The following is a 72,089-nucleotide window of genomic DNA, read 5'->3' as shown; positions in this document are numbered from 1 at the left end:
TCGACATGAAACCCAAAGACTACAGATGGTCATATTACAGAAATGTCGATTTCTCTACGACTGTTTTTTTGGTTTACAAAATAGTAGGGTTAATTGTGGACAGCAAACTTTATTCTCCTACAATTTTCTAACCTGAAACATACTAGTTTAGTTTAAACATATTTTATTGTCTAAATAAATTATACAATAGGATTGGATACAAGTTATAACAACTTAAGATAATCCTCTCCATATGAGTACAATATACAAAATTTCAAGATGACAGCAATTATATATTTCAGTACAATATGAAAAATATATACAATAGATATAGTATGTTTGAACAGTATAACAGTTGGATACGAGTACATTTTAAGATATAGCAAATTGCCAATATTAATCAAAGAATCTTTTTGTATGGCGTATATAACTATGTACATTTCTGAAAAGGATTGTGTTTTGTTCAACAGTAATTTCGTCTGTTTCAAATAAAATATGTTCTATGGAGATATCAGCTAAGTGTTGAATGTTTGTAAAGAGCTGATTTCTAAAGTTTATGTAGAGTGAACATTCTAAGAAAAAAATGAATCGAATCTTCTAATTGATACCCACATTCACAAACTAGTTGACTGATACAACACGTTTGAGTCAAAATACATAATATGCAAATTGATAAAAGAAAGACTTGCCAGGACAAACATTACATACACATTTGTCCAAAGTTGTAAATGTGAAAAAGACGATCACACCTTGAATAACTTAAAACACAATACTTCACACATTGTAAAACCTTTTCGCAGATTTCCACTTTATATTATATACTGTTTACATTTATCTATACGCCAATTTTCTAACTATAGAATAGTCACAAGAATTTCACTTTCATTTTGAAGGCAATACAAGACCCATTGGTGGCCTTCGGCTGTTGTCTGCTCTATAATCGGATTGTTGTCACTTTGACTCATTCCCCATTTCCATTCTCAATTTTAGTTCCTGTCTACATCTTGTTCACTTAATTTGTTTTATGTTCTGAACTGTAATCTTCAGGAATTACCAAAGGGAAATGACAGAGAATGTTTATGTGGGGCAGTAAACTATTCGGTGTTCTTTAACAACTCCTAGAATATTCTTTTTATTCAGTTCATTATAAAATGACCATGGTTGATCGATATTAATTTCCTAATACATTATGTCATCTATGATATATTTGTTTTAAATTCAAGTTCTTTAAACTAAATATATTAAAAATAGATGCATGAGGGTCAGATAAACAAAGTTGACCATAACAAATTAAATTATCAAAATCAAAATACTTGCTCATTGTGTTAATGTTAAAGGTTCCTTTAAAACATAAAAAAAAACTGTTCGACAGTTAGGCATCTCGTCAAATGTATTTTCAAAACACGGAAGGGAATGTTGGTGTTCCGTGCAAAGAAAAATAATATTCATATATTCCAAATGACAATTGTGATAAAAAAAAAAACCTGTGAAATTAAATATAGGCAACATCAGTATACGGCGGTTCAATAGTCATTAATCGATTCGGCGAAGACAAATCCGGTTTCAAGGAATAACCGAGGGATACACAATGATTATAAAGGGGAACAGAAACACTAAACTGCAACAAAAACAAACGCCAAATCACATAGAAATGGACTTTTTGATAACAACTGCCATACATGCATTTCTGACATGGCACAGGACATTTTTTAAAAACATTTTGATTGGTTGAACTTAGTTAAACGACTACAGCCACAAGAACAACATGGCGTCACAACGTACAATGTTGTTTAGTGCTATGATGTCTGTGAATGCCGCTTTACCAAAATTAATCCATGTTACTTGTATCAACATAATCGACTATATACATGCTGCAAACCATCGCACGTTATCCGAGGAAAAATTACCCCTTTGACACAGATAAATCAAACTGAATCAGCTCAATATAACCATAAAAGGGGCAGACCACCTCAATATGTACACAGGTTTGCTCAAATCCAATATATCCAGCCGGAATTTCGATCTATATACTATGAATTACAGTTCACTGCTACAAGCATTGATTCAACCATCATTGATTGTTTGCAAGTTTCTACCGACCAGATACTGATGTCAAAAACAATTAAAAAAACAACCCTTTTTTGAAATCCTTCTACAGCATCTTGCATGCTATACGTACGTGCATTATAAGCTCAATATTCAGAAACATTGTTGAAAGTCGATTTCAAGTACACAGAATAAAGTTTAAATAGAAGAAACTATTGATTTTTCTTTTTCAGTAATTAAAATGAAAAAGTATCCAAATCACAATGATTCATAAATAGACCATTCAAAGCACTATCGTATCGAATATGGTTTAGAACAGCTTTGATTTCCTTTTTGTACACGCTTGTTTGTTTTATATAGTATATGAAGCAAGTATCGGTATACTAATTGCAGTCTAAGTAAAACAGATCGTTATTCAATATAATAGTTTGATAAACAAAAAAGCCAGAACATACATCAACAGTTCAAGAAAAGGTTATCAGTAATAGCAAGTTGTCATTACCAGATGCAAATGAGCTTAGCTAAGAAATATTGTGGATAAATTTAACAGAGATTACAAAGGATCTGTCAGAAACAGCATATAAACTGAACACATTTGCTACTCTCGGGAAATTGTCATGCATACCAATAAATGATTGCCTCATATTTCTGTTAAAGTATTATTGTGATTACATCTGCATACTAAAACGTCTACTTGACGGATATACGACTATATATTTTACATGTCGTTTTTTTTTTATTTCCTTATCTAAACATTGCTAAAGAAAATTCAAAACGGAAAGTCCCCAAACATTTGATATAACAAAAACACTTCAAACGAATACAGAACAACTGCATATTAACCTCAAACCTCTTACGCGGTTGGTTTATCAATATATTTATTTTATATCTAACTTGATATATCATGTATTTAGAAATCGATTTCTTGTTTTTGATAGATATATATAGGTTCTTGATATATATTAAATTGTTTCTTCGGTTCTTGATATATATTAAATTGTTTCTGCATCAATGCTTTTTAGATATTATTTTTCAAACTATTAACATGATTAAATATTTTCAACGTATTTCCAAAAAGATAATAATGATCTGTCTCTTATTTTAAGGTTAAACCGTGTTCTTGACAAATATCAACAAAAGCTTTTTGACTTTAACCTGATATTTGTAATTTTCGTATTTCATATTTAAGGTAATGTTATTACATGTGAAAAGATGGCGTGCTTTAGTGCATACCTTTGATGAATACCTAAGAGAGATGTGGTTGTTATTGGTATTGATTAGAAGATATCATTTATGTTTCTTTTCAGAATCCATGTGCATCGACACATTCATAAGTACACAAATCCAAATTCCTTTACGGTCATATCTGTCACCTTAAGGATTATAAGATTCCTGAGAAAACCACTATTTTGAGTACAAATAGAGTAGAAAATAACAGGGGAGCAATTAGTATACATTAATCTGATACAAGACAGACATTAGTAATTTCTTTTATCTTAAATAAATGTAGAGAATTAAGATTTCTGTCATTGTATAAGTTTATTCACGTTATAACATATCAATAGCTCTGCTTGAAAACCGTTCCGTTATCACTGAGACAGATTTTCATTGCTATAAAAGAAACCACAAATGTAAATTTAGTGCAAACAATTAGCGTGGTCTAGGTCATGACTACATAAGAGGTATTAAACAAATAAGAATCACAAGTTTGATCACCTTTATGAAATTACTGTTTTATCAGAAACGTCAATAGGGATAAAATGAGAGGAATTGATAGATAAGAAAACTGTCTTTGTATTTTTACTCATTTATTAGAACGAATTAAAATAATCAAATAATACAATGATATCATTATGAATACAAGTCGTGGTAGGCAATGCATATTAAAATATGATTCATCATAATAATTCATAAAATCCCCATTTCGATAAACCAACGCCACCCAATTGAGCAAACGTCTATGTTGGAACTATAATATCTTTTAAACGATTTGGATAAAAAGGAAAAACAATTAAAAAAAGGAAAAAAAAAAGTATTTGAAAGTTGTCTGTACTTATATTCTAATACAAACAGCATTATAAAAAAATCCTGTTAAAACAATATTGTAGACAATTTAGAACAAAAAACCGAATAATACTGTGACAGTATTATTCTTCCTTTAAATTCAGAATTGTAGTGATTATGTAACAGTGCAACAAGTTAATGTATGTTCAAAATGTGATTCATTTACCTATTGCGATTAAATGTCCTGTATTATCGAATTTCATACAGTTAATTTGAACCTAATCGTATTATCGTTTTTGAAGCAGTTACACTAAGACCTATGTTTACTGCAGCTTTTATTTGACATGATATCCCCTCCTCATGTGTTAAAACATCTTACACAATAAAAATCATTTGATATTGACCATGATGTATGTTTATCAGATAATCAATCTCCAAATTGTCTTATTATTTTAACTGTGATTAAAAGTCATAGTAAGTTATGAGCAAAGGGAAGTGATATATACTCTAGTTGAGAAAAAAACATGGTTTATATGATTGAATTGACCTAGAGTTAGCTTTCACTTTTGCTGTCACAATGCAAAATATAAGTAAATTGCATCAACATGGTATAAGTTATCATAGCGGTATAACAATACAAATTTAACTCATCCACATTCTCCATGTGTCTGCCCAAAGCCAGGAGTATTCTATTGCGTGTGGTAGTGATTGATATCTTCATAGTATTTGTATGCCCATAATAACGATTTAAGCTGTTTTTTTTTAGAATGTTTCACATTTGGTCCAGCCTGTTCCGTTTTAAACTGCTATAACATATTGATTTTGCTCATGATCGAATGCTTCGTGTTAACCTAAAGATTTAACTTTCTCGTTTGTTTTATACTTGACAATTAAACCTTCTTTTTTATATGAATCTGCTTCAAAGCAAAATTAACATGAAAATTAAAACTATTGTTTCATGTTCTACGTTATATTTCGTATTGCTCAAAAAGCGTAAGTGCATTAGTCCCAAGAATGAAGAACAGAAATAATTTAAGCAAGTGCAAAAATCATTTTAACAATTTTGCAAATGGATAATCTGAAGGTTTTGATATATCTGTTCATTTCGTGAAATCTAAAAGATATATGTGATCTTGAATTCGTATCAATAAGGGTGCCTGCATACAAGGAAATTGCTGTAAATAATTGACGGTTGAATCAGCTTTACAAACATTTACAAACGTACAATTTTTTTTAGGTGAATGCTAACATTTTTGTTCTTTGTAAAGAGTATAACCATAAAAGATTTCATTTGAAATACCTGAACGTTTTTGTTTTTTCCCTGTATTTCCGATTTGCACCAAATGTGATCCAAGGGAGTTTTGATCTGGCATTACTGAAGACAAAATCTATTATCTTTCCTGAACACTAGAGTTCAACCCTGTTTTTGTTGTACAGAGTTCTTGTTTCCTATAGCGTAATGTTTACTGTTTTAATATGTTTATGTGATTGTATTCTTGTTCCCTTCTTTTGTTTGACCACAAGTCTTAGTTCTTTTTAATTTGTGCCTGTTATGATTTTGATGAATGATTTCTCGAATGATTTATGATAATCATAATGGAATAATGTTAAAATATTACTGCAGACACTTCAAGGGTCACTGGGTTCAGCAATAGTTCTTGGTTTTGGGTTCCTTTTGGCATAAACATAAAAAAAAAAACAAATAATACTACAAAAACATAGAAAAGTAAAAACTAAGAAACACGAACCCCACCATAAACTTGGGGTGATCTCAGATGCTCCGGAAGGGTAAGCAGACCCTGCTCCACATGTGGCACATATCGTGTTGCTCATGTAATTACAAACCCGGTCACTACTTTAATTCGGTAGTTCGTAAGTTTCTCGGACACGTTTATGAAGTGTCAATTGTATAAAAATGCCTATAACAAGTCAGGCATATGACAGTTCGTTTAATGTGTTTGTGCTTTTGATTTTACCAAGGAACGTTCCTATTTGTTTTTTCCTTCGGAGTTGACTTTTTTTTTAATTTTATTTTAGTATTTTCGTAGTTTTGTTCTTTTTACTGTGGCGTTAAATGTGTTTCGTATCACTCTTACAATTTACTTAAGTTAGTAAATAGTGAAAATACATTGCTTCATATTATCTATAGTCGTACAATACTACAATCCATTAACTACAAGTTATCCAACAGAAGATCATCAAACACAAATTGTCTGAAACCTTATTTTCTTTATAATTGAGAATGCAAATAGAGAATATGTAACAAAACAACAACCCGATCAAATGACAGAAAACAGTCGAAGGCCACTTATGAGTGTTAATCACAGGAAGAAAATTCTGCACCAGGAAGCGGGTTTCAGCTGCCTCCTTAACATATTTTGTGAAATTTCAACCCTCTCCTTATTCAACTGAGAATAAACAAATACACACAGTACGTACAGTAAAACTCAGTTCAATATATGTTCGAGTCTTATGTCAGAAACGATATCAAAAGAATTTGCAAATTGACAATGATACATACATTAATATTGTAAAACTAGCAGTTGCTGACCCTTGATGTGAAACAATATAAAACCAAAATATGCCATCTTTAATAACCGGACAACAGTATCATAACTTCATCCCTTCTGAATAAGACTTTTTTAAGATTTCAATTTGAAAAAGTCAATAAAAGGGAAAATTGTGGTTATGTTGTAAAAAAAATAAAGATTTTTTTTATATATTAAACTGAATTATTTTCATATTGACTTGAAAACTTATCATAAGGTGACACACATATTTTGTCGATCTCATCATTTTGTGTTGACGGTCATTGTGTACCAACTGACATATTTCTAGAAATGGTACAAAATTTTGATAAAACCTCGTTTTCGTATTTTAAATTAATACAAAAAAAAAAAAAAAGAAAAGAAGAAATTTACGTATCTTTTGAAATTCGGTGTTTGTCATTGTAAATGATTTAAGATCTAGAAAAGCATTTGTACTTTTCTAAAAAAGTATTTTCAATTTTATAATTAATATTGTTTGTTGGCTTTGGCTTATTGAAAGTGCCCACTTAAGAATATCTACGAATAGCTAATTAGGTCTTTCCACTTTTCTGTGGAAAGACCTATTGTTTTTCTTCTGATTATTTTTTTTTCTTCCGCCTAATTTTGTTCTTGCGATAAACATTTGTTTCGCAATATGTCGCTTAGATATTTGGTATATGATATCGAACAGTTTATGCGCTTTTGAAATTTACCCTGCGTAAACGAATACTTTTCTTTGTAGGAGTTATCTCCCCAAACACTGTTTTCCTTGTTAGCGCATCTCCTTCGCAACCGTAAAAGATTATGACAGATTTGTTTTACAAAATTGCTCGTTATATCCTTCGCATGATTTGTCCTATTTTGACCGAAGCGATATGACCGCTCCATATGAGAGTTATTTCCCCTTATGCATCTGATATAAGTGATATAAATTTCTATCTTATAAAGCATAAGTGATAGAGACCTAGGATCTTTTGATTTGAGGTCCTTGGTCCCAAAAAATGAAAATTAGGTCAAGGTCAAAGGTCAAGGTCATATTCTAATATTTGAATTTGGCTTATTTTCGCTTATATCCAAAGACTGTATAAGATATCAACAAATTATTTTTACTAAATTGTTAGTTGCGACATGTCGTAAGATGTAAATTTTGATTGCAAGCGTACGTTGAATGTAAAAGGGAGTTTTCTCCCCTCTTGTATTTAAAAATACGCGTTTGGTGATATAACTCATTAACTAAATATAATAAAGACCTATGGTCTTTTGATTTGAGGTCCTTGGTTTATGACCTTGAAATTGATCTCAAGGTCATAGCTTAATTTGACGTTCTAGATTTTGACCTTTGCTTTTATTCTATATGTATACATGATAAAGATATACAACTTTTAGAAAAAGGTATCAAACCATTTAACCTTGTAAAAAACAACCGGAAGTGACCTTTTGTAAACCGGAAATAGCTTTTTTTTTGTACTTTATTAATATAAAAGTATATAGAACCAGATATTTTTGGAATCAGTGTCAAGTAAATATTCAAATATAATCGGAATTAACATTTTTCAAACCGGAAGTAACAAATTATCTCCCTTATTTAAAAAAATGTATGGAAACAATATATTTTTGGAATCAGCTTACTAGGAGCTATCATTTGACGATTGAAATGACATTTTAAACTTAGTTTCACAACTTTTCATATCAAAATACATTGTTTTGATGGAAAGACCTTCAATTGTTCTCTGAACAATTGGTTTTTAATTTATTTTAATTTTTGTTTTCTTCAAAATAATATACCATATGTCTGTATCTGTTTGTCCGAAGTGCAGACTAATAACTAACACGTTGAGATTGGACAAATAATGAGTGTAGCCTTTGATTAAAAGTTATTTACTGTGATTAATCTAATTATAATTTCCAACTTTAATTGAAAATTGTCTTTATGAAATCAAAACTGATCATAGGAATTGTTTAATGGTTTGTTTGTCGTTATGTAATACAAATGTTTCATTTTCCAGTTTCAATTGTTTTATAGTCTGCACTGAAATTTGTAAAATATTTTTTTTTATCTTCATAGTACTAAAAAACTAATTAAATTACTGTAAACATGAAAGTATTAAAGTACATAAGATATTATTCTATTCGCCATGAAACTGTAATGTAAATCTGAATATGACTTCTGCCGTCAGTAGTAACAAATGGTTGTATCATAGACACATTATTTGTATAGTAAAACAACAACTAAAAATATTTCATAAACACGATAAATGAGTAAGAAAAAAAACCCCAACAAGTTTAGAAATTCAACGAAAATCAGGCTCAGACTAAAATTGTTACATTTCTAAACCCCCCACTTTCATTTCGATCATAGGATTAAACATAAAAATATATTGAACACTATAAAGACACAGGTACAAATAAAACAAAACTACATTGAAATACTATATCAAAGAGTTATCATGAAACTAAGTGAAAAATATAGTAACAAAAATACAGAAACCAAACGTTGTTTTAAAAGGAAAAGTCACTAAACCTGATATAACCAAACGAGTGATTATATCAGAAACGGAAGTCATGAAAACGAGGCTTATACTCATGACACAAAGCTGAACGAATGCTACGACTTTTCTTATATGAGAGTTCTTTCCGGATTTACCAACTTCTTATCTATAACTTCTTTCGAAATGCTGCAAAAAGTTTGATACTATTTTTTAAATTAAAAAGCTGCATAAATCTTTTTTCAAGAGCATAACAAATATCAGTCTTGAAACTGGGTGAAATATGGTAACTGTAGTCCAAGAAGTACAAAAGCAAGTCCACATTCTCACATTCTGACACTTATTTAGACGAAACGCGCGTCTAGCATACTAAATTATAATCCTGGTACCTTTGATAATTATTTACACCACTGGTCGATGCCACTGCTGGTGGACGTTTCGTCCCCGAGGGTATCACCAGCCCAGTAGTTAACACTTCTGTGTTGACATGAATATCAATAATGTGGTCATTTTTATACATTTCTTGTCAAACTAAGGATTTTTTTTATCCCAGGCATAGATTACTTTAGCCGTATTTGGCACAACTTTTTGGAATTTTGGATCCTCAATGCTCTTCAACTTTGTACTTGTTTGGCTTTATAAATAATTTGATTTGAGCGTCACTGATTAGGCTTATGTAGATGAAACGCGCGTCTAGCTTACTAAATTATAATCCTGGTACCTATATTATTAAATAATTGACGTGTCTTATAATTAATTATTTTTTATTTTCTTCGGCAACTTGAACCCATATCATCCTAAGGTATCTGTACGTTGTGGTTTGAATAGAATACTGATTGTTGTATCGTGAAAAAAATAATATTCACATTTCTGATTTCAAAAGTTAGTTCTAATCATTATTTTACTTCAAATTTTTCTAATTTTAACAGTTGCCTTTATCATTCTGTTATACGTTTGTGTTCCTAATGTTAGGGAATGAAATACAAGTGTTACTGGTTATGTGTGATTTCGGTCACTGTGTTGATCAATAAATATCAAGTAAAATACTCAGTGGTTATAGTTTGAAGAAGAAACACTTTATTTTATACCAGTTTCCTGATGTCCAAACTTCATAAGTACATCAATAGATTAAAATTCAAGGTTAACACGAAACATGGAGGAATCGTACGCTTAGTAAAAAAAAAGAAGAAACAGTTCAGAACAAAACTACTCTGTCGTTGATAAGCTTGGTCAATCGAACGGACAGTTTTTAATATACAATTTATATAACCCTTTCTTCTTGATTACAAAATCGCAGAAGAATTAGAAAATATAGAACCCTATGCAGTAAAATTTATAAAAACTGATATTTTAATCATGATTTCAATTACTCTTTTCGTGAAATCGTGTGACAGGCATTATGTTTCTAACTGAACGTTCTTAATCAATATCCCATATTAGGCGCAGTTTTTTCATCATATGTTGAATTTATGAATTATCATGATAAACCATAATTTTATGGTTAATGTCTATCGTCACCATTTACATGCATCGTTATTTTTTGTTGTATTTATAAATAAGTAAACAGTTTCTCTCACTAAAATTTCTAATGAAGCCCGTTCAGATAGGACATCGACCTTTTGATTTCAGAATAATTTGTATACCTCTTGTGTAGGAGTAATCTTGATCAATCAAATCGTCTGTGCTTTATTGCCTTTGGTTGTTTCCGTTTTAGCAATGAAGATCTTCTATCACTGATATAGTTGATGTCATACGTTAGTATAACCGTGAACACGATTTACTTTTGATCAAAGCTATTGATATGTTACAAAAGGATTGAATTGATACAATGACCCATGTCTTTGTGTTTCTGTACATTTGTTTCAGATAATAGTTAATCAAAATGTCTTTCTTACATTAACTTACGGTATTTTTTTTGCTCCCTTGTTATTGTCGTCATAGGGTCCGACACTTAGGACTTTTAAGGATTTCGGGATATAACAAAAACAACATGTGTGTATGTATATGGATGCACATAACAGATAACATATTAAAATGACATCTCGCGTCTATATCTTCATAAAAGACGGACGAAATATACCAGAGGGACTTTCAAACTCATAAACCGAAAAATAACATAACAATGTCATGACTAAAAAAAGAAAAGACGAAAAAAAAACAAGTAATAGTATAGCAAACGCAATATAGAAAAAAAAAAAGACTTAGCAACATGAACCCCATAAAAAATTGGGGTTGATCTCAAGTACAAATAAATAATATTAATTAATATGATATTTGATAAAAGTAGTTCTCATTTCAGTTTCATATAATCATCATGATTAAATTATGTAGAAACTTTAAGCATATAAGACAAGTAGAAAAATTGATTGACAAGCTAGTCTGATGTGCTTATGATGAAATATATGATGAGGCGAAATAATCGAATGGACACTCAGACTCCTATTTTTGATAATACATCTAAGTTTATTTTTAGATTTACATCATAATTTTGTTAACATTCTCTTGTCCTAATTTTTTATAAATAACTAGTACAAATATATTTTGCAATCGGTTTTAGAAGATGATAGAAACTATCTTAATTATACATGTTTAATATTCAGGGATATAAAGACAGATGAATTTTTTCTACTTTATGCACGTTGTATCTTATCCAGTGAGGTAGTTTTTAATCTTAGAGAGCATCTATTTTAGATAATCATCTCCACAGAAGCAGTAAGTTTCGAAATTTAAAAACAAATCTATCATTGCATCTGACATGATATTCATTCTAGCAATTATATCGTGAACAATAAAATACATTTCATATTGACATTGTATGAGTATCGTATACTGGGGCTACAAATGTACTTTATATCTCAAAATAAATACAAAGTCATGATATAACACTGGACACTTTTAATTTGCAAAACACTCATTTGCAAATCCGCCGCCGCCTCAAACAAGAGCTACAATATCATGTATATAACCAAAATGTGCAGAATTACATGGGATTCAATAATTTCATTGGTTTTCTACAGTTACTTTCATATTTATTTTGCAATTTGAATTATAAAAACATGGGATTTTCAATATCCCATGGGACAGGGCAAAATCCCATGGGATTTACCATTATCCCATGGGATTTTGGTTAAATCCCATGGGATTTTTTTTTGTCCCATGGGATTATTGTAGTCCCATGGGATATTTGTTGTCCCATGGGACAAAAAAAATCCCATGGGATTTTTATTATCCCATGGGATTTTTAATATCCCATGGGACAAATTAAAATCCTATGGGATTCTAATTGTAAATATATAGATATAAATAAACAGTAATGTGTATGTTACAATGTATTCTATTTGGTAGTAAATTATTATAAGATGAATCTTTTTAATTGAATATCTTTTTTTCTTGGGAAATGTTAATTTAGCATATTGTTCTTTAACTGTTCAAAACTAAACTTTTAAACAACAAAGCAGATAATGTAAGTATCAATATATGTTTATTCATGAATTATAGAATACTTTCTTGAAACACAATTATTTGCCATTTGAAATCAATAAAAACTCTATTGTTAGGCTTAACATACTAGTAGCTATTTAAGTAAATCTATTTTTTTTCACAATATCCCTCAACACAAACATTAATAGTTTCTTATCATCCAGCATTGTTTGATGGTATAGTCCACTTTTTGGACATTCAGCACAGAACTTTGATATTATTGTGGTTTCAATATTTTTTTGAATTTAAAAGAACTTCAAATCATTGACTGAGTGATGAAAATAATAACTGATCCAACTTTTTTCTTTGAATTTATTCTGGTCTTGTTTCTATGTTTTCTCCATTTATTTTAGGTGGTGAATTTCAATCCTTCTGAAAAAGAACCAATAAAATCTAAAGTAATGGATTATACAAAATTGTTTTCATACATGTAGCAATAATATGATTTTCAATAAAAATAGCTATGCGGTATGGATTTTACTGATTGTTAAAGGTTGTCCAGTGTCATCAGTTGCTAACGGCCTACATCCTTTGGTCTCTGATGGAGGGTTGTCAAATTAGCAATATACCACATCTTCCTATTCTAATACCATATAACAATCAATTAATTTATTCTTCTTTATAAAATTTGGGTATTTTCCCAAGTTATATACATAATATATATATATACTGTAAATTCGGAATTAATGCAAGTTTTTTTTTATTGCGAAAAATGCAACGGAGTTGTAAACGCAATAATTTAAACTCGTATTATGAAATATTTTATATGGATTAAACAGGATTTTTCAAAATCGTAAAATTTAAAATCGCATTTAAGTCTAAAATGACAGAATCGCAATAATAAATGCACGCAATAATTTATGAATTTTACAGTATAAAGATCAATGTTAAAAGTTAAAACTTTAGACAACTATAATAACATTCCATTATTCACAAGAATTTGCAATATATTATACAAAATGCAGACAACAGAAACAATATTTCTTTAAGCTTTTGAAGTTCAGACAGATTTCAATTTGTGTTTTATTTCAATGAAAAAATACCTTGAACATATTGGAAATTATAACATTGATTCAAACAAAATATGTATGTTTTATCCTTTTTTTTTTGTGTTGTTGGCTTGCTGTCTCATTTTAATATACATTTAAACATACATCAATAATCTTCTTCTTTATTAAAAGTAAAAATGGGATATTTTTGATTTTGATATCCCAACACATTATAGTTCTATCACATAACTTATTACCAAGTTCAAAAACACCAATGTGTTTGATATTAATTTTAAGACATGTATAAATGTTCCAGACCATATCAGTATTCGGATCTTACTTTTATGGTCCAGAACTTACAGTCCCACCATATGTGTACAGTCAGACCATTTAAGTATACTTGTACTGTCTGGTACCAGCTCAACCAAACCTGTGTTTTTATTTTAACTGCAATTAAACTTTTTGTATTAATCTATTAAAGATTTCAGTTATGTTGATCTGTACTGTACATTTGTTTGTAATAAACTTGACCAACTTCTTAAAATTGGGCAGACTGTATGCGTACAGTCCAAATACTTGTTTGTTCTGGAACATAAACATGATTAACAAGCATTTGGCAGGATGTCATGCTAAAATCCCATTAATATTAGTACTAAATTTTGAGTATATACATGTAAATCCACAAGCTACTTACTGAAATTCATGGTGAACATTCACCAAAAACTTACAATTTAGAGGAAAGACTGGAAAGATGAATGCACTAACACTATCAAAACAGAGCATAAAACTTACCGAAAAACAAGATGTTTTACATTTATCCAGGAGCAGGATAATTGAAAAGTTGTTTTTTTCTTTCTCTGCTGTCCATCATATAACCTTTGAATTCATTCATGCAAAATATGAAAATCTGCAAAGGTGAGACCTAGAACCTCAACTTATCCACATTTTGAATTTTGAACTGCATACTTGTCCTTTTCATCTTGCTGACAACCTAAACATAAAAAAATGATAAAAACATAATTCTAGATTGAATTTGTGTTTTTATTTTTGTTGGTACATGTACAAACAATTTTCCCAACTTTAAAACGAAAACATCATCACCAAAGAGGAGGTCATACTAACCTCCGAAATATTTAAACAAACCGAAATTATTACTTGATTGTCGTAAATTAATGGCATAGATACTCTTATTTTTGAAAACTTGATGTCTATTGCATACTTATATTCCTTTTTACGAGAGTATGCATATTAAGATGGACTCCATGGACTTTAATGTAAGCATGATTAATTTTACAGTCACTGACAGTTTTTCAGCTCTATGTGTACATTTTGAGAGAATCTTGCAATACTGTATATTCTGATATTCAGAACTTATTGTGAGGTTTTTATTAATACAACTGAAAGCTGTATCTCGTTTTCATTTCTGATACATATTTATGAGCTGAAGACCAGTGCCAAATTTTTCTCACTGCATTGAAGACCCATAGATGACCTTCGGCCGTTGTCTGCTCTTTGATTGGGTTGTTGTCTCTTTGTCAAATTCCCAGTTTCCACTTCCCATTTTATATCATGTATGCTGATTTTTCTTAAATTACAATATTCAATCATGCAATTTTGTCTATTATTGAAAATACGATAAGCAAAAATAAATGCACAAAAAATTTAACATTGTTATATATATGTAAAAGACTTTTTTTTAAATTCAAAACAGTTGCCTACACTGTTAATTTCCTTGTTTGATTTCATATTTTTAAAGCCTTTATAGCTAGCTAGATGGTATGCCGGGGCGGATCCAGCCATTTTAAAAAGGGGGGTTCCCAACCCAAGACAAAGGGGATGATCCTATATTCATTTGATTTGTTTTATTGTCTCATACAAGAATATATATGGTTTGACGGTGGGGATCAGGAATCCTGAAATTTTTTCACCTAACCACTGGATGACAGGGGATCTCAACCATTTAAAAGTTTCTCAAACATGTGGGGGTGGGGGTGAACCCCATGGACTCTCCCTATATTTCCTTTGATTTGTTTTATTGTTCTATACAAGAATATATAAATATGGTTTAGGGGTGGGGATCTTGACCGTTTACAAGTTTTCAAACTAGAGGGGGTGGGACTTCACTTTTATTTTATTTCATTATTAATTTTATTGTCCCCGACAAGAATATATATGGTTTAGGGGTGGGGATCTGGATCGTTCACAAGATAATAGCACATTCTCAAATTGAACAGAGTGGGGTAACCCCCAAAGACCTCCTTTTAATTTCATTTGATTTGTTTTATCGTCCCATTCAAGAATATATATGGTTTAGGGATGGGGATCTGGACCGTTTACAAGATAATAGCATATTCTCAAATTGAAAGGGGTGGGGATTACCTCCCATGGACTCACCCTCCCTTCTTTCTTCCCCCCGAAATACCTTTTAATAAGCCCCAATGCACAGATAGTTCACAGTATTTTCCCTTGATTTACACTAAAGAATATACACTATACAGGTGTAATTTTTTTTTTAAAAGATAATACAACTGAAGACCACCATGACCACAGTGGTGGATCCAGAATTTTTCATAAGTGGGGCCCACCGACTGCCTAAGAGGGGCCTGCTCCTGCCATGACTCAGTGATTCCATATATAATCAACCAATTCTTTTCCCAAACAGGGGGCCCTGAACTCCTGATTCCCCCTTTTTTTTCCTCATTTCAATCACCCTGATATAAATTTAGTTTTATCACTTACAATAGGAATGGTTTGAATTCCCCAATAATTCTTATATACCATTAATATCAACATATTTCATTTTTGATAAATGAAAGGCAAAAGTTTTCTATGGGTAGAAATGGATAGTGGGAAGCTTTCAGATTCACACCATGCCGGTGGCTGTGTTCAAAGTGCTGGGTTTTTATGACCCTCGTTGTTTGCGGACTAACTATTTAGGCCAGTGGTGGATAATAGTGTGCGTGCATTAATCTTCTATACCTTCTTAATCAATATATTCAAATACTGACGGCAAGTGTTGTAATGATGTATCAATGTCTTTTTGAAATCACCGTGCTATTTACATGTGGGATCGAGAATGCAGGGGAAGGAAACTTGTCAATTATGTTTATTTCTAAGCCAAAATAAAATGAGCCGCCGTAAAATTAACCTTGGGTAATAACAGTGCATGTAAGGCTCGTCTCGGAGGGGTGTCTTTTTTTCTGTCTTCTTTTTATGCCCCACCTACGATAGCAAAGGGGCATTATGTTTTCTGGTCTGTACCTCCGTTCGTTCGTCCGTTCGTTCGTCCTGTTTCAGGTTAAAGTTTTTGGTCGAGGTAGTTTTTGATGAAGTTGAAGTCCAATCAACCTGAAACTTAGTATATATGTTCCTTATGGTATGATCTTTCTAATTTTAATGTAAAATTAGAGTTCTTACCCCAATTTCACGGTCCACTGAACATAGAAAATGATAGTGCGAGTGGGGCATCCGTGTACTGGGGACACATTCTTGTTTTAGTTATATTTTTAATAACTTACACTTTTTTCCATTATTCTCTTTCTTTCACTATTCTTTATTCCTTTTTTTCTTTGTCCTTTGTTCTCTATTCTGTTAATTCACATCCATACCATCTTATGTGTATGTGGACTTACTGTAGTTTATTTTTTAGTTCTGGCAGAGATATTAGATACAATATATATGTCTCTGGTTCTGGTATTATGCGATAAGTCAATTTCTTTTTCATGCAGTGTCATGAAATATAATGGTTTTATGCATATCAGCCAAGATTGTGCGCAACATTTTAATAAACAATTCAACACTATATACACGTTATGTGAATTTTATTAAAATCGTGAAGAACATGAATTTGGCAGCTAGTGCCCCTTAAACAGGTAAAGTTCAATTAACAAATTCTGATCTACTGGCATTCAACACCAAATTACTTACTTGCTGTATATTGATAAATGTGATTGATAAATGTGATTGTATATTGTCAATACCTCAACATCGAGAATACGTCATGTGAGGTGTTGGTCGCTACGTTTGATACGGGGTCAAAGGTTGCGGCTTCGAGACAGAGAAAAACATCCAGCTAGGTAAAAAGTGTAGAATTTTGTTTTTGAAAATTTGAGTTGTAAATTTTCCTAAAAAGTACTTAATTCCGTTCATCTAATTGTAAATTTTCCTAAAAAAAAATACTTATTTCCGTTCATCTATTATGGGTATAAACTAAACTGAACAAGAAAAGTATTAGTAAACAGACAGAAAGTCCGACGTTGAATTAATTATTTTACAATTGATTGTTTAAATATATGAGAGAATGTTTTAGGCGAATTTTCTTTAATTACAGATAAATGTATTTTAGGTTCAGGAAATGATTTATTCTTCGGGTACGTCTAAACAACCGCTCAGGACCTCCTGAGTGCACTCAGGACATACAAAGTGCAATCAGGACATACAAAGTGCACTCAGGACATACAAAGTGCACTCAGGACATACAAAGTGCACTGAGGACCCATTACCGTAATCATATCTGCACACATGATGGATGTTTATATTCGTTAAACGCTTCTTATTTTAGAGTTAAATTTTGGTAGAAGTTGAAATCGCAGGGGCGGATCCAGCCATTTTAAAAAGGGGGGGTCCTAACCCAGGGCAAAAAAAGGGGGGTTCAACTACATGTCCCCATTCAAATGCATTGATCGGCCTAAAAAAGGGGGGGTTCCAACCCCCCCCCCCCCGGAACCCCCCTCCCCCCTCTGGATCCGCGCCTGAATCGAACTTAGATAGATATGTTAATTCTTATAAAATAATGAGGGCACGTGTCACTGATTACACAACTACTGAGCCATAAATTATCCAATCAACAAAATTGATTGGATTATCTTTATTGTTTTTTAGGAATTGTATTGTTTAGTTCAGTTTTACCTTTAACATGAATTTGCATATAGAAAAAAATAAAACATATATCTCATTCGATGTGCTTTTTCAGTTTATTTTTCATGATGACGGGTAAATTATTTTGTTGTGTTTTGCAGTTCACGAATAAAGAAAAATTTTAAATTATTTTATAGTTGCGTTTTTTTTCTGTAACAAGTTCGATTTTTGTTTTTCAGTGTGATTCTTTTCTCTATCTCTCTCTCTAAATCAATTTTTAAACAAACACAATGTTGACTGAATATCAAATTTTATTACATTTGTATATCTTTATTCTCAAAAAACCATTATACAAGAGAAGACAATTATGTACAATATTCAGTTTAACCTTAACGGAAATCTGTGCACGAAGACTTAGTCGTGGTTTGAACGGATTTCGTGTCAATAAACTGTCTTCGAAATAGTCTTTCTTTGTTAATGTTTGTGTCATTTTGGTCTTTTGTGGATAGTTGTCTCATTAGCAATCATACCACATCTTCTTTTTTAAAATTTCTCGATACTACAATCTAACTTACATATTTTTTAGAAATAATTATACCCAAAATATCATAATTTTCAAAAAACGGAGACGAAAACGGAGACAAGTTCATTTTCAGAATTTATTTTCGCATTGAAATTCGTTTCAGGCTTGTGAAACTGGACAAAACGACTTTAATTAGAGAAAAAAAACTTAATAAAAACGGATTTCTTAAAATATTCGTATAACTCAAAAATAAAATTCCTGGACAAGTTCGATAAAAATGAGAAATAACATCTAACTACATGTATATGAGTTTGATTGTTTGAAAAGTACGGCTTTTACCGTTTAGAACGGATTCCATATACAAAACTTTAATTAATATAAATTCTTTTAAAGTATGAACATTTATAATTATTTCCCTTTTCAAACTCGTGCAAAGAATTAATTACTGGTCCAGGACATGATAATAAAATTAAGAATAAAACTTAAAAATTTATGGAACGAAATTTTAATAAAAGACGAAAATCTTAAAACATCGTGATATTCATTCTAGACGTCACAATATTACTTCCCGCATGGTCACACTGTACTAACAACACAATGTATAAAACAACAATAAAGATAATCCAATTAATTTTGTTGATTGGATAATTCATGGCTCAGTAGTTGTGTAATCAGTGACACGTGCCCTTATTATTTTCTAAGAATTACAAATTCTACCAAATTTAACTCTAAAATAAGAAGCGTATAAAGAATATATGCATCCATCCTGTGTGCGATGACTATAAAGGGTCCTGAGTGCACTTCGTATGTCATGAGTGCAATCAGGAGGTCCTTCAAGCGGTGTTTAGACGTACCGTTATTCTTCTGGAAGCTTCAATTTTTTCTTATCAATAACTTTTACACAAGGAGACATTTTTTTTTGACAGCATGAACCCCAGTTAATGAGCAAACACAAATTAAGAACGAAAATCGTTTACAATTAAATTTTATAGAAGGAAAAAAAGGGGGGGGGGTAATAAACAAATTTTATTTACGCTCGCATACTTTTAAACAGATTTGCATATGTAAGCTCTCTATAGTTAATGTTAAATTATTTCAGGAGTTTTGAAAAAAAGAATATTATATACAGTTTAATTTCGACTAAAATAGTGATTCTTTTTATAGATTTGGTACCTCAGTTTCGACTCAACATTTCATTTTGAATTGTTAGATGGCAAACTCTTTAGGCGAATATTGTATCTGTTCTTTATTTAATTATGGTGATATTGGCGATAATATTCATTATAACAAGGCCTTGTACAAATCCTTGATTATAGAATGTTTGGTAATATAAAAAGACGAAAGTAGACAAACCCTAATTATGCAGGGTTTCACAAGTTGATCTCCAAGCGGCCCACATTTAACATATAATAAGATCTATATTTTTCAACGTTTTCAAAATGAAATAACTTGAATTGAAAATTTCCCAACTGTGAAAATTTGTTATTTCTAAACGTCTTTAATTATTATTTCGGAAAAAAAAATTATTTAGCATATTCATATATTTTCATAATTTTTTCCGAGGAAACCTTTTTTTTGCAAAGTTTACTTCTATATGTTTTTAACCATCACCAGCGACTTATTCTCTGCCATCACCAATTAGTCCTAATTATTAAAGATCAATTGCCCAAATTCAAATGATGATTGGTATATCGTATTGAATATGACCATCGGTCATCCGTGACGTATCCCAAATAACGACGCATGCCGATAGATAGATCATAGTTTATTAATTAGCGTCTCGCAATTTAAATTTCATCAAGGGGACTTAATTAAACCAGTTACTATACAAATCTTGAAAAAACGATGTACATGTACTTTTTAATATTTTTAAAACAAATTACGAAAACGTTTAGTGTAAAAATCACCGAATATAAATGTTTCTTTCTTGCAGGTTTTGGCATTTGTAAATAACATTAACGTTTTGGAATTCTAATGCAAAAGACAGTCGATTCAAACTGAAATAACTTCTTTAAAGATGGTTTGATTTTTTCAGAGACACATGTATTATATATGTCTCAATACATGTATTATATGTCTCTGATTTTATCAAAACAAAAATTACAAAATTATAAAATATGTTAGTTATCGAATGTATACCCTGAACTCTTACTATTATATATATATGTCCTAAGTTACTTAATGTCCTGTGTGCAACCAGGAGATCCTGAACGGTTTTTAAACGTACCATTATTTTATATGCATATATTCAAAGCTGTTCTTAATTATATGCATACTAGGTATCAGTGGCGGATCCAGGGGGAGGGTTTCGGGGGTTGGAACCACCCCTTTTTTTGAACGATCAATGTATTTGAATGGGGACCAATAGGTCTTTTAAAACACATCTTTATTCATACATGTATATATACGTTTTCTCACGGATTTGTTCATGCAATATTGGAATTATGTTTACTCAATGCGCAATTACTGAAGTTTATATTTGCTACTTTTCTTCTTAATTTCATATAATTTTTTTTTTTGATTTTTTTTCTTCGAAAAATTAGTGGTGTTGAAATAGGGAATGGACACAGATACCTTATCACATTTAACCAAAGAAATGTTGTATAATGTCATCAATCTGTATTACACGTAGACAGGATGTTCTCTAGAAAACTATACGTTATACACACCCGAGAATACACGCACTGTCGTAATGGAAAATTACTGTATGTTATAGTTACCTGTAATCAGCTTTGCAACACCATGTCATGACAGTTCAAAAAGATTTTCTTCAAATCAAATTGGAATATTCATTTTTTCTGTAAAATTTAAAACTTTAAAAAGTAGACTTTGACAAAATTATGAAATAGAAAGAATTGAACAATTTAAAATCGTATTTTAACAAAGATTTAGATATAATTTTACAACGATCCTTAAAAAATAACCAAACAAACGTTGAATCAAACGATATGAACCTACGCAGTTTTATATTAAAATACTGACACACACCAGTTTGCCATCTCAGTATGCAAGGCAAGGGTGCTTGGTGAGGTGCTGGAACTTGATGTACATGTATCATTAAGTTAATACAGTTCTGTTAGTATTGACTGCCTTTTTACAGAGACTTTCTATTCTTACTGTTATCAGTTAGTATAGACGGTTCCTGGCTTAGAATGATTCTCTGCTCAGCAAATGGTGCGTAATTAGCATTTGAATCAAATTTCTTGTAGAAGTAAAAAACACAAACTAATGTATTTGACAACTTTATTCAGGAGCACAGTCTATATTATCCGGCGTAAATAACTTCGAGATTTATGTGGAAGTTTACTCTGCTGCTCGATCTATGCTAATCAATGTTCCAGTATATTTCATATTTATATTTATTCGTGAGGCCTCGTCATCGTTTATATTCACTAAATGCACAGTCGCCTAAATATTTTATATGGCGAAAAAATTGCGAAAATTGGGGGAAATAATATATTTTTAGTAGCATTATTATTTTCGAATCTTAAGAGGTTGCTTGCAAATTTAACTCTAAAATGAGAAGTGTATGACGATCTATAACGAATATATACATCAATCATGTGTGCAGATACGACGGCGACTATATAGGGTCTGCCATGAGTGCACTTTGTATGCCCTGCATGTGTGCACCCAGGAGGTTCTCCTGAGCGGTGTTTAAACGTACCGGGAAAATCTTATCTGATTCAGGATCAATTCATCGGTTACACTCCCCTGTCACCAGTGATTCTTTTTTGCTGACATTCTGAAAAAGTATTGTGTAGTCCCTGTGTAAGTGTTGACTCTCAACTTGCACATGTGATTTTTTAACACTCCCTGGACTTCTGCAAAAACAGAAAGTCACAGGACATTCCGACAAAAAGTCACAGGACAAAAAGTCAAACACATGTCAAACTCAGGCATAAAGTAACAAAGTTAATAGGACAAAAAGTCACAAACAATTTGTTGACAATTGATTGAATATAAATGAAAAAAGATTTTGAAATATCTTCTTTTTATTACATATATTCGTTTTTAATTTTAGGAAATTGTTCATAATATAAAAAGAAGATGTGGTATGATTGCCAATGAGACAACTGTCCACAAGAGACCAAAATGACACAGACATTAACAACTAGAGGTCTTTACGGCCTTCAACCATAAGCCAATATAAAGAAGGTATGGTATGATTGCCAATGAGACAACTGTCCACAAGAGACCAAAATGACACAGACATTAACAACCATAGGTCACCAAACAGCCTTCAACAATGAGCAAAGCCCGAGGTAAAGCCCATACCGCATAGTCAGCTGTAAAAGGCAATCATACTATATCTTTTTTTTTATATTTACATGTTAAAAAATGCGTGCAAATGTAATCAAAAGCTGCACACAAACGTAATGATTTTTGTGCGCAAATGTAATGGTAATGTGCGCAAACCTAATGCACTGATTTATTTGTTTTTAATAAATTTTAATTTAAAGTTGCTATATCATGTTCATGTATAAAACTTCAAGAAAAATACAAAAAGAGTGTTTTCTTGTTCAAAGAAAAATAATCTCAAAACTAAATTGTGACAGTGTGTGACTTTTTGACTGTGACTTTCTGTCCTGCATTCAGATTGAATAGGGGAGTTTGGTTGACCCCGCCTCCCTCTATCTGAGACTACTATCTCAGTGATGAGCTTTATGTTTCATGTACAAATGTATTGTGCTTGTCATATATATGTATGTCGGATAAAAGCTCTACAGACCTTTAATATGTTGTATTGTTATATGTATAACCGACAATAAATAAATAGCCCCTAACAAGTAAGAATTAGGTTACTTCTTTTTGTTTTGACATCTTGCATGGGTTTTTATAGCCCCGTATTAAAATTATGCCCCCACTTTAAAAAAAGGGGGGGGTATACTGTTTTACCCCTGTCTGTCCATCCATCCTTGCGTCAGTCAGTCCGTCTGATGAATATTTTTCGTCACATTTTCCTTAGGAACTACAATAGAAGGATTTCTGAAATTTGGTTTCAGGGTTAAATAAGTCAGCTATACTGTGTGATGCATTTTCAGATTCATCACTGGACAACTTCCTGTTTTCCCAACACTTGTATGATTTTACACATGATAGCCAAGTTGAAAGTTGAAAACTAACAACCTAATTTATGTACAAAAAAATTGAAAAACAGATATGTTACACATAAACAAACGACAATCACTGAATTATCGGATCCTGACTTGGAACAGGCACAACCATAACAAATTGGCAGGGTATAAGGAACTTTGAAAATATTTAGTTTTTGTGGTTTGGTCAATTTTCCGGATACTGTAAGCAATAAGGCCCCTTTATTTAGTGAATGAAATAATTGTAAGATGCACTTAGCTGTCTGTCATATTTTATATGAACTTGACCTCATTTTCATGCATGGTTCATTGGTCAATGAAACACTGCATTGTTTTGTCAGTTTATCATATGTTTAAAGTTACAGGTAGATTATATTTGGTAGATATGAAACAATTGTAAGGTGTGCATGTCTGAATGGCAGATTCATATATAAACCATGACCGCATTTTATTGTTCTTTGGTCAATGAGAAGTTTTTTTGGTTTTGTCATTTTATCAGGCCACATTTAAAAGAATGTCTGTTTCCCCTCCCCGGGTCTACCCTTTGTAAACAGACCAGGAAGGCAGGTTTTTTTTAGCTCACCTGACCTGAAAGGTCAAGTGAGCTTTTCTCATCACTTGGCGTTCGTCGTCTGTCGTCCTGCGTCCGTCGTCTGTAAACTTTTACAAAAATCTTCTCCTCTGAAACTACTTGGCCAAATTCTACCAAACTTGGCCACAATCATCCTTGGGGTATCTAGTTTAAAAAATGTGTGGCGTGACCTGTCAAACCAACCAAGATCTATCTGCCCTGAAATTTTCAGACGAATCGGACAACCTGTTGATGGGTTGCTGCCTGTGAAATGGTTATTTTAAGGAAATTTTGCAGTTTTTGGTTATTATCTTGAATACTATTATAGATAGAGATAAACTGTAAAAGCAATAATGTTCAGCAAAGTACGACCTACAAATAAGTCAACATGATCAAAATTGTCAGTCGACCCCTTAAGGAGTTATTGCCCTTTATAGTCAATTTTTAACAACTTTTCATAATTTTTTGTAACTTTTTTAAAAATCTTCTTCTCTGAAACTACTTTGCCAAATTTAACCAAACTTGGCCACAATTATCATTGTGGTTTGTAGTTTAAAAAATGTGTCCGATGACTCAGCCTACCAAACAAAATGGCCGACATGGCTAAAATTAGAACATAGTGGTAAAATGCAGGTTTTGCTTTATATCTTTGAAACTAAGACATTTAGGGCAAATCTTTCAAGATTTAAATGTCCATCAGAATAAGATATATCCCCTCACAAATTGTCAGTTGAATTGGACAACCTGTTGTTGGGTTGCTGCCCTAAAATTGGTGATTTTAAGGTAATTTTGCAGTTTTTGGTTATTATCTTGAATACTATTATAGATAGAGATAAACTGTAGACAGCAATAATGTTCAGCAAAGTAAGATCTACAAATAAGTCAGCATGATCAAAATTGTTAGAGGACCCCTTAAGGAGTTATTGCCCTTTATAGTCAACATGGTCAATATTGAACAACTTTTCGTCATTTTTGTAACTTGTATAAAAATCATTTCTAAAACTACTTGGCCAAATTTAACCAAACTTGGCCACAATCATAATACTAGGGTATCTATTTAAAAAAAAAGTGTCTAATGACCCCGCCTACCAACGAAGATGGCCGACATCAGTAAACACATTAACAGGTGAGCGACACAGGCTCTTGAGAGCCTCTAGTTTTTTTAACTGGATGTGATTGTCATAGCATGGTCACATGAATGGTTTGACTTGTCCAGTCCAGGCCACTTATCAGTTGTTTGTGCTCAATTTGAGTGTATTTATTTAGATTATCAATCCTTCTGCTTTCAAGCACTTTCCAAAAATGGAAACAAATTATTTTCAGGAAAAAAATAATTTCGATTTTTTTGTGGAAAATAATTTTTTGACCCGGGCGCTTATTTTTGACCCGTGTGGGGGGAGGGGAAACAAACATATTTTTAATTTTGGCCTTAGATTTTTTAAGCATAGGTCTACTTGTTGTATGGAATGACTACAAGGCATCATATAAAAAAAGATGTCTGCCTGCCAAGGTTAATTTTACTGTGACCTCATATCATAGAATAATGATAATATTCATGATATTGAACAGCAAGAATGATGAGTAAGTTGATGTTATATACAAATAAGACAAAATTTTCAGTTGCCTACTAATATGTAATACATGTAGTAGTTATTTTTGTCATTATATGATGTTTACCCTTTTATGTGTAGGGCAAGAACATGAAAGATAAAGGGGAAACTATAAACAGAAGAAATTATCAACAAAATAAGATTTACAGAGGTCAACAAAGCCTAAATGGTAAGTCCGCTTAAATAAAAAATTTTGTCCTTGAATAATAATTAAATATTTATTAAAATAAGATGTGGTATGATGAAAGAGAAAACTATCCATCAGAGTTCAATTTAGTGGATGTAAGCATTGTAATTACTTATTAGAGGCCATTGATGACCTGTAAGTAATGAGAAAACCCATACCCTATACATGTTATAGTAATCTATAAAAGTCAACACTAACCAAATTTGAAACAGAGCATCAATTCAAACGTCAAATATACCAGACTAATTTATAAAAACAAAAAATTATGAAAAATAAAAATGACGGGTATGAACCAACATCAACCACTGAACTATGTACAAGCTCCTGATATTAGACAGGTATAATATGGCTGGGTTGATATAAAAATAAGAAACACTTAGCGGTCTGATTTCCAATGAGACATTTCTCCAATAGAGATCAAATGACATTTAAGGAGGCTCTAGGGTATAACAATTTCAGAAAAATGTTTTAATATTTTTTTTTCATAACTCAATTTATTTATATCTTTATCATATGGTACACCAAATCATTCAAAACAATCAATTTGGTTTGGCCCCAGATGACTTTTAAAATGCATATATCATTGAAAAAGCTCCAAATTATCTCCCTTTGGTGCAAAAAAGCCATTTTTTGGCATTAAAAATGTAATATCTTATTTAACTCATCTGTGGCCTATATTTTTTATTATAATTTTAAATAAGCTGTACTTTAACTAAACTATTATAAAATTTAAGGGATTTCTGTAATTTAGTACTTGAATATTTAAATGAAAGTTTATCAAATTAATCATAAACATGATAAAATAGCCATTTTATTGATCTCTTCACTGATAATTTTTGAGTTTGTGTATTTGTAGGTCAGAAATCTGGATTTTCATGGTCATCATTCACAGATCAATACTGAACGGAAAACTTAAAGCTGATATTTTTCTCCATAGTGCGACTTTTTTATTAATTTGAAATGGAACATGTTTTTTCCTACATTTATTTGAAAGAGGAAATTTCAACATGATGACTATAAACAAAAAGGAGTCATATCATCACGATCATTGATGCACAAGAACTTGATCATATAAATACAACAATGTAATTATCAATTGAAAGATGGAACGAATGAACAAGATATTAGAATGTTGTTGTCCAAATAAACTTGCTTTGTCTTCTCATTTGAATCTCTCCATTCAATAAAGATGTACAGAGGAAGATCTTTGAAGAACAGATTGAAAAAATGTTTTGTCTAAGAATTGCAGGAATATTCTAGTGAATGAAATTATTTATTGACTTCACTCTTATATAGTGGACTGAATAATTGTACATAGCAAGCTGTGAATAAAGAAAGCAAAAACTTTAACAAAAAGTGTTTATATTATAAATTTGCAATTATAAGCATACTATTATGTACACCACAAAGTTATATATAATTCAAATTGTTTGCCTATACAAGTATTGCAATGAACCTATAACAAAGAAAATCTTACCTCATGAAAAGAGTGAACTATTCAGTCAGAATATGAAATATTTTTTCAGTTCTATTTTTCATAATAAAATAAACAAGACAAAGATTTCAAAACAATATTTTTTCATTTATTTAGAAATTTCATCATTTTGTTTCAGTGAAAGGACTTTATTCTTTGACTGTAAAATATTATTATTATACATTCCAAAATAAGAATAATATTTATTGTCATATAAACAAATAAAAAACATGTTTGTGACAAAATTTAAAAAAATTATATATATGTATATATAAAAAATATAAAAAAAACTCGTATACATTTAAAACATTTTACTACCAAACAGCATTCATTGTAACATACACATAACTTTATATTTATATATATATATTTATAATTTTAATCCCATAGGATTTTATTTTGTCCCATGGGATATTAAAAATCCCATGGGATAATTATAGTCCCATGGGATTTTTTTTTGTCCCATGGGACAACAAATATCCCATGGGACTACAATAATCCCATGGGACCAAAAAAAATCCCATGGGATTTAACCAAAATCCCATGGGATAATGGTAAATCCCATGGGATTTTGCCCTGTCCCATGGGATATTGAAAATCCCATGTTTTTATAATTCAAATTGCAAAATAAATATGAAAGTAACAGTATAAAACCAATGAAATTATTGAATCCCATGTAATTCCGCACATTTTGGTTATATACATGATATTGTAGCTCTTGTTTGAGGCGGCGGCGGATTTGCAAATGAGTGTTTTGCAAATTAAAAGTGTCCAGTGTTATATGTTAGATCATAAGTGTTCTGTTAATACTTAGTCGTGTTTAACTTATAGTTCATCATATTTATATTGACTCTAAATTAGCATTGCGATCATGAATTTCCATACATGTAACTGTATAGCAAAACAGCGATGAACTCCGTTACATTTTTATTGGTCAGTACCACGTCAGGAGGCGATAACTTGTTTGAAAGTAATCAAATTTAACTTTCTTTTTCTTGCGAGATAACACAAAATATGTGTTTTAACCAGGTGCATTATGAGTCAAAAAAGAAAATCATTTTTGTCCCAACATGTTTTTGATGTTACAACAGATAATTACAACAATCAATTCCAATTGGACTATTATACATTTGCAACAGTAATAAACAGGTGTTCAAAAATCATAATTTGATAGACCACAAAAAAAAAAAAAAAAAAAAACAATCCGGATTTCAAACTGAAACACATGACCTATTAGAGGAAAATAAAGAAAGAACAGGAACACTGAAGTGCAAAAAATACCAAAGTTGTATCAACATATATAGAAACGAACTTTTTGATATAACAACTGCCATATTCCTAACAAAAAAAATCACCGTATTTTTTATAGTCAATTGTTTTTTAATGTAGATGTGTATTCTTAGGAAAACAATTCTACTATAATTCTAGTTTATAATCTCCCTGATGGTTAAATACATATGATACGGTTTGGTTCAAGTTATAAGTCATTTGAATGTGTGTGTAACATTAACAGATTTAAAGTGATAAATACAAGCTACTTGTTGTATAGAAAAAAAAAAAACAGGCAATTTAAAAAGAAATATCAAATGTTATATTTGTGCATCTATTGATTCAATTTTAAAAGCGTGAACATCATTTTGAAGTTGTGAAAGCAAAAAAGACACAACTCAAAACTATTCTTTGTAAAATCTAACACGATTATCAAAATATCACAGTCATTTTGCTTTCTGGTGAACATTCAAGTAATGTGTTACATACATTACCGTACAACAGATAAAAGCAAAGTTATAAATAATAACATGATTGTCAAAAACAATGTAATGTGCACTCCTCTTCAAAAGATATTTAGCAATTAACCAATTAGATAAATAAAGGCAACAGTAGTATACCGCTGTTCAAAACTCATAAATCTATGGACAAAAAACAAAATCGGGGTAACAAACTAAAACCGAGGGAAACGCATTAAATATTAGAGGAGAACAACGACACAACATTAAAATGTAACACACACAGAAACGGACTAAGCATTAGACAAAATCCGATGAGAATAACCAATATAACATTAAAACCAAATACATGAATTTGGGATAGAAAAGTACCGTGACACGTCTTATATTAATGTAAATTCACACTCAAATGTAGGAGAAAACAAACGACACAACGGAAACACAACGTAAAAATGTTACACACAAAGAAACCAACTATGATATAACAATGGCCATTTTCCTGACTCGGTACAGGACATTTTTAAAGAAAAAAAATGGTGGGTTGAACCTGGTTTTGTGGCATTCCAAACCTCGCACTTTGATGGCATTGTTCAATATAACATTAAAATGACAACATAATAATACAGGATTACAATACAAATAAATAGCAGAACGTATTAGGCAAAGAAACATATGAATAATAGATAACAAAACGCATCAGGTTTAAAATTCAATACGTCAAAAACGCGCCTCGTCCACACAAGACTTACCAGTGACGCCCAGATATAAAAGTTCGAAAGTAAAAAAAAAGTGGGTACAAAGTTGTACAGCTCTGAGGATCAAAAGTTGAAAAAGGTTGTGTCAAATACGGCTAGGGTTTTCTGCTTGTGATCATCCTTATTATATAGAACAATTTATGGTATTGCAAACAGTAAATTTTATCACATGAATATAAAAGATTTACATGATAAAACTGACGTCTTAACTAATTACAGAAAACAAAACCCGAATACATAATACATTGAAGACCAACACAGGAAATAGACACACCCGACTCAGTCCAGGCCTGAACGCAAAAAGTCAACAATGACGTCACATACGAAGTGGTGAAAAGGCACAATATTACGTCACACAGACATTTGAATTTCTAAAACAGCTAAAAAATGACGTCATATTTGAAAAATTATATTTGAAAAATAAGATAGAAATAAGATTGATTTAAGATTATAAAACAACTAAATGCTGATATTACATTTAAACACATAAATCATAACACACGAAATGTTGTTTTTTTTCAAAAGCGTTATTTAAAGTGAGTTAATACTTAAAAAGCTACAGCGGAATTCAAGTCAATATTTTGATATTTTGATACTTCCGTAATTGTTAAAACGATCTAAGTCATCAGCTGTTGAGTCATACGTTGTTGTAATCTGCTTTGTGGTTTAACACGGACTTTTGAAAAACTTAGAAAAAAGTGTTGATTGTTCAGGACTAAACATTTACTTCTTAGACTTTTTCATGATGAAAAGTTTGCAATACTGCCAAAAAAGTAAATGATGTTCTTGGCCATAAACTGGAGATGATTTATATGTTGTATCATTCATTTAGTATGTTTAGGTTAAATAAAAAATTGTAAGATAATAGTTTTCTGTTTACAATGGACATAACACTTGATTAAATCAAAGTTGTAACTGTTTCTATAACTCCTTGGTACGGGAAAATTAAGTTGTTTGTGTACTTGAAAAACTAATGTATTATGGTAATCAGTTGATCAAAATGAAACTGATGTTTTAAGCAAGAGACAAATACTAGATCAATACTGATATTTTCATTAATTATTGATTGGCCATTGCTATTTGTTATGGGTTTTGTTTAAGTATTTATTGCATTTTAAACAAATGTGTGTTCATTTATGTTTTTGTTTTGAAAGTTTACTTCACTAAATATGTCAAAACTAGTTGTCAACTTGAAAAATGACGCATACGGTATTATATAATTTCACAAGTTTTATAGTAATTCCGTTTTGATCATACGGTTTCGTCCATCTATACCCAATATGTCGATTTATCCATAATCTATTAGAAATATATTTATTGTAATCGAGTTTAAAGTCGTTACGATGGGTTCAATGGAATGGACCTTTAAGCATGGACGTTTTTCGTACTATGAATTGAAAATTTCCACTACAAATATTACGTCAACCAGTATTGATTGCATTTCGGGTTCCTCCGATAAAATGCTGATGTTAACGTCACAAACAATTGGCCAATAGTATTTGATTTGACTATTTTTTTAAAAGCTTTCTTGAGTATATTGATTGCAAATCTTGTATAAAATATAAACTCATAATGCCAAAACATTTCTGAAAATCGATTTCAAGTACACAGAATACAGTTATAAAGAACAAAAAATACATATTTTTTTGTTCTTTTTTTCTTAATAATCATAATAATTAGAAAAGAAAACAGAATTATGCATATCACATTAATTAATCAATAGGCCAGTCAAATCAAAGCATAGAACACGATTAAGAATTTGTTTGATATCCTTTTTAGTCAGTTGTTTATTTTATATAATATATAAAGTGATTAGTATCGGCATACTAGTTGCAGTCTTAGTATGTAACACAATTCGTTATCCATTTTTGGTCGAAATAATAGTGTGATAATAGTTATCAAAAGTACCAGGATTATAATTTAGTACGCCAGACGCGCGTTTCGTCTACATAAGACTCATCAGTGACGCTCATTACAAAATATTTATAAAGCCAAACAAGTACAAAGTTGAAGAGCATTAAGGATAAAAAATTCCAAAAAGTTGTGCCAAATACGGCTAAGGTAATCTATGCCTGGGATAAGAAAATCCTTAAATAAAGCCAGAAAATACATCAACAGTTCAAGTAAAGGTCTTCAGCAATAGTAAGTTGTCTTTACCAGAGCTTAGTTAACACATGTTGGTATTAATTTTAACATAGATTACAAAAGAACTTTTAGGAATAGCATAAAGGCTTAAGAGATGTGCAACGCCCGGTAAATTGTCAAGCATAAAGATAGATACTTTTCTTTTAAAGTATTACAGATTTTCCATATGAATACTAAACCGTCTACTTGATATATAGAGAATAATATATGGCAAAAACCGTATCATATGTCGTATCATCCCGAGACACCAATATCAGCCCAAGGGTCTTTAGGCTCGAGGGATGATATTGGTCGAAGGTGATACGGCATATCTAAAAATAGTAGGGATGTGATAAAGGGTATGCGATAAAAGGTGTGCATCAAAGATGCGCGATATGGATAAAATATCAGGCTATTCATCAAAAATGCAAAACTACTGTATTTACTACTAAACATTTGATAAGTTGACATACGACTGTATATTTTATATGTTTGTTTTATCTCTATATTATATCCTGTTACACGGTTGATCATTCTTCACAACTGTTTTTATGGCTAGTTTGATATATTGAATATGGATTTTCTTGTTTTGAACACAGGTAAATACCTATAAATAGTTTTGTATTTACAAATACCAGGTTGTTGATTTATATTAAATTGTCTTTGCATCAATAGTTTTCGGATATTGTTCTGTCGGACTCTGAAGTATTCTTATGTTTTAAATGAATTTCAAAAGACGTTCTTGTATTTTCTGTTCCTTTAAGAGTTACAACGTTTCTTGCCAAATATCAATGGCAGCTTTATGTAACCTGATATTTGTAATTTTTGTATTTCATACTTAAGGTACAGAAATGCTATAACATGTGAAATATTTGCGTGTTTTGGTGCATACTTTTTTTATGAGTAGCGAAGCACGACGTGGTGGTAATTAATGATTAGAAGATATCATTTATGTTTCTTTTCTGAATCCATGCGCATCAACACACTGGTTTTTACTTTAATCCAAATTCCTTTCGGTCGTATCTGTCACCTTAAGGATGATAACAAATCTCAGCAAATTATTGTTTTGAGGACAAATAGGGTAGAAAATAACAGGGGAGCAATTACTATACCTTAATCTGATACAAGACAGACATTAATATTTACTTTTATCTTACAAAAATGTAGAGAATTAAGATTACTACCATTGTATTGATGTATTCTCCTTATAACATATATCAATAGCTCTATTCGAAACCCATCCGAGTTCATCGTTCCGTTATCATTGATAGAGATTTTCATTGCTAAAACGGAAACCACAAATGTACATTTAGTGCAAACAATCTGTGTGATCTAGGTCATGCCTACACGAGAGGTATTAAACAAATAAGAATCACAAGTTTGATTACCTTTTTGAACTAACTGTTTTATGAGAAACGTCGATAGGATAAACATGAGAAGGATTTACAGATATAGCATTGAATTTAGAAATAAGGTTTATCATGCTATTTTATCAACTCCCAATTTCGATAGACCAACGACTTCAAATTGGATAAATGTCTATGATGGAACCAAAATATTATTCTAGCGATTTAGAAATAAGGCAACAAAAAAAAAAAAAAGATAAAAAAAGACTGAATTCGAAAATTTCTGTATTTGATTTATATGTATACTGATGAAGCTCATGGTCGAATTGGTGGTGGTTTGTCGACTTGTAAGTGTTCACACCTTATCTTCTTTTTTTTAAATGAATCAAGTTTAAGGCAAAACCAGAATAGAACAAAATAATGATTGTCTAATCTTTTAGCTCATATTTTTTTTATGCTAATTTCTTCTATTTGTTTACATTTTTATAGCTGACCCGCAATATGTTAAATACATCAAATTAAAGACTGCGATTGTATTATTTTTCTGCACGTCAAAACATCATTGAAATAGTTTGCCAGCGGACAATCTGAACCTAAAATGAATGATATTCTTATTTCTGATAAATCTAAACTAAATTCAATGATGAAGGCATATTGAATATACATGTCTATGTATCTTTATACCGTACCAAGGACATTATTGCCTACAAAGATGGTTTGATGGAACCTATTTTGTACACGATTACCGTTAAATTTAATTGAAGAAAATCAACTTCCTACGTATTCTCTATTTCCAAAGTTTATATCTTCTCTATTAAGATATTCCATTTGCACTGATTTCTATACAGGCAGAAGTTGTCAAACATATCTTTACCGATTTGACCAATAGTTATCAAAGGTACCAGGATTATAATTTAGTACGCCAGACGCGCGTTTCGTCTACATACGACTCATCAGTCACCCTCATATCAAAATATTTATAAAGCGAAACAAGTACAAAGTTGAAGAGCATTGAGGATCAAAAATTCCAAAAAGTTGTGCCAAATACGGCTAAGATAATCTATGCCTGGGATAAGAAAGTCCTTAGTTTTTCGAAAAATTCAAAGCTTGTAAACAAGAAATTTATAAAAATGACCACATTATTGATATTCATGTCAACTCCGAAGTGTTGACTACTGGGCTGGTGATACCCTCGGGGACCAAAATACTAAAACTATTCAAATAACAAAGAGTGAAAACGAATTATCCAGTAATATATATTATCTATATTTCATGCGTAGCATTGTCCATCGACATGACACCCGACGACTGCCGATGGTTATATAACCCGATAAAAACATCAGTAAACTTATAAATGAACTGTAAACCGCGAGCATTCGTATAATGCCGATTTCTGTTCTACTTATTTAATTGAAACGATGGACTTTAAATATATGTTTTATCGTTTTAACTGTATGCGAATGATTTTGTGTAGGCAAGATAACAGAACAAAGTGATGACAGGTTTGATTTAAACCATAGTTAAGTTTATGAGCAGCACATATATTCTTGTTCATTTTTAACCACAACTAGACGTATACAGCAAATATATCATCTCGAATACATTAGATACAGTGATCGGCATGTATTGTATTTGTTTTCTGGCTAAAGGAAACATATACCTCGTTGACAGTACTGTCATTTTCCATCAGTAAACGCATTAGTACTAAATGAATACAAAGTCCGACAAATGCAACAGTTTACAGGTATTAAAATACTAAACATATAGAAGAAAGATTTTTGTCAAGAAACGCATAACATACATTTTTTTCACAAAAAAGAAGACCTTGAATACTTTTAAATACTCTACAAATAAAAAAAAGGGTTTTCGCAGTCTTCCTGTTTATAAATATGGTATCCGACATTTATGTGTATACCTTTTTTTAATTATATCGCTAAGTCAACATATTTAACTATAACTTTGATTCGCTATATAAGTCGACTGTAATGAAAGTGAAGGATTTAGCTAGCTTTACAACCAGGTTAAATCCACCATTTTATACATAAGAAAATGTCTGTACCAAGGCAGGAATATGACAGTTTCTATCCATTCGTTTGATGTGTTTGAGCTTTTTAATTTTGCAATTTGATCAGGAACTTTCCCTTTTGAATTTTTCTCGGAGTTCTTTTTTTTTGAGATTTTACTTTTTTTTATTCCATTTTAAGATCTTTTTAACCTTAATTGTCTCTGTCCTGAACTGCAATCGTTATTTAATTACCAAAGGGTTATGCCAGTTGGTAATATAGCTAATCGATGTTAACTTCATTACCAGCTCCATGCAGGCATATGGTTTTTTAAAGTAATTCCTTTTTATTCATTTCATTATAAGACGATCATAATTAATCAATATTGATTTACTTAAAAAATATTACATCTATGATATATTCATTTTATATTTCAAATTCTTAAAATACTACGAATGAGAGAAGGTCCGAATACATTGTAAATAAGGTTGATAATAAATAAATGATCAATGGTCTAGCATTGTTTTGCTTTCAGACTCTACGTTTGACTTGCTTGTATTTATCTCTTTTTAAATATATCTATGAAGTTAGTGTACAACAAATTTTTATCAAATCTTGTACTGATCGCAATAATAATGACTGAACATTAAGAACATAAATCTAGGGTTCAAGAGAAAGTCTTCAAGTTGTCGCTATTAGATGTACATAAATGAGCCGAGTTCAGACTATTCATCAATAAATTAAACACAGATTACAAAGAATCTGTCATTTACAGCATATATGCTTAAACATTTTATCACTCGTAGAAAATTATCTAGCATAATGACCAATGATTAACTATATTTGTCATATAAAATAACATAGCCTGCTTTTATATGTCATGTCCTTTGTGGCAAGTGTATCATCACATCAAATCCATAGTGCGTAAAATTGAGGTGGTCATCTATGGTATTTCTACGGACATCTTCATTTCAAAATGTTGATACCTTTTATTAAATTTTGTATAAGCAGTTTGTGTAGATGAATTACAAGAACATAAAAAAAGTAAATTGAAGTCTCCGTTGCATTGTTTTGAAAACTTAACATTGACATGGATTAGTGATTTTTGTGACATATACATTAACATGTACTTTGAGTTTTTTCTTGGTGTGACTTATTATTTTTGATAATAAGGATGTTCTTATCCCAAGCAGAAAAACCTAGCCGTATTGGTCTAAACTTTTTGGAACTTTTGGTCCTCAATGCTCTTCAGCTTTATGCTTGTTTTGGCTTTCGAACTTTTTCAAGATGAGTGTCACTGGTTAGTCTTGAGTGGACGCAACGCACGTATGGCGTGTTAAATTTATTTTAGACCTGATACCCTTTTTAGCTATAATTCGTGTGTTTCTCTGTTATATATGTTCTCCCATTTATTTGTATTGTAGTCCTCTCATGAAATGTTGTCATTTAAATGTTATATTTAAGATTGCCATTAAAGCGGGAGGTTTGGCAAGCCACAAAACAAGGTTCAACACACCATTTTTGTCTTAAAATTGCCTGTACCAAGCCAGGAAAATGGCCATTGTTATATAATAGTTCGTTTCTGTGTGTGTTACATTTTTATGTTGTGTTTCTGTTGTGTCGTAGTTCTCCTCTTATGTTTGTTGTGTTTTCCTCAGTTTGTAACCCGTATTAGTTTGTTTTTTTTCAATCGATTTATGAATTTCGAACAGCGGTACACTACTATTGCCTTTATTTATCTTCGTTTTTGTTTTGTTTTTGTTTAAACACATTTTATTTTCAAAAGAAGCATTTTTTATCCATGTTTAATGTTCCTAGCTCAAGGCAGGAGATTACAACTTGTGAGCATTGCCGCCAGTTGCTATCTAGTAATTGTGTTTTGCTCTATCAATACATTATTCAGACATTTAGTGTTTAGATTTGACTTGTTCGTATAGAATATAAGGCCGTTCAGCGACCATTACTTGTTTACATATGCGTCATTATGTCTTCAGCGGGTAGTTTGTCCCATATCATTTGCAATAATACCGTGCTGCTTTTATATTGTACCATATAATGTTAGAGATAAGTTTTTTGCGTCTTTAGTCATAAATAATAGATAAAATAAAATTTCAGATACAAGGAAAATAAAAATACGTATGCTTATTGTTCTGCATCTTCCTCATTGCACAGATGAAATAATATTGCTCATTAAAAAGAATTACTACATAAATTAGTATGTTAGTTTTCTCGTTTGAATTGTTTTACATTGTAATTTCGGGGCCTTTTATAGCTGACTTTGTTCATTGTTGAAGGAAGTACGGTGTCCTATAGCTGTAAATGTCTGTGTCATGTTGGTCTCTTGTGGAGAGTTGTCTCATTTGCAATCATACCAAATATTCTTTTTTTTATATTCAAATTTAGACAGAGCATGACAACATGACCAGTCAAATAAGGGATAAGTATTTGTATTAACTAAAATAACTGAAAAAGATAAACAGCCAGAATCTATTTTCAATGAAAATGCAAAGAGGCCAAAAAACTAAAGCTAAAAAAGTGATAATTAAAGGTACTTAAAAGATCATACAGCTTTTGTTAGCAATCAAATAAGAAAAACATAGCTATATATGAATATAATAGATTTGAAGTTGGGGATAAAACTGTAAATAAATTATTCTTATATGATTTTGGATAAAAAAAAAACAGATGGTCAATAAAATAGTACAAAAAAACCCAAAGATTTAAGGTAATGAATACCGGTTCAAATAAACATGCAGTAATAGGGTCCAGAGAGTCCAAGCTTAAATTGTATTCATTAAACTTGCTAACATAAAAACATTTCTGATGAAACCAAACAACTTAGTAAAGAAAAGACGACTAAATGTATCCACCCTATGTTAAATAAACAATCAATATCATAATAAAAGATCGAACACGATTACTACCAATATAATAGAGATCTCTGTAATTTGGAATTAACAAACACAACACTGATCGCTGCTGAAAAACGTGATTGTGGTATAAACTTAGAAAATTGTAATACACGTTAAAAGTTCGAAGTTTGAATGATTATTTTTTTCTATCGTATTTGAATCCATATGACAAAAAATAACAAACAAAACATTTCGTAGAACTGTGGAAACATGCATTATACGCACACCACTAAACAATAAATCATAAACTTCAGACAACATAGTTTACAGATATTACAATTTTTTTAATGACAAGTTACAAACCGAGATAGAAAATCAAAACTTAAGGAATTGTAATGGCTCCACTCCAAAACAGTTCAGCATTGTTCTTCGTAACTATTTGGATAACACAAAAACAAAGCTAAAGTTAAATAACTATGATAAAAAAATACTGAACGCCATATTGGTTGCTAATTTTTTTTTTATATTTGTAAATATGGCCTAAGAATGTAGAATAAGATATGAAATCGATAACATATTTTACGATTATTTTTTTTTTCTTTTCTATATTCGAAGATACAAAAAAGAACCTTCCATATTCCAAGATAAAATAAGCAGGTCACAAACTACAGTGCTTTTAAATCCCATATGAAAAAAAAACCCAAAATAGACAGAACAGTAAAAACCGTTTTTTTTTTTTAAATGATTATTTTCTAAGGGTTAATAAGTATTTCACGGTGGTGTCTTGCCATGACTTTGTTTGGACTTGTTTGTTTGCTATTTGGCCTTGAATCTTTGTCCCTAATATTTTATTACTAGTAACTATGTGTTTGCATTCAGGAATCGCAGATCAAATTTATTCGTTCATAGTGTGTTAATTTACGTTTTTTGAGTTAAGCCTTCCTATTGATATTTTATCGTCTGTTTTTGTATGCTGTGATGTTATACTATTGTTTCAGAAACAGGGAATTAGGTACCAATAAAACGTTTAATCCCGCTGCAAATGTTTGCACCTGTCCTAAGTCAGGAATCTGATGTACAGTAGTTGTCGTTTGTTTATGTAATTTATACGAGTTTCTCGTTTTTCATATAAATTAGAGTGTTGGTTTTCCCGTTTGAATGGTTTTACACTAGTAATTTTGGGGCCCTTTATAGCTTATTGTTTGGTGTGAGCCAAAGCTCCGTGTTGAAGGCCGTACATTGACATATAATGGTTTACTTTTATAAATTGTTATTTCGATGGAGAGCTGTCTCATTGGCACTCACACCACATCTTCCTATATCTAGAATAGTAATATATGACGTCACCCGGTCTCTCTCTCTCTCATACATACATTGCATGTTGAAAAAATCATGGAAATATTCAATTTAACTAGAAAATTCCATATAAGTATGCACATTTGCCATCTGTTGTCACTTTCGGAACAGTGTGACGTCATACAGAAAGACTTGAAATGCAATTGTAAAAATTTACTTTGAATTGCTATGTGTTCAATGTAAAAATTTTAAAAATACAATATAATCATCTTTAACGGATGCTCAAAAGGTACTCATTGAATGCCTAGTTTATCACAGATTATATACTTGTCTTATACCTTGTGTATCGACACATTGAGTTTTTTTACAATTCCAAATTTCTTTACGGTCATATCTGTCACCTTAAGGATTATAAAAAAAATGAGGAAATGACTAGTTAGAGGACAAATGGGGTAGACAAATACTGGGGAGCAATAAATATACCGTAAGGTGATGTAGGATACACATTAGTATTTGGTTTAATCTTAAGATAATGTAGAGAAGTAAGATTAGTTTTATGTATTTATATTCACACGTATTATTACATATCAATACATCTAGTTGAAAGTCATCCGTTCCGTTATCTTATTAAATCACTGATGGCTGATTTTTACTGCTGAAACGGAAACAACAAAAGAAAATATAGTGCAAACAACTTGCGTGATCGAAGTCAACCTACACGCGATTTATTAAATAAATATTGAATCACAAGTTTGTCACCTTTCTGAACTAACTGTTTTATTAGAAACGCTGACAGGGAGAAAAATAGAACAGATTAAAGGAAAGGAAAAAGAATGCTGCTTTTTTGGGGTACTTATTCCATGTATTCATAAAAATGAAAAAATAAAAATAAAAAACAAAATTAAAGTACAATGATATTATTATGGATACATTTTTTTGAGATCTCAATTCTTAAAACTCAAAAATATTTTTAAAGGTTTTGATTAGCTTTTTGAAGTGAATGCTGACATTTTTGTGCTTTATAAAGAATATTTTCACAAATATTAGATATGCAATACCTTAACGTATTTTTTTTCTTTTCTCTATTCCTTTTTTGCACCATATAGGATCCCAGGGAGTTTTGTTTATGGAAATACTTTTTTAAGACGAAGTCAATCATCTTTCCTTAACAATAGAATTCTTCCGTGTCAATCATCTGTCCTTTTTCTAAGTGTTAAATTTATTTTGTGCCTTTTAGGATTTTGATGATAATATTATTTCCCTAATGATTTCTGTTAATCATAATGTCATGATTTTCAAATACTAATGCATACACTTCAAGGGTTACTGGGTTCGGCAACAGCTCTTGGTTTGAGTTCTTTTCCTAATCGTAAGTTTCTCTAGTTTTTTCCTTTTGACTGTTGGAGTGTGTAGGCAAGGTCGACGAAAGTTTCGTCTCATTCTTGTTTACAATTAATTTCAATTAATAAACCTTCAATAGTGAAAATACATCAGTTCATCGTATCCACAGTGACACAAAACTATTAATTGACACAAATAAGTTAGGAAGCTGTTGTTTAGAGATTGTCGTTTGCTAATGTGGTTTATACATGTACTTATTTCTCGTTTCTCGTTTTTTTTTTGTAGAAGAGCCAGTTGGTTTTCTAATATCAACGGTTTTGCATTAGTCATTTCTGGGGCCCTTTATAACTTGCTGTTTGTAGTGAGCCAGGGCTCAGTGTTGAAAACCGTACTTTGACCTAAATTTACATTGGATTACTTGTACAAATTGTGACTATGATGGAAAGTTGTCTTATTGGCACTAATACCACATCTTCTTATATTTTTGTTTCGTAAGCTAAAGTTTCTCTGAAGTTCTTATGGATTTCGAATGATCTTTTCATAGTTTTTTGCATTTAACCATGGAGTTGTTTGTACTAAATCGACGCAACTCTTGGCACCTTCTTTTTTCATTGCAAATCTGATTGTAAATCGTCAGTAGATGAAATACATCATATTCATATTCATAACTATGAGATAAACGACATGAGCTATAAGATATCATAGGGAAGATCCTGAAACCGAAACCATTTAAAACATTCTTTCTTAAAACTGAATAAAATGAATACAAATGATGAACTATTTTGTTTATTTTCTAAACTACAGTTAAAATGTTCTATCATGTAATACACTGAACTATATTCATTTTGAATTGAAAAGTAATCTTTTTGAACATGTTAAATTTTGTCAATCTTATAAAATTGTTCGAGCCGCCTTGCACCGAAAGACATGCAAGACATACATACTTCTTAGTTTTGACAAACATTTCGTAGTCATTAAGTCGATACCCAAATTAAAAACAAAAATAATGCATCTTTTCAAGTACATGTATAATGTTCGTCATTGCAAATGATTAAAATTGTTCAAAAACATCAAACATTCCTAATAATAATTATTTTCTTTAATTTTTATAATCAAAAGTTTTTGATTTAGCTTATGCGATGGTCCACTTAAAATATCTATGGAACGCTTATTTATTTGAAGTGATCGAAAAACAGGATGTGTTTGTTTTAATTTAATATGACATAATGTCTAACTGTTGGTTCTATGTGCAGAATAATAACTAACAAGTTGAAATTGAACAACTTTAGTTTTTGTTTTTTCCTTCTGATTATCAACTCCTCCTTTATTGAAACGTGCCTTTGTAAAATTTAAACCGATTGTTAATATGAATGTAATCATTAATGCATAGTTATTGTTTAAAATCAATTCATATTTATCTGCACTCTTTTAAAAATAAAACGGAATAGAATCAACACGCCTTTTTTGTACGTTGAATACATTTCTACATCACATCTTTGTATTCAATATTTATTTTAAGAGGTGGTTGTTCAAAGATTCATATTCTTCAATATCCTGTGATACATATTTCATGTATTTGTAACTTTGTTGTTGCCCCTTTTTATTTCAAAGTTTGATAGTGTGTATTTTAATTTTACATATACTTTTTAGTTGGGATTTCAATATTTTCCAAAGCAGTGCCAAATATTTTTGCTCACGCTTGAATGTCAGAGATATGGTACACACACATATATGTGCTTTTGGAATTCTTATTGGAATAAGCTGATTGTAAAATTGCTAAGCCCAGAAATTCAAAAAACAATTTGTTGTTTATGATTTCCAACATCAGCTTAAGGTATCTACGCCTTGCACGGAATTACTGACTTACATCGGAAATGAAAAAAAAGCGGTCAGTAAAACGGATATCCTTTATTTTTATTTCGTTATAAAACTAACATTGTAAAACATACTAATGTCTACAAGAAAAAACATACTAGTTGATATAAATAGAGATAAAAACGAATAAGTTAAAGGTCGATATACAAAACAATGTCCTTAAGAAGAAGACGAAATACTGATTACAATAAATACAAGTACAAGTACTACACAGAACATTTTCATTTTAAAAAAATTAATTCTGCTACAAAAAAAAAAAAAAAAAAAAAACAACAACAGATTTTGTTTTAAAAAGAAGGTTACTATTTCTAATTTAGAAAACAAGCTGTTGAAATAAATGGCATCATACGTCAACAAGAAAAATAGAAAATGTGTTAGGTTGCCAATCAAACGTTCCTCCAACAGAGAAAAAATAGCAAAGAAACAAAAGACATCACGAAGTTTAAAATCAGCAGAAAACTTTACATTAAAGACTTTTTTATTTTGTTAATCCAGGTACATTTTTTTTAGATTGATCTTATAATGTCCTTTGAAAGTTTCATCTACAAAAATGACTAACACATGTTACTGATATAGTGTGATACATTGTACCTGTCACAGGCGTTCATAACTAAATGAAGATGATAATTCTATTAAAGATTATATTAAAAATCTAAAACATCGCTACAGTATTATAAAAGTCGTTTCTATTAACTCCTTCACGAATACGGGGTTTGAAAACTTCTTTTTAAAACGACATAATGAAATAATTGCAAGAAGTTTTGCCATTTTCTTAAGTGTAAGATTTTACAACTTTTTTTGTAAAATTTCGAGTATACACATTTTGCTTTATACTAAGTTTTGTTAATTTTGAATTCATACCCTTCAACTTTCATGCTTTGAATGTTTTTGTTGACAATGTTTGATACTGTCTTTTTAAAAAAAAATACAGATACCTTCGATATTTAGACTGAAAATGTATAAACAATCAGACGGATAAGAGACTTAGATTTTTTTTACAAAAATAAAACGGGACTATACTTTGATTTGAATGTTATTATAAATTTAATATCTATAACAGTCTATAAGCACCAATTATATCCATCTCAATATCTCAGATGCATTTACGTAAGGGATATAAGCCGATAACAGTCCATTATGTCAATATCATACATAATGGACTGTGAGATGCTTATATCTTACTTAAACCATTGTTTAACACGGCGAAAATGGTAAATCAAAACAAAAAGCAAGCAAAGATTTATTTTCATCAAGTATGAAAATTGTTTTGTGAATAAACTTTTCTTACACTAAAATATATCCTACATGTTGGCCCCTATAAACAGTAGCTCAACGTAAAAAATAGACAAAAAGAAATTACAGCTGAAGGTAAATAACATGTATTGCTATATGAAGAATAAGACTCAGCGTATGCGTATCATGATTTTTGCGTGCGCATGGACTACTTATATTTTCCGCTAATAGTTTCCGTGATAACCTTTACATGCGTTTTGTGTTTCACGTGATTAAAATACAGTCTTAATGATAAAACGAAGAAAGAAATGTCGTTATTAGTGATTGTATTCAGATATACTTCATTGTGGATTACAAATAGGATATAGTCGTAGTAGCTGATAATGGCAAGTTTTATATATATTATATTTCAAAATGTAGTCATCTCCTTTAAGTTCCTTGTTTCTTCTTGGGTTTTATTTTTACTTAGTAAATGAGAAAAAAAAAAGAAAAGCATATGTAGACAGGTTCTTATGGAACCATATCGAGTGCACCGCAGTGGATTTTATTTCAAATATATAATTAATATGAACAAAAGAAAAGATAACAACATCAATCAGTTATATTCTTTTGTTGGAATTTTCAAGAGACTGTTATTGTTTACCCAAACGATACCACCAAAATTCCCCTCTTTCTGTTTTTGTCTTTCTGCAAGGTCCTGATGCTCTTTTTTTTTTTGTTTGTTTGTGTATTGAGTCCATTGTGCTTTTTGAATGATTCTGAAACGTGTTTTGTATCGATTTTCTTTTGAAAAAAAAATGTACAAAACGATCACTGCGAAAAAAAGTGCGAGTCGGACACCCGATCGGTTTGTTTGCCAGATAAAGTGCAATAAAGTCTTTCTTAATTCTGCTTCCCATATTTAGTGTCGTTCATAAGCAAATGTTGCATTATAATCATATTTGAGCAGCTATACTATCATACTAAAAAAAAAAACAACCAAAAACAGGAGAGAAATGGCTGTGATATAAGTATTGGTAGTGTTTAAAATCACTTTGGAAAGATTTTTTCTCTGTAGAAACCGTTTTGATGCGTGACAAAATTATTGTATTGGAAGGTGACATTAATAAAAACAATTTTTAATTGTCATTTGTTCTTTGGTTGTAGTTTTGTAAGCTTGAAGAAAACTATTGGCCAGGGGTAGTTAATAATTCTTTTTATTTCAGTGATTAAACTATCTGAAAGAACCAGATATATTACCAATTACACAATCCAATATTTTTAAGAAAGATGAAGGCTTTTCTTAAAAATATTGGACAGCTTTATGTAACATAATGGTTTCTTACAGGTAAATCATAGTCCAATCACTGAAATACAGAACGGGTAAAACAATAGAATGACGTCACAACAATGTTTTAAGAATAAGTAAACAAAAACAAATAAGACAGGTTTCCATTGAATCGTTCATTACATAAGAAAACTCCTGTACCAAGTCAATAATACGACAATAGTTGATAATTCGGTTAATGTGTTTGATATTCAATTTGACTAGGGACTTTCAGTTTTGAATTTTCCTCCGATTTCAAAAGTTTTGTGATATTCCTTTTTTTCTCTCAGTCAAGTTTTTCTAATGAAGCTGGTTCAGATAGGTCATCGAACTTCTAATACCAGATTTATTTGTATAATTCTTGTGTAGACGTAGTGTCTTGATCATGCAAATCGTTTTTGCTGAATTTCCTTTTGTAGTTTCCGGTTTAGCAATGAAGATCTACTATCACTGATCATGCGTTAGTGTAACCGTGAACATGATTAACTTTCGATCAAAGCTATTGATAAGTTACCAAAAGATAGAACTGATACCATGACTCGATTCTTTGTGTTTCTTCCCATTGGTTTCAGATAAAAGTTAACAAAATCGTCCTTCCATCAACTTAAGGTATTTATTTTGCAATGCTTTCTTGTTATTTTCGTCATAGTTTCCGATGAGGATTTCGGAAAATAACAAAAGCAACATGTGTTTATGCATATGGATTAAGACAAAACTATACCATAGGCATTTAAAATCAGAATGACGTCTATCGTGTATACCCACATAAAAGAGGGGCGAAATATACAAGAGGGACATCCAAACTCATAAACCGAAAACAAACTGACAATTTCATGGCTAAGAATAGAAAAAAACAAACAGATAAATATTAATACAGCAGACACAACATAAAAAAATACAAACTGAGCAACACGAATCCCATTTAAAAATGGGGTTGATCTCAGTTGCACATAAATCATATCTACTAATATGATAGTTGATAAAAGTAATTCTCATTTCAGTTTCATATTATTATCATGAGTATATTATGTACAAACTTTAAATACAGTTGACAAGTATAAAAGATAATCTAGTTTGCTGTAATGCTGATGATAAGATATATTATGAGGCTAAGTAATCAAATGCACACCCTGACTCCTAATTTTGATAATACATCTAAGTTTTTTGTTAGATACCTGTTAAAGAAAAAAATACATCATAATTTTGTAAACATTCTCTTGTACCAATTACTTATAAATAACTAGTACAAATGTATTTGGCAATCGTTTTAAGAATATCATAGCAAATAAAAAAAATAATGAGTATTTCAATTGTACATTCAAGCTTTAGCGATATAAACACAGATGAATTGTTTCTACTTTTTATGCACGTTGGTATCTTATCCAGTGAGGTATTCTTTATTCTTAGAGACCAATTATTTAAGATAATCATCTCTACTGAAGCAGTCAATTTCGAAATTTAAAAACAAATCAATTATTGCATCTGACATGGTATTCTTTCTAGCATTAACATCGTGAACAATAAAATACCTTTCAAATTGACATTGCTGTATGAATATCGTAAACTGGGGCTACAAATGTACTTCAGATCTCAAAATAAATACAAAGTCATGATATGTCAGATCACAAACGTGTGTTATTGATTCTTAGTCGTGTTTTATTTTTTATTTTATCATATTAAGATTCACTTCAAAATAGCATTCATTTATTTTTACGAGTATATTCACTTTGTTTTTGTTTTTGATATGTCTGATTATTATTTGTAATGTACACTTCGTGTGAATAAATCCAACATTATTATAGGATTGTATAGTTTGTTGGTGTGTTTTTCTGTTTTACTCTCCACGGTCATGGGTAGCAAGACCAAAGTCAAATACAACTTGATTTAATAATCAATAATATGTATAATGTAAGTAAACAGCATTAGCATGATATTAAATAATAAATTCCAAAAACAGTATAGCAAGACATTGATGAACGTCGCCATTTGTTTTTGTCTGTCACATATGAGGAGGCTAGAATTCAGTGTAACAAATGATTGTGCAATACACCATGTTTGGAACAAATTTGTTATTCCAGTATGGTCAAATTTGATCTGTTTGTTTAACAACATAACAAAAAAATATTTTTTTGTGGCCCGGTGCCTTATAATTATCAAAAAAATCAAAACCTTATAAGAAAAGAGCATGATTGCAGTATCCCAATTGTGAACTTTCCATTTCTATGTAGAAATTGGTACGCTATTCCAGGGGTTGTCTTTCCTATCATGATATCCGGAGCACGTGAAATCACTTCCAGTTTTTGGTGGGGTTTGTGTTTGTAAGTCCTAGTTTTCTATATTATGTTTTGTGTACTATTACTTTTCAATTTGTCTTTTTCTTTTTTAGCCATAGGGTTGTCAGTGTATTTTTGATACAAGAGTTTTAAAATCACACTATTATCGTTCGCCCCATTTCCTTACAGTACACAATAATTTTATGTGGAAAACTACGGAACAACAGAAAAACTTCACCTTAACAAAACAAACGCTAACATACGTTGAGACAATCGTGTTGATATAACAACTGCCTCATTTCTGATATTGGTACAGGAAATTTTAAGAAAACATGTTCAGTTGAAACTGGTATTATGGCTAGCCAAACCTGCCGTCTATATGGTAATGTTACATATGGCTACAAAGAAATCATTGCTTATAAAGTAACATGTTATCCAGTGCTATGTTTTTTGTGAATGCCGTTTTACCAAAGTAATCTATGTTACATATAATAACACATGGAAAAACATATTTGTATTAAATTTTGTAAATACCAGGTTCTTGAAATATATTAAATCTTCTCTGCAATGCTGTTTTAAGATATACTCTTTTTTCGAACTATGAAGTATTTTGAAGCTTTAAATGTATTTGCAAAAATATAATAATGTTTTACCGTTTGTGTCTTTAAGAGTTAAACCGTTTTCTTGTCGAATGTCACTAAAAGCTAAGTTGATGTAACCTGATATTTGCAATAGTTGTATTTCATATTTTAAGTCATGCTGTAGCATGTTAAATATTTGCGTGTTTTAGTGCATACTTTTTTAATGAGTAGCGAAGCGAGACGTGGGGCAATCGGTGATTAAAATATATCATTTATGTTTCTTTTCTGAATCCATGTGCATCGACACATTGATTATCATACAAATCCAAATTCCTTTGCGGCCGTATATGTCACCTTATGGATTTTAACTAACTCAGCAAATGATGTTTTTAGGACAAATGGAGTAGAAAATAACAGGGGAGCTATCAACATACCTTAATCTGATACAATACATACATTAGTATTTACTTTTATCTTAAACAAATGTAGAGAATTAAGATTACTGTCAATTCATTAGTGTACTCTCCTGATAAAATATCAATAGCTTATTTGAAAACCATCCAAGTTCATCGTTCCGTTATCACTGATACAGATATTCATTACTAAAACGGAAACCACAATTGTAAATTTAGTGCAAACAATTTGCGAGATCTAGGTCATGCCTACACGAGAAGTTTTAAACAAATAAAAATCATAAGTTTGATCACCTTTTTGAACTTACTGTTTTATGAGAAACGTCGATAGGGATAAAATGAGAAGGATTGAACGATAAGAAAACTCTATATGTTTTTTTAATTCATACATTAGAATAAAAAAAATAATTAAAGAATACAAATCGTGGGTAGGCATTGCATATGAATATATGGTTTATCATAATAATTCATAAAATCCCCATTTCGATAGACCAACAACTCACAATTAAGCAAACGTCTATGTTGGAACCATACTATCTTTCAACCGATTTGGAAAAAAGGCAAAAAAGAAAAAAAAAAAACTAATTCGAAAAGTATCTGTACTTATTTTTGAATACAAACAGCAATGTACATGATGTTACAAAATCTGTTTAACAATATTGTAGACACTTTGAAAATTAAAGATGAGTATAGTTGTTACACATTATTTTTCTTCCTTAAAATTCAGAATTGTTGTGATTATATGTAATAGTACAACAAGTTGACGTATGTTCAAAATGTGATTTATTTATCTATTGTGGTTAAATGTCCGGTATTATTAAATTTCATATCTAATCGTAATATCTTTTTTGAAGCAGTTACACATAAACCTTTTTTTTTTACTGCAGCTTTTTATTTGACATGATATCTACTCGTTCAGCATTTACATATTACAACATTTAATATATTCTATATTGTCAATGATGTATGTTTTTCAGATAATCAATCTCCAAATTGTCTCATGATTTTAACTGTGAAAAAAAGCAAATGATATATACTTTAGTTGAGGAAAACATGGTTTATTTGGTTTAATTGACTTCGAGTTAGCTTACACTTTTACTGTCACAATGCAAAATATAAGTTAATTGCATGGACATGGTGTACGATATCTTAACGGTATAGCAATACAGTATTTAACCCAGCCACATTCTGCACGTGTCCGTTTTAAGTCAGGAGCCTTCTATTTCGTGTTGCCAGTGATTGCTGACTTCATAGTTTTTATGGCCATAAGAACGATTCAAGCTGAGATTTGTTGTAGAATATTTCACAGCCTGTTCCGTTTAAGCTAGCAATAAGATATTGATTTTGCTAATGATCGAATTTTTCATGCGAACCTAAGGTTGTTACTGTCTCGTTTGTTTCATCATGGTAATCACACTTTATATCTAACATATATTAACTTCAAAGCAAAATTAACATGAAAAATAAAATTAGAGTCTTATGTTGTACGTTATATATCTGATTCTGAAATGTTTGTTGCATTTCAAATTGCTCTTAATACAGGAAGTGCATTAATTCCAAGACTGAAGAACAGAAATAATTTACTCAGGTGCTAACATCATTTTAATACATTACAAATGGATAATTTATTTTCTTTAAAATAAAGACTGCAAATACGGAAGGTGTCACAAAACAACCAATCGTTCAAATGGCAGAACACAGCCGAAGGTCACTTATGCGTGTTCATCACGGAAAGAAAATACTGCACCTTGAGGCGGATTTCAGCTGACCTTTTAAAATGTTTTGTGAGATTCCAACCCTCCTCTTATTCAATTTAGAATACACAAATACCAAGCAGTACGTACAGTAAAACTCAGTTTAAAGGATGTTCGAGTCTGACGCCATTAAAAGAGGGACAAAAGATACCAGAGGGACAGTCAAACTCATAAATCAAACATAAGCTGACAACGCAATAGCTAAAAATGAAAAAGACAAACAGACAAATAATAGTACACATGACGCAACATAAAAAAATTAATAATAAGCAACACGAACCCAACCAAATAGTAGGGGCGATCTCAGGTGCCCCGGAAGGCTAAACATTAAAGGTATCAAAAGAAACGAAGCAAACTGACAACAATACATACATGTACATTAATAATGAACTACTACTAGTTACATAAATGCCAGCTATATACCTTAAAGAACCGATTACTGATTTGTTTACATCATTTTTAGTATCATACCATCATAAAATATATGAGAGCATAACCAGTTGCATGCCAACAAGCTTGTTTTATAATAAAATGTGTTTACTTCCGATGGATAGTCTCTCTAGGTGTATCAATGTCAAAACCAAAATATGCCCAGATATATCTTTAATGCCCGTACAACTGTATTGTAACTTCATACCTTCTTTAAGAATAAGACTTTTTAAGATCTAAATTTGAGAAAATCAGTAAAAGGGATGACAAATTTTGTTTAAGAAAAAATTGATGCAAGATATACTTAAATGTAGTTTTTATATGGGTACATGTGTATGCATTATATTCGTGATTATTTTTGCCCGAGTGATAGTAGGGGCTAAAATAACACGAATGTAATGCCTACCTATGTTAAAACTACAAGAAGGTATATATTGTATCAATGTTTTCAATTCTGATTAGGACAATTAAGGTAATTTCTATGTCCGATGTTCATAAAGTGTAAAGGGTTTGCTAGGCTCTTCCATGAACCTCCCTTTTTTATGTTAACAGGAAAATGACTGACATTGCGACTTTGCAGAGGGAGGAGTTTGAACAATCAGCATGAACTGATGCTTTTTCTTGGTCAAATATGTCAATTTCCAATTGCAACACATTACAGTCATAATAAATGAATTAGTAACAACATATGCATTATATAAGAATTTGGAAGTGTTTTAAGTTAATGAAATATTAATATCAAATGCAAGCCAATTTGATAAAATTCATTATTCTGCAGTAGTCAATATATGCATGTGCAAAATAAAGGCAACAGTAGTTTACCGCTGTTCAAAACTCATAAATCTATGGACAAAAAACAAAATCGGGGTAACAAATTAAAACAGAGGGAAACGCATTACACATAAGAGGAGAACAACGACACAACACTAAAATGTAGCACACACAGAAACGGACCAAGCATCAGACAAAATCCCACGAGAATAACAAATATAACATCAAAACCAAATACATGAATTTGGGATAGACAAGTACCGTGACACGTCTTATCGCAATGTGAAATTAAACTCAAAAATAAGAGAAAACAAAGGACGCAACGTTAAAATGTAACACACACAGAAACAAACAATAATATAACAATGACCATATTCCTGACTTGGTACAGGACATTTTTAAAGAAAAAAATGGTGGGTTGAACCTGGTTTTGTGGCATGCCAAACCTCGCACTTTAATGGCAATGTTAAATATAGCATTGAAATGACAACATAATATTACAGGACTACAATACAAATAAATAGAAGAATGTATTAGACAAAGAAACAAATGATTAATGAATAACAAAAAGCATCAGGTTTAAAATTCAATACGTCAAAAACGCGCCTCGTCCACACAAGACTCACCAGTGATGCCCAGATATAAAAGATCGAAAGCGGAAAAAAGTACAAAATTGCACAACAAATTTCATTGGATTTAGAGCATGGGTTATATCACGTAGCGAAAAAAGAAGCACGTCATATTAGAATACTGTTTTAAAAACCATTGAAAGATTCTTTCCATAACCTAAACTGAATTATTTTCATATTGACTTGTACGTATCTTTTTAAATTCAACTAGAACACACCCGTGATATCGCTGAATTAAAATATATAACTATGCGCAAGCCTTATCTTAGTATTAGTACTGTCATCTGATAAAGTCATGCCGATTATAAGATACACAATTTTCTCTGCTTTCAAATCTTTCTGTTTGAACCCGTCGAACTGGAACTTATCAATTATTGATAATATTAATTATTTGGAAAACAAAAGGTCCTGGAATGGAGTATTTTTTAATCAACAGCATTGTCCTATATTAGTTATAAATAAAGTTGAATTCTTTGATTCGCTGTTTTACGTCATGCCTGCTACCAAATTGAAACTTATTTTTAGTCCAGATTTTTAGTATTCGTATTGTTATCTTAGAAAGTTTTACGGATTAAAATACTACAATAGGTAACAATTTGACAATTTAGTAGTGTCAGCCCTGTGATTATGACCGGTGTATATAGCATATTAATCCTGAATACACCGTTTGGTGGTGCGCCTGTCAGATGCGGAACATACAGATAAGGTAATAGGTAACAGGTGATTATACTATTGGTATCGGTATCGGACTCGAGCCGGAACTTCATAATTATTGGCAATATTAATTACGTGGAAAACAAAAGGGCCTGGAGTGGTGTAATTTTTAATCTACACCTTTGTACTATATTAGTTGTATATAATATTGAATTCTTTGATTTGTCGTTTTTACGTGATGACGGCTGACAAATTGGACCTCGTAATTTTAGTATTATAGATGTTTGTCATTGTAAATGAAAAAGAATTAAAAAAAAAAAAAAAACAATTGTACTTTTCTAAACATCTATTTTCAATTTCATAATTAAAAGTGTTTGTTGGCTTTGTCGTATGAAATTGTCCACTTAAGAATATCAACGAAAACCTTATTTATTTGAAGTAATGGAAAACGTTTGTTTTTTTCTTCAATATAATATACCATATGTCTGTATCTGTTTTTTCTAGGTGCATAATAATAACTAGAAAGTTGAAAATGAACAAATACTAAGTGTAGCATTTGGTTGAAAGTTATTTACTTTGTTTTATCTGATTAAAAACTCCAACTTTAATTGAAAGTTGTCTTTGTGAAATCAAAACCGATTGCCATTTTTAATTGTTTTTGCGCTGCTATGTAATATCAATGTTGCATTTTCAGTTTATGATCACTCTGTACATGCAATAGTTAGATTAACGTAAACATATAAGCATCAAAGAACACAAAATATAATTTTATTCACCATGCAACTGTAATATGAATCTAAATATGATTTGCAGAGTGCATTATACCGCCATCAATGTATGCAAATGGTTATATCATAGAAAAATTATATGTATAGTAAAACGACAACTAAAAATATTTCATGGACATGATAAACGCTTAGAAAAAAAAAAAACACTCGGGATAGCAATTCAATAAATTACAGGCTTAGTCTAACACCTTCTACTTTCACTTTCATTTCGATCATCGGATTGAAAATAAACATACATTGCATATTCATGATATTGTAAAGACACAGGAATAAATGTGACAAAACTACAGTGAAATACTTTATCAAAGATGTATCATGAAAAAAGGTGAACAATATATTACCAAAAATACTGAAACCAAACGTTATTTTAAAAGGGAATGTCATTAAACTTGATATATTAACAAACGATTGCTTAGATCAGAAAACGGAATTCATCAAAACGACGTCTAAATTCATAACTCAAAGGACTGGTATCTTTGATATAAATTAGCATGTCGAAATGTCCTATTGTAATGTTTATGTGACTGTGTATTTCTCTGTCCGTAATGTTGTTGCATTTATTTGTACTGTAGTCCTGTCATGTAATGTTATCATTTTAGTATTATATTTGTAGGACTCTAAAGTGCGATGGTCACGCTAATGTGCGATGGTCTACGCTAAAGTACGATGGTGTCTCACGCTAAAGTGCGATGGATGTCTGTTTGCTAAAGTACGATGGTGTTTTACGCTAAAGTGCGATGGTCCAAAGGGTAAAATTCGAGGGATTAAAATATCGAGGTTAAATAATGGTATTTTCCAAAGCTAGTATGCTAAGGTTTATAACTTACCGTTAGGCTTAAGTAATTTTTTTTCTAAATTAACAAGTTCAACCAAGTAATAATTGCTATAAAGGTAACGTATGTGTCGCAAAATATTATATTTCATGTAAAATGTAACAAATCGGAGCGTATTGAATATTTGGGTAATTCAAACGCGAGAGAAAGGCAATGTTCACCGAGCTTTCTCCTTTTTCGTAGCGAGAAAAAATACATGTTTTATTTTCCTACAATGTACAGTACAAACTAATGTTTTAGCAGACAATTTATAATTCACACATAAAAACATGTATGTTAATGTTACCTTACTTTACATTACTTTTCAATAAAATCGACAGCCTTTTAACGGGGTTCACAAAGAAAATTGCCACGTAAACGATGATTCAAATGTCATGATCCGCTTTAAATAGAAGTAGGATAAGTATGCGTATACTGTTTCGTATTTATGTAGTAAAATGGCTCACTGTTGAATACAAGTCCTTAATTCAGCACTCGAAAAAAAAAACAACATTGCGATAAAGCTGACAAAGAATGGTTGATTTTAATTCAAGAACTAGTAACTAATGGACATATCAAGTTAAAATTTTTAATCAAATATTTGTTTTTTATTAACTATTTTCCGGCATGTTATTTTTTGGATTTTTATTAACGACTGCTAGCGTCATAATCAAACAACGTTTCTTACGTCTATACTTTCGTGGACCATCGGACTTTAGCGTATAGAAGCATCGCACTTTAGCGTATGGAAGCATTGCACTTTACCGTATACCATCGCAAAATAGCGTGACCATTGTACTTTAACGTCCCGATCGCACTTTAGAGTCCTACATATCTAACAACGCCATACAACCGGCAGGTTTAACTAGCCGAAAAACCAGGTTCAATCCAACTGATTATATTAAAATTTACTGTACCAAGTAAAAAAATGGCAGTTGTTATCATATAGTTCGTTCAGTGTGTATTGCATTCGTGTATTGGTTTTTTTGTTGCACTTGAGGGTTTCAGTTGTTTCGCTCTTATAGTTGATGTTTTTACCTCAGTTTAAATTTTTAAACCGACTTTGTTTTCTCTCAATCGATTTATGACTTTCGGACAGCGATATACTACCGTTGCCTTTATTTATAAAGTCTTGTTAAATGCTGCATAAATCCTTTTCAAGAGCATCAACAATATGAGACTTGAAACTAGGTGAAATATGGTAACTGTGGTCCAAGATATACAAAAGCAAATTCATGTTTTTGCATTCTAACACTTAAATAATTGACGTGTCTTATTATTAATTTCAGTTTTTTCTTCTTCAGATCTTTAAAAGAGTGACGAAAGGTACACGAGGGACAGTCAAACTCATAAATTGAAAAATAAACTGACAACGCCATGCCTAAAAATGAAAAAGACAAACAGACAAACAATAATACACATGAAACAACATATAAAACTAAAGAATAAGCAACACGACCCCCACCAAAATCTTTGGGTGATCTCAGGTGCCCCGGTAGGGTGATCAGATCCTGCTTTTCATGCGTATCATCCTTATGTATCTGTACTTTGCGGTTTGAATGGAATACTGATTGTTGTATCATAGAAAATAAAATAAATATAAATACGATCAGTAAAACGGAATATCACTAACTTTAATTTTGCTGCAAGACTGGCAATGCAATAAAATAATAATGTCAACTATAAAACATAGTTGATATAAATAGATAAAAACGAATTAGTCAAAGGTCAAATAACGAAACAAAAGCCTAAAGAGAAACACGAAATACTAACTATAATAAACGCCAATGTTTGGATAACGTACAACACAGAATATTTTGAATTTGAAAAATGAATACTGAAATCAAATTACAATAGAGAAAAAAAAAACAAAGATGATGGTAACGGTTTTAGATTTGAGAAAACGAATTGTTGAAAAAAATGGCTTTATACGCCAACAATACAAGTACAGAGAATGGCAAATGGGTGCCATTGCTTATCTAACATCGCCATATGGAAAACTATTGAAATTGACAGAAAATGTTCATTATATGCTTTTTTATTTTGAAAATTCTCAAAGTTATTTTGTATCCTGTGTATGTCTTTATCTCAACAAAAAATTGAAGGAACATGAATATTAAGAGACGTATTTATGTCTACAGTGAGGTCATCCAGGGTCTTTCGTTAAATCCTATAAGAGTGATGTTTTAGACTTGATGAACGCTCATTATTGCAAATGTAATGCATATATTCAACTGATAAAAAACTGCCTTTTTGACAAATTTTGAGTAAGCATATTTGGCTGCATCATCAATTTTGTTATGTTTATATTTCCTATTCTTAAATAGTTATCAAAGGTACCAGGATTATAATTGTATACGCCAGACGCGCGTTTCGTCTACATAAGACTCATCAGTGACGCTCATAAACCGTTATGCTTGTTTTATGTTATTTTAATACTGTTTATTTTAGTCTTAGTATAAACAAAACAAAATACAGATACCGTCGTCTTTTAGACTTAACTTGTGTGAACAGTGTTTTATGCATTTCGCTCAAAAAAAACCAGTAATACTTTGATATACATGTATGCACAACCATTGATTTACTGATTTAAAGTTTAATAACATTCAAAACAGTGTAATTTGCGTTCAAGCGCAGTGGCATAATTTTAAAAAAGTTCTTTCGACAGGTTAATGAATGCTTATGGCTTTAAGTTATATTATATACTTTAATAAGGGCAACCTTTTTCAGTTAATTGATACTTAAAACTGTCTGAAAGCAGCAGAGAACTAGTCTTAAAATACTCAATAATGAATGAAACAACAGTCAAAATTAAAAAAAAAACTATGTCAATGTATGACTGGATTACTACTTGACTCAAACTGGTAATAAAGGTGTCCAACGATACATATAAATGCACATTTATAGAGGATTTATTCAAGTCATTTGTCTTACGGTATTCAAAAACAAACGATACCGTTAAGGCTTAAGCAGGCTTAGTGTGATGTGCGTCTTCCCTTTGATAGTACTAGAACATATTTTAATGAGATTCAAGCTGATGCAAGCCTAATGGTGCGGAATTTTCTCGCTGTGTTGAAGATATAACTGTGGGCTTCCGCTATTTTCTGCTTTTCGGTCGGGTTGGTGTCTCTTTTACACAGTCACGGTTCAATTCTCAATTTCATTACTATTTCCTTAAGTCCATCTTCACCAATAAACTAAAAATCAAAGTTAAAACAAAAAACCTGGAGGAATCGTATGCACTCCAATCAAATAAAATAAAAAAAAAAAAAAACACTTAAGAATGAAATTACTCTGTCGTTGATAGGCGTGGTCAATTGAACGGACAGATTGTAATGTATAATTTATATAACCCTTTCTTCTTGATTCAAAATATCAGAAGTATTAGAAATATAGAACTACTATTATTTACCCCATGCAGTAAACAAAATACAAAAACTGATATTTTAATGATGATATCAATTGCTCTGTTTGTAAAAATGTGGTACAGGTTTATGTTTCAAACTGAACGATCAACATCACATATTGGACGCAGTTTTTTCAGTATATGTTGACTTTATGAATTATCATGATAAACCATAGTTTTAGTTTCAATGTCTATTGGCATCATTTATATTGATCTTAATATCCCTGTTGCATGTATACTCTCTCTCTCTCTCTCTCTCTCTCTCTCTCTCTCTCTCTCTCTCTCATTTTTTCTGACACTTTCTATCTTTCTGACTCTTTCTGACTCACTCCATCCCTCTCCCGCGCTCTTCATTTTTCGAATGAAGCAAGGTCAGAAAGTTATCGAACTTATGATACCTGCGTATTGTATACTTCTATTGTAGGCGTAGTCTTGATCGTGCAAATCGTTTCTGCTGTATTACCTTTGTTGTTTCCGTTTTAGCAATTCAGATTTACTATCACTGATACAGTTGATGTCATACGTTAGAAATACCATAAACACGATTAACCTCTCGATCAAAGCTATTGATATGTTACAAAAGTATTAAATTGACCCAAATCTTTGTGTTTCTCTTCATTTATTTCAGAAAATAATTAAAAGTTATGTATATCTTACATAAGCTTACGGTATAGTTTTTGCATCCGTGATATTATCGTCATTGGTTCCGACACTAAAGACTGTTAAGAATTTCGGATTTAAAAAAGCAACATGTGTGTATACATATGGAAGACAAAATTGTAAATGACATATTTCACGTTTAAACACGGTAAATTTGTTTGCAGCATCCTAATTAGTTATCAAAAGTACCAGGATTATAATTTTATACGCTAGACGCGCGATTCGTCTACACAAGACTCATCAGTGACGCTAAGATCAAAATAGTTAAAAAGCCAAACAAATACAAAGTTGAAGAGCATTGAGGACCCAAAATTCCAAAAAGTTGTGCCAAATACGGCTAAGGTAATCTACTTCTGGGGTAAGAAAATCCTTAGTTTTTCGAAAAATTCAAAGTTTTTATACAGAAAATTTATAAAAATGACCATATAATTGATATTCATGCTGACTACTGGGCTGGTGATACCTAAGTCAGGAACCTATTGTTCAGTTCATTTTCGTCTGCTTATGTGGTTCATACGTGTTTCTCGTTTCTCGTTTTTTTATATAGATTAGACAATTGTTTTTCCAGTTTCAACAGTTTATGCATTAGTCATTTTTATGGCGCTTTATAGCTTGCTGCACGATGTAAGCCACGGCTCCGTGTTAAAACCGTTCTTTGACCTATATTGGTTTACTTTTACAAATTGTGACTTTGATGGAGAGCTGCCTCATTGGCACTCATACTACATCTTCATATATCTTTGTATCGTAAGCTAAAGTTTCTCTAAAGAGTTTATAGATTTTGAATGATCTATTCATAGTTTCTCCATTTACCCGTGGAGTTGTTTGCACTAAGCCGACTCAAGTTTCGGCTCCCTTTTCCTCAATATAGATCTGTTTGTAAATCATCAGTAGATGAAATACGTCATATCCCTAGTCGTGAATTACTACGTTGTAATCGACATTAGCTTTAGATTATCAAGGAGAAGATCATAAAACCAAAACCATTTGAAACATCCTTTCTTAAAATTGAATAAAATTAATGAAAAATAATTAACGTTTTTGTTTATTTTCTGAAATACTGACCAAATGTTTTATCATCTACTATATTTATTTTGAATTAAAAATTTATCTTTAGGAAAATGTAGTATTTTTTCAATCTTATAACATTTGTTTTAATTCTATATGACATAATGTCTTTCTGTTGGTCCTATGAGTAGAATAATAACAACAAGTTGAAATTGACCAAATGCAGTTTTTGATTTTTTTCTGATTATCAACTCCTCCTTTATCGAAACTTGTCTTTGTGTAAAATCTAAACCGATTGTCAATATGAATGTTATCATTAAAGCATTGTTATGGGACGAAAATGTTGCACTTTAAAGTGTACAATGTCTTTATAGTTTGAACGAATTTGATAAAATTCATTTTTATTAATCTTAATACACAGACACATTTTGTCAGATTACCGTTAAAATAAGAGTAGCAAGGTACATAAAATGTAACTTTATACCCTCTGAAATTGAAGAGAACTGCCGTCAATAATTAACAAATGATTCGAACACATTACAAGCGCTACATCGTCTAGACAAATGAAATCATATATATGACTGTAGAGAAAAAAGACACTTCTCAATATGCAATAAACATTAATCTGTTTTAAAGGTCAATGTACATGCACAAGGGGAAAACAAATTTAACGGGGAATGCCCATCAGCACATAGCAGTTTATTTTTTTAACCCTCCCATTTTCATTTTTATCATCGGAAAAATAAAATTAAATTAAATAAACAAAGATAGATAATTGTATATTCTTATGTTTATGATTAATGTAAAAACCCTAATATTTTAAAGATTTATAAGATCAATTACTATTTATCTGCACTTTGTAAAAAATAAAATGGAATATAATTAACACGTTTTTTTATACGTTCAATAAATTTCTACATCAGATCTTTGTATCCAATATTAATTTTAGCAGGTGTCCTACTTTATTCAAAGGATCATAATGTTCAATTTGCTGTGATACATATTGTTAATTGGACTTTATTGTTGCCTTTTTTTTTATTTCAAATTTAATAGTGTATATTTTACATTTACATTTTCTTTTTAATTGGGGTTTAGATATTTTTCCAAGCAGTGGCAACTTTTTTTGCACATGCTTAAATGTGTTGATTAAACAAATGTCAGAGATATGGTAGACACACATGAGGTGCTTTTGAAAATCTATTGGCATAATCTGATTGTAAATTCTTTTTTTATTTTGTTAGTCCATATTCTTTTTTTAATTGATCTTATAGATGTCCTTTAAAGGATTTATTAAAAAAAATTATACTAACAAATGTTACTGCCTGAGTGTTACATCGGTCACAGGCGTTAATAAATAAATGAAGATAATGCTTTATTACAGGTTAAATGAATAAAAAATCACATTATTCTCTACATTCTCGCCAAATTCACTTGGAAATGAATAAAAAAAACGGTTAATAAAACAGATATCGCTTATTTTACTTCGCTATAAAACTGACATTGCAATATAACAATAATGTCTACTAGAAAAAAAAAACGTAGTTGATATATAAAAAGAGAATCTAAACGAATTAAAAACCAATTGTTCAGAGAACAATTGAAGGTCTTTCCACCAAAACAATGTATTTTAATATGAAAGGTGTAAAAATAGGTTTAAAATGTCATTTCAATCGTCAAATGATAGCTTATTGTACGCTGATTCCAAAAATATATGGTTTCTAAACAATATTTTTTTAGATAAGGGAGATAATTTCTTACTTCCGGTTTGAAAAACTCTATTTCCGATAATATTTGACTATTTACTTGACACTGATTCCAAAAATATCTTGTTTTTTATACTTTTATGTAATAAAGTACAATAAATAGCTACTTCCGGTTTACACAAGGTCACTTCCGGTTGTTTTTTTAAGTTTAAATGGTTTGATACCGTTTGTCAAAAAGTCTCATGACTTTATTATGTATACAGATGGGGTAAAAGCAAAGGTCAAAATCTAGAACGTAAAATTAAGCTATGACCTTGTGATCAATTTCAAGGTCATTAACCAAGAACCTCAAATCAAAAGACCATAGGTCTTAATTATGTTTAGTTAATGAGTTATATCACCATACGCGTATTTTTAAATACCAAAGGGGAGAAAACTCCCTTTCACATTCAACGTACCCTTGCAATCAAAATTTACGTGTTACGACATGTCACAACAAACGATTTAGAAAAAATAATTTGTCGATATCTTAAACGTTTTTTGGAAATGAGTGGAAATGAGCCATATTCAAAAATTAGAATATGACCTTGACCTTTGACCTTGACCTAATTTTCATTTTTTTGGACCAAGGACCTCAAATCAAAAGATCCTAGGTCTCTATCAATTATGGTTTACCAGTTAGAAATGCAATTCACTTATATCAAATGAATAAGGGGAAATAACTCTCGTATGGAGCATTCATATCACTTCGGTCAAAATAGGACAAATCATGCAAAGGATATAACGAGCAATTTTGTAAAATAAATTTGTCATAATATTTTACGTTTGCGAAGGAGTTGCGCTCACAAGGAAAACAGTGTTTGGGGAGATTACTCCTACAAAGAAAAGTTTTCGGTTACGCAGGGTAAATTTCAAAAGCGCATCAATTGTTCGATATCATATACCAAATATCTAAGCGACATATTGCAAAACAAATGTTTTTCGCAAGAACAAAATTAGGCGGAAGAAAAAAAAAAAAAAATTCAGAGAACAATTGAAGGTCTTTCCATCCTTTTTGATATGAAAAGTTGTGAAACTAAGTTTAAAATGTCATTTCAATTGTCAAATGATAGCTCCTAGTAAGCTGATTCCAAAAATATATTGTTTCCATACATTTTTTTTTAAATAAGGGAGATAATTTGTTACTTCCGGTTTGAAAAATGTTACTTCCGATTATATTTAAATATTTACTTGAAACCGATTCCAAAAATATCTGGTTCTATATACTTTTATATTAATAAAGTACAAAAAATAGCTACTTCCGGTTTACAAAAGGTCACTTCCGGTTGTTTTTTTTCAAGGTTAAATGGCTTGATACCTTTTTCTAAAAGTTGTATATCTTTATCATGTATACATATAGAATAAAAGCAAAGATCAAAATATAGAACGTTAAATTAAGCTATGACCTTGAGATCAATTTCAAGGTCATAAACCAAGGACCTCAAATCAAAAGACCATAGGTCTTAATTATATTTAGTTAATGAGTTATATCACCAAACGCGTATTTTTTAATACAAGAGGGGAGAAAACTCCCTTTCACATTCAACGTACGCTTGCAATCAAAATTTACATCTTACGACATGTCGTAACTAACAATTTAGTAAAAATAATTTGTTGATATCTTATACAGTCTTTGGATATAAGTGAAAATAAGCCAAATTCAAATATTAAAATATGACCTTGACCTTTGACCTTGACCTAATTTTCATTTTTTGGGACCAAGGACCTCAAATCAAAAGATCCTAGGTCTCTATCACTTATGGTTTATAAGATAGAAATTCATATCACTTATATCAGATGCATAAGGGGAAATAACTCTCATATGGAGCGGTCATATCGCTTCGGTCAAAATAGGACAAATCATGCGAAGGATATAACGAGCAATTTTGTAAAATAAATTTGTCATAATCTTTTACGGTTGCGAAGGAGATGCGCTAACAAGGAAAACAGTGTTTGGGGAGATAACTCCTACAAAGAAAAGTATTTGTTTACGCAGGGTAAATTTCAAAAGCGCATAAACTGTTCGATATCATATACAAAATATCTAAGCGACATATTGCGAAACAAATGTTTATCGCAAGAACAAAATTAGGCGGAAGAAAAAAAAAAAAAAAATAATCAGAAGAAAAACAATAGGTCTTTCCACAGAAAAGTGGAAAGACCTAATTAGTCAAAGGTCAATACTGATCACTATTTGACTGACACTAGCAATACAGGCTTCAAATGATATACAGTTGGGTGCAGACCAAGCATTACATGTAAACGGGCCTAAAAAGTTGACGCGGCGTTTACTCGTGTGCACTTCATGTAAACGCCGCGTTAACTCTGCGTTAACTACGAAATTTTAGTAGACATAAATAGTAAACGGGCGTTTACTTTCGCGTTTACCTCCGCGTTAACGCGAAAACCGCGTGTCTTCTAATTTTGTAAAGAGTAAACGGGCGTTTACTTTCTCGTTTCGTCGCGTTAACGCGAAAAAGGCGTATCTTCTATTTTTGTAAAAAAAAGTAAACGCCCGTTTACTGTTTGTAGTAAACGCGCGTTAACGTAGATTGTACTCGTATCCTTGATACACTGACCTAATATATCACATGATAAGGTACATCAAAATATCCATCTGTCCATTTTCGATCAACATTTAAATGCACAATCCCGGTTTTCATTCTCAATGTTATACCACAATGTCTTAACTTCACAAATATATTGATTGATTGATTTAATTTTTGGTGAATTAACGCCACTTTCGCGCACCACATTCAAGCTATTTCGTGGCAGCCAGTTGTTATTGGTGGAGGAAGCCGGAGTGCCCGGAGAAGACCACCGACCTTCGATAGGAACAATTGGAGTTGAGTAGACCTGCACGAGCGGGGTTCGAACCTAAAACCTCAGATTTAACTGGCTAATGTATACAATAGACCACGCGGCCACAATTACATTAATATATTTAAAATCATGGATAAAAACGAAACCTTGAGGAATTGTATGATATTTTATCTCAAACTGATGTCAATTGATCTTTTATTATCACAACCTGGCTTACTTTGATTGTTTTGTGACCTGCATTCTGTTTCTATCTAAATATTCAGAATTGATAACCTCAATTGGACGCAGTTTTTTTAGAAGATATTGAGTTGATGAATTATCATAATAAGCAATATATATATATATATATATACACATCTAGATTCACCTTCCGTGACAAGGTAACACTACGACTATTGAAGTTATATTTTTATATAGCGGATGTGGTCGAGTGGTCTAGAGCGCTGGACATGAGGCTAAGCGATTGGTGCTGTAGTGTATCAAAGGTGTGAGTTCGAATCCCGCTGAGGGACGGACAAAAATTTGTCAGTATAAAATTTAACTCTAACACTGTTTGGTGTAATTTTCAGACTTATATAAATATTTGCACTAACCTTGTATCTATATCACTCTTAGATCCAGTGGACATGCATATTGTATGGTTTGTCACTTGTTTAGACTTGTTTGTAAAATATACTTATTTCTAGTGACTGTATAATGAAATGAATCATGATCCTATATGATATATAAAAATTGTTGAGTTAGATTGCTGACAAATAATAATTACATTGTGTATGAAAATAATAATATAACATCTACACACGCTTAAAAAACACGTGTCTCATGTCTATCTCTAGATTCACCTTCCGTGACAAGGTAACACTACGACTATTGAAGTTATATTTTTATATAGCGGATGTGGTCGAGTGGTCTAGAGCGCTGGACATGAGGCTAACCGATTGGTGCTGTAGTGTATCAAAGGTGTGAGTTCGAATCCCGCTGAGGGACGGACAAAAATTTGTCAGTATAAAATCTAACTCTAACACTGTTTGGTGTAATTTTCAGACTTATATAAATATTTGCACTAACCTTGTATCTATATCACTCTTAGATCCAGTGGACATGCATATTGTATGGTTTGTCACTTGTTTAGACTTGTTTGTAAAATATACTTATTTCTAGTGACTGTATAATGAAATGAATCATGATCCTATATGATATATAAAAATTGTTGAGTTAGATTGCTGACAAATAATAATTACATTGTGTATGAAAATAATAATATAACATCTACACACGCTTAAAAAACACGTGTCTCATGTCTATCTCTAGATTCACCTTCCGTGACAAGGTAACACTACGACTATTGAAGTTATATTTTTATATAGCGGATGTGGTCGAGTGGTCTAGAGCGCTGGACATGAGGCTAACCGATTGGTGCTGTAGTGTATCAAAGGTGTGAGTTCGAATCCCGCTGAGGGACGGACAAAAATTTGTCAGTATAAAATCTAACTCTAACACTGTTTGGTGTAATTTTCAGACTTATATATATATATATATATATATATATATATATATATATATATATATATATATATATACTGTTTATGTGCACATTGATATCCATTTTTGTTTGTTTGAAAGAAACATCTCTCTCTCTCTCTCTCTCTCTCTCTCTCTCTCTCTCTCTCTCTCTCTCTCTCTCTCTCAATTTGTCGGATGAAGTCCATTCAGATAGGGCATCAAACTTTTGATACAAGATTTATTTGTATACTTTTCCGTTTTAGCAATGTTGATCTACTATATCACTGATACACTGGATGTCATACGTAAGTATAACCGTGAACACGATTAACTTTCGATATAAGCTATTGATATGTAATTGTTACCATAACTTGATGCTTTGTGTTTCCAAATATTCGTTTCAGATGATAGTTAAAAATAATGTCTTCCTGACATCAGTTTATGTTTTATATATTGCTTACATGTTATTTTCGTCATATGTTCCGAAACTTACGACTGTTTAGGATTTCAAAATATAAAAAAAGCATGTACATGTGTATGTATGCAAAGGTATGCAGAATAATGATAAATGACATATCATAGGTATTTTAAATTAATATGACGTCACGCGTTTGTACCCACATGAAAGAGGGGCGAAAGATACCAGAGGGATATTCCAACTCTTAAACACAAAAATAACCTGACACAGTTATGGTTAAAAAAGAAAAAAACAAATAGACAAGTAATAATACAGCAAACACAATATAGAAAAATAAGGACTAAGCAACACGAACCCTATAAAAATTGAGCTTGATCGCAGGTGTGAATAAATTACATATATATATTTTTGATAATTGTTAAAAGTAATTTTCATTCAGTTTCATATTATCATCATGATTAAATTAAGTACAAACTTTTAATATATTTGACACGTGTAAAAGTTGATTGACAATCTAGTCTGCTTTAATGCTAATGATGAAATATATGATGAGGCGAAGTAATCAAATGGACAATATTACTCCTACTTTTGATAATACATTTTAGTTTATTTTTAGATACCTGTTAAAGATAATTTCCATTATAACTTTGTAAATATTCTCTTGTGCCAATTATTTATAAATAACAAGAGCAAATGTATTTGGTAATCGTTTTCAAAATATCATAGCAACTATTTTAATCATAAATGTTCAAGCTTCAGTGATATAAAGACAGATGAATTGTTTCTTCGTTTTATGCACGCTGTTATCTAATCCAGTGAGGTATTCCGTAATCTTAGAGAGCAATTATTTTAGATAATCATCTCTTCAGAAGCAGTAAAAGTCAAACTTTAGAAAAATTTCAATTATTGTATATGACATGGTATTCTCTCTGGCATTAACATCGTGAACAATAAAATACATTTCATATTAACATTGTTGTATGAACATCGTATTATTACATTGTTGCAATGAATTACATTGATTTCCCAGTTAAATAAAAAGCGATATCGTATACTAGGGCTACAAATGTACTTCAGATCTCAAAATAAATACAAAGTCATGATATGTTAGATCATAAAAGTGTACTTTTAATTCTTAGTCGTGTTTTACTTTTTAGTTTATCATATTGAGATTGACTCTAAATTAGCATTTCCAATTTCCATACATGTAGCTGAATAGAAAGACAACGGTGAACTCCGTCACATTAGTATTTATCATATAACTCAGTGTTGCCAATGGCTGTCAGTGACAACAAACCATGTGCGGGAAAAATGTGTTGTCCTAAGGTGATCAAATTTAGCTTTCTATTTTTACAAGATAACACAAAAGATTGTTTTAGCAAAGTGCATTTAGAGTTAAAAAGAAAATCATTTCTGTCTCATCATGTCATTGCTGTTACAACAGCTAAATACAACATTCAATTCCAATTGGACAAATGGCTTCGGTTATAAACAGGTGTTCAAAAATCATAATTCGACCGAACAAAAAAAAAAAAACAACCCAAAACAGTCCGGATTTCAAACTGAAACACATGAACTATTAGAGGAAAGTAAAGGAAGAACAGGAACAATGAAGTGCCAAAAATACCAACGTTGTATCAACATATATAGAAACGAACTTTTTGATATAACAACTGCCAGATTCCTAACACAAAAAGAGTGTATCTTTTATAGTCAATAATCTTTATTGTAAATGTGTATTCTTAGGAAAAAAATTACTACTATAATACTAGTTTATAATCTCCTTGTTAAATGCATATAATACGGTTTGCTCATGTTATAAGTCATTTGAATGTGTGTGTGTGTAACATTAACAGATTTAAAGTGATAAATAAATACAAGCTACTTGTTGTATAGAAAAAAAACAAGCATTTTTTTAAAATATCAAATGTTATATTTTTATATCTGTTGATTCAATTTTAAAAGCTTTAAAATTATTCATAGTTGTGAAAGCCTTTAAAGAAGAGCTTTTGTCTGCTCAGAAACTAACACGTTTAATTTAAAAAAAAGTAGTTAAGCAGCTATTGATTCAAAGATATGATTCATATTTTCCCTGATGATAATAGTTAATGACTTAAAATTATTCTTTGTGAAAGTCTAATACGATTATAAAAATATTCATATTATGTATAACAGCCATTTTGCTTTCTAGTGAAAATTCAATTAATGTTTTACATCATGTTTATTAGTCTTCATATATGATGGTTTGTTAAATTACCATACAACAGGTATAGCAAAGTAATAAATAATGACAAAATTGTCAAAAACTGCAATGTGCACTCCTCTTTAAAAGATGTTCTAGCAATTAAACAATAAGATTTATCATAACAAACCAAATGTTTATTTCAAAAGCGTTATTTAAAGTTAATTCATACTTCAAAAAGCTTAAGCGAAATTTAAGTCAATATGTATATATTCTCATATTCCCGTACTTGTTAAAAATATCCATGTCACCAGCTGTTGAGTCATACGTTGTTGTAAGCTGCTTTGTTGTTTAAACGGATTTTTAAGAAATGTTTGTAAATGCTTAAAGAGCCATTCGGTTAAATACATTGTACGACTGTTTATCATATTCATAACGATTTTTTTTTCTACCAAAAGATATATATGGTTTTAAATTTTACAAAGAGATAATCGTTATCAACCTACAATATTGATAATCGTTATCAACCTACAATAGTGATAATCGTTATCTACCTACAATAGTGATAATCGTTATCAACCTACAATAGTGATAATCGTTATCACTTTCCAACAATGTTAGGTCATTGATAAGTTGATATACATTCCTTTGATGGTGTAAACTTCCCACTAACACCATACCGCATTACAACATTCATCATACACCATTACACCATATATCCTGTGCCATTACGCCATACACGTAGTACCATAATGCAATTGAATTTCAAAGAAAGCGTCCGACTGCAAAATTATGTATTTATTTAAAAAAAGAACTTTGATCCCAATATTTGAAATTAATGTATAAAATTAACACAAAAAAAGCTATAAATGGTCACGATAATCACTTAACTTTATACGTTCAATAATATTGAAAACTCTATCGAATTCTCTACATGATGTTTAGCTATATACATCCGAGATTAATATTTGTTTCAGTAGTTTTAGCATAGCATATGTATTGCTATAATATACATTGTATTCTAACATGACTACCTAATATCATCAACCAGTATAATTACAGTATATATACATTTAGTGTAAGGGCACAAATACATAAAACTGGCAGTTCCGCGTTACACCCATCTAAATTATACTGCCAGGTATTCTCAATATTCGACATCAAAACGCAGTTTACGTAAACCAAGTTACATGTAGGATACAATATATTTATCTCTAGTTTAAAGCAAAACAAACAAATCGGTCTATTAAAAAATATTTTTCGTGGCCAAATTCTTTAAAATGAAATTCTGAGAAATGATGTTGTCGTCTTTGCATGACAACTTAACAAGGTAACGTCATATGCATGTTTCCGTAAACAACAAAATCAAATGTAAACACTAAGCGTTTTAATGCTTCTTGTATGCCTCAGAATGAAATAAAACTATATAAAAAGAGATTATATAGGTGAACGAAATATTCGTTATATTAATTATTGAATTATACAATGCATTATTAATATTATGATATGGATGCCAAACGGAACAGCCAAAACAGTATCGTGTGTACAGGTCTTCCAAGATTACAAAAAAAAATAATAAATTTGTCCCATTAGAGTCGAGAAAATTCATGGCAGTCGTGGACTTATTTTCATTTAATTATGGATTTTGCACTTATATTCTTATTTTATCACTTGCTGGTGTTCGGGATAAAATAATCGAATATAAATGCAAAGCCATGCTTAAATGAAAACAAATCTACGGCTACAATGATTTATGTCTTAAACAGTTTCTCAAGTCTTAGTATAACAATATGTTTTTAAACTGGCTGAACTTGAATGCACCATTTGATAGAAGGACAGTTTTCGATGCATTTTTAACCATGAGACGGAACATTTGCAATTAGATTGTTTAAAATATCAACATGATTAAGACTTATCTAAACACAACTAATTTCCCAAACAGGGAGATTTTTTAAAGGTGCAGTTAAATAATGAAAAAGAAAAAAAAAAAAAGACGAATTCACTGCAGACAGTTTGATTGATGCTGATGACATAGCGATGCATATACACTTTAATTGAGGCAGATTGCTGCAATTGATTGGTACTTACAATTGTCTGAAAGGAGAAATGAAACTAAATGAATGACATTATAGCTCTAGTTAAATTATCTATGACGGTATAAATTTAAACTATTAATTATGGTCGCTAAGGGTTTATTTAAATAAATCTTTCAATTTAGACTTTTGCAAGATCTTTTTTATTTTTTATGTATCAATGCTGACGATACAAAATGAAATCTATTGCACACAAGGTTACACTAATTTATGATGTGTACATCTCCTTATTATACCAACACGTTAAATATGTGTGTTCAAATCAAAACGCGTTGGAATTATATTGACATTGAAAAATACAAAAAAAAAGCAACTTCAGAACAATACCTATCTTTTGTTGAAATTGATATAAACTACAAAATATCACAGCCGAAAGAGAGAACCAAATCCAAGAATGCTTGATGATTTCATTCATTGGTAAATCTGACAACAATAATGTAAATTTCTTAATTCATCCGAAAATGAGAAATCAATCAAACCCCATAGCTGTTTGGGGTCGAATAAAATATATATTTTTTGGATGAAATGCTCTCTCTCTCTCTTTCTAAAAAAACCCTAAAATCTGATGTTGGCGATTGTGAGGCATACAATAATAGAAATAAAAGTGGCACTGGATTCTCCGTGGTTGTCGTTTTCTTTATAATACACCTTTTGTATATTGACTTCTAGTTAATGGTATTTCATTCCTCAGTTTCCGTTACAAGCATTTGTTTTATATCATAACATTTACTGGCGCAAGACATTTCGATACGATAGATGTTTATCAGGGCTATAAACGTTTACGATAATCGCTGAAGCATACAAATGATCAACAATATTCACAACTCTATTGACTTCGCTGCATGATATTACTTATACATTAGAGATTAAAATGTTTGCAAGTACTTTTAACTCAATTAAATTAATGGTATTATATAACACCACAATAATTCATTTCACGATATGATAAAGCATATGATAGAATGGTTCTGCAATTATTTTTTGGGTAATAACAATTGTAAACAATCATTTCTTTTTCTAATATAACACTTGCCATTTTTTCGAAAAAATGTTTTCAAAGCTGTGATCAATATTTACTTAATGCAAACAAATTTACAACATATAAAAAGCTAAAACGTATTTCTTTAATATCATGGCTTATTGTGCAATTGATTTAATATGATTAACAGATAAACATATTAAATAGAAACAATAATTTTTTAGAACAGCATTTCTAAGGTAGAATAATACATATTAATTTACTTTTTTACATAGAAAACTAAGATGAGGACTTTTAAATATGCACTTCATTAAAGTACTGTGTAATTATAGGAAAAGGTAGGGGCAACATATATCAACATCAAACCTTTTTATAACTAATATTTTATCAACTCAATACTATTAATTTCATATCAGGCCTATACATGATAGTTCAAGAATGAAATTTCATATTCTAAAACGCAGCAGCTAGCATAACAGTCGT

At 30.9% G+C, this 72,089-nt stretch overlaps 2 long non-coding RNA genes across 2 annotated transcripts; one reads left to right on the top strand and one right to left on the bottom strand.

Annotated features, from left to right (window-relative positions):
- Positions 1-12,505: 12,505 nt before the first annotated feature.
- Positions 12,506-16,742, bottom strand: LOC143059620 (uncharacterized). The gene is made up of 3 exons (XR_012973539.1): positions 16,492-16,742; positions 14,305-14,419; positions 12,506-12,895 (listed from the first exon to the last, which is right to left on the bottom strand). It is a non-coding gene; the product is annotated as an uncharacterized LOC143059620 (long non-coding RNA).
- Positions 16,743-22,560: 5,818 nt separating this feature from the next.
- Positions 22,561-27,712, top strand: LOC143059619 (uncharacterized). Its single transcript, XR_012973538.1, has 3 exons — positions 22,561-22,663; positions 26,251-26,338; positions 27,213-27,712. It is a non-coding gene; the product is annotated as an uncharacterized LOC143059619 (long non-coding RNA).
- The last annotated feature ends 44,377 nt before the right edge of the window (positions 27,713-72,089 follow it).

This window comes from Mytilus galloprovincialis, chromosome 14, assembly GCF_965363235.1.
Source record: "Mytilus galloprovincialis chromosome 14, xbMytGall1.hap1.1, whole genome shotgun sequence".
In the NCBI taxonomy this organism is placed as follows: domain Eukaryota; kingdom Metazoa; phylum Mollusca; class Bivalvia; order Mytilida; family Mytilidae; genus Mytilus; species Mytilus galloprovincialis.
The sequence above is the reverse complement of the archived record's forward strand: the minus strand, read 5'-3'. Positions and strand labels throughout refer to the sequence as shown.